This window comes from Haemaphysalis longicornis, unplaced genomic scaffold (assembly GCF_048455015.1).
Source record: "Haemaphysalis longicornis isolate Haplotype H1 unplaced genomic scaffold, Haemaphysalis longicornis Haplotype H1 scaffold_1, whole genome shotgun sequence".
NCBI classification, from domain to species: Eukaryota; Metazoa; Arthropoda; class Arachnida; order Ixodida; family Ixodidae; genus Haemaphysalis; species Haemaphysalis longicornis.
The window spans coordinates 147,882,444-147,954,532 of NW_027526203.1; the positions used below are offsets into that span (position 1 = coordinate 147,882,444).

At 48.0% G+C, this 72,089-nt stretch overlaps 1 protein-coding gene across 6 annotated transcripts; it reads left to right on the forward strand.

Annotated features, from left to right (window-relative positions):
* Positions 1–28,343: 28,343 nt before the first annotated feature.
* On the forward strand, positions 28,344–54,599 carry LOC144137813 (uncharacterized). 6 transcript variants are annotated; one of them, XM_077669842.1, is made up of 4 exons: positions 28,390–28,502; positions 37,414–37,532; positions 48,703–48,905; positions 54,336–54,599. In XM_077669842.1, the coding sequence occupies exons 3-4, from the start codon at positions 48,751–48,753 to the stop codon at positions 54,547–54,549; spliced, it is 369 nt and encodes a 122-aa protein (XP_077525968.1). In that variant the 5' UTR covers positions 28,390–28,502; positions 37,414–37,532; positions 48,703–48,750; the 3' UTR covers positions 54,550–54,599. The 6 variants fall into 6 exon arrangements, with proteins under 6 accessions (XP_077525944.1, XP_077525975.1, XP_077525981.1 ...); XM_077669834.1 differs by having other exon boundaries at positions 48,734–48,905; XM_077669818.1 differs by lacking the exon at positions 37,414–37,532 and having other exon boundaries at positions 28,344–28,502; positions 48,734–48,905.
* Positions 54,600–72,089: the final 17,490 nt, after the last annotated feature.

A 72,089-nucleotide genomic window follows, 5' to 3' on the forward strand; every position in this document is an offset into this window, starting at 1 on the left:
AGTTGGTTGGTTGGAGCCATAACAAGAATGGCACGTACCCAACATGGGGGATTGGCCAAGTCTGTGGTTTCGCTGTTGAAGAAGCTGATGAATTAGTTTCAAACTAAGGGAAAATAGGGTACAGGGATGCTAACAATTTGAGAACCAAAAAAAAATCAATACTGCTGTAACAACAGGTATTTCAATAAACGATGAAAAATTGGTTGATGTGATTGAATAACAAGGCAAGCGACTTGATTCAGCAATAAAAAAGTGAAGAGCGCGACGAACATCCCCGTTGCACCAACCAAGCCCGACTGCCTCAAATGACAATAAATTGGGCACCGACAAGGCGAGACCAAGGCGCCGGAGTGAAACCTCCAGGTAACGATTTCGGAGGGAGGAGAACGGCCGGCAAGACAACAGGAAGTGGTCAATGGATTCTTGCTTGTCAGAAGCCGCACATGGCCGATGGCGCTATGCGTACGCGATGTAGATAAAAATTCAAATTAGGTGTTCGGCAGCGAAAGCAAGTCACTGTGACCTCGCACAGTCGAGACTGCGGAAAGCCACACTTCCAAGAGTACTGGAGATCCTCAAGGTCTTGGAAGCCAGTGATATTGTCTCGTGGGAAGCTGTCCAGCGAACTGTACCTTGGAAACCTAGTAACACCTCTGTGCCCTGATACCCAGACCAGACGGTTTTACCTGACGTGTGCCGGTATAAGCATCGACAGCGATCGGCGAAGTGGAGTAACAGTGGGAGAAGACCCCGCACGGGGCACCTTGAGCAATCTTGGTGACTGTACTGGCGATACCACGGACCCCGAGCCCCCAAACATAAGCTGGATCCAACCGTGGCGATGTGTTTATAGGTGGAGGGTTAGAAACCACGAACGGTGGCCGTCGGAGCCTTGGTCAAGCTCCGGCCGATGGGCTCCCTGCCTGTCTACCAGGCAGGGAGCTCCAGGACCTCTTTGACTACCAGCGTAAGGTCAAAGGAGAAAGTACCCCCGTCTCCCTGCTTTTATACTATGCCATATGGTATCTTCATACCCCCCCCCAACCGTGATCGGCCCCCTAAAAGGGGCCGCACCGAAGTAGCTTTTCCTTCTTTGCCTTCTATCTCGCTCCCAAAGCCAGTTAACTACCCTCGTTTTTGATCATTGAATCTGTGGACAAATCGAAGCCGGTTTCCTCTCAATCTGTATTTCTTGTTTCTAAATACCTTGAAGGTATCATCGGCAAAACATGACGCCAAAAAGCTCAGAACTGGTGAAGTGCTAGTTGAAGTTAAAACCTAGCAGCAATCCACAATCCTCCTGAAACAAACCCGCATGGCAGATCTGGAGATCAGGGTCACACCCCACCGCAGCCTCAACAGTTGTCAAGGTGTGATCTCTGAGGCAGATCTCCTGACCGAGACTGAGACTGATCTGCTCGAAGGCCTAAAAGACCAAGGCGTGACAGCAGTAAGGCGCATCGTCATCAGGAGACACAACAAAGACATAGCCACCAAACATCTGATCCTGACTTTCGACCGCTGCACACTGCCCGAGCATGTCAACGCAGGTTTCATCCGTTGTTCTGTCCGGCCGTACATCCCGAACCCGAGGCGCTGTTTCAAGTGCCAGAGGTTCGGGCATGGTACCAACTCCTGTCGAGGCAGAACAACATGTGCCAAATGCGCCCAGCACGATCATCTCTCCGACAACTGCACTGCAACCAACTTCACCTGCCCGAATTGCCAGGGTCCACACGCAGCATACTCTCGCGCTTGTGAAAAGTTTCATCTTGAAAAAAAAATCATTAACCTTAAGATAACCGAAAACATCACCTTCCCAGAGGCGCGAAAGAGGTTCGCCTCCTTCCCTCTGGGCAGGTACGCCGACGCAGCTCGCCGGGGCGCGGAGCGGCGTTTGGTTTCGGCGGGGACCAAGTACCGCGAGTCGGACTTGGGTGCAAGCCCCGAAAGACCCTACCTAAATAATCACACTCCAGTAGCTCTAACACATCATAATGGGAAGAGAAAACAGTTCAATGGAACTGCAGAGGCCTTCTGAATAATCTTGACGACGTGCATGAGATTCTGCATGCCAACCAGCCAAGTTTAATGTGTGTCCAGGAAACATCTTAATTCCAAACACACAAATTTCTTGAATAGTTATCTGGTATACAGGAAAGACAGGGATGGCTGCACACACTCTTCTGGCGGTGTGGCCATAATTGCCCGCAAATCCTTAGCATGGCACCCTGTCACCTTGAACACCGTCCTTGAGGCTGTAGCCGTCCGCACAATATTATTTAATAGGTTGATAACGGTATGCTCCATCTACATCTCTCCTGATCTTGCACTTCTGAGCTCTGACTTTGAGGCGCTGATCGACCAGCTTCCTGAACCATACATCCTAACAGGCGACTTAAATGCACACAATTCTCTTTGGGGCTCTTCTCGCACGGATGCCCGAGGTCGCCTGATAGAGAAGTTTTTAACATCCTCTGGAGCATGCCTTTTCAACAAGACACAGCCTACATACCATAACATAGAACACAATACATACTCAAATCTTGACTTGGCTATTGGTTCGGCAATTCTCTTTCCATGTCTTGTGGGGTGTGGGCACTGACCCATATGGCAGTGACCACTTCCCCACCTCACTAACATATATAGGTAAAGGCCCATGCATTCCATCTTCCCACAACAGGTTCAACGAAGCAAGAGCTAACTGGAATACATTTACTGAGACATCTATACTACACCACACATCCATACGACACCTCCACGTAGAAGAAGCTACCCAAGTGCTCACGGCGCACATCCTCAACGCCGCCGAAAAGTCCATTCCCCACGCCTCTGGTACCCCGCGCAACCAGAGGAGGCCGTGGTGGAATGAGGACTGTAGGCGGGCGCGAGAGGCCCAGAACAAGGCGTGGGGTATCCTCCGTCGGTACCCCACGTCGGATAACCTTATTTTGTTCAAACGGGCCAAGGCGTTAGGAAAACGTGTGCGCCGTGAGGCAAAACGAGAGAGTTGGCACACCTTCCTCACTTCCATCAATTCATACACTGACACACACAAAGTCTGGACACGAATACGAAAACTAAAAGGACAACAGACACACACCCTGCCCCTGGTTAGTACAACAGGGGACATACTGGAAGACCAGGCTAACAAACTTGCACAACACTTAGAACGCGTGTCCAGTTCGGCACACTACACAAACACTTTCATGAAACACGAAACATCTGCGGAAAAGAAGTCCCTGCGTGATTGCAACAAGTCGCACACTTCTTACAATTCTCCTTTTTCAATTCATGAGCTGAAGGCAGCCCTGACAACATGTAAGCCTTCAGCTCCAGGTGCAGACAAAATCACATACACTATGATACATCTACACTCAGACACCCTTGAAACACTTCTACATCTATTCAATAACATATGGCTTTCGGGGCACATTCCTCGCTCTTGGAGGGAGGCCATAGTAGTGGCTTTTCTGAAGGAAGGGAAGGACCCTTCCTCTCCCGCTAGCTATCGGCCCATCGCCCTTACAAGCTGCCTGTGCAAGCTCCTCGAGAAGATGATAAACAGGAGGCTCGTGTACTTTCTTGAGTACAATGGTCTTCTCGAGAGCTGCTAGGCGGGCTTCAGGGCAGGGCGGTGCACCAACGACCAACTCGTCGCGCTCGAGTCCTATATAAAGGATGCTTTCCTCCACAAACAATATTGTATGTCGGTATTCTTTGATCTGGAAAAAGCGTACGATACCGCGTGGCGGTATGGCATCCTAAGCGACCTGAAGTCCTTCGGCATAACAGGTAACATGATGAACACACTTGTCAGCTACTTGTCTCAAAGAACCTTTCGTGTGCGAGTTGGAACTGCACTCTCTAGGGTTCATGCGCAGGAAAATGGAGTGCCACAAGGTGGAGTTTTAAGTTGTACCCTTTTTATTGTGAAAATAAATTCCCTTAGGAAGGCGCTGCCACCGTCGATTTGCTGTTAAATCTATTAGACGACGTGAAACTCTCCTTTAAATCCGGTAACTTGTCTGTCTGTGTGTCTGTGAGCGCCAGGTCCAGCTTGGTGTTAACAATCTAGCTGGCTGGGCAGATAGCAATGGTTTTAAATTTAATCCCGGGAAGTGCACTTGTGTTTTGTTTTCCAAGAGGCGTGGCATCCGGCCAGATCCAGACATTCAACTCAATGGTGTCTCGATTCCTGTCCAAAAGGAACACAAGTTTGTAGGCGTAATCTTCGATGAAAGCTCATATTTATCCCACACATAAAACAACTAAAACATGAATGCTTAAAGACAATGACTATCCTGAAGGTTCTCTCGCACATTTCTTTTGGCGCTGACAAACAACTTCTTTTACGTGTTTTTACCAGCTTGATAGGTTCACGATTGGACTATGGTAGCGTTGTTTATGGGTCAGCAAGTAAAACAACCCTCAAAATGCTGGACCCAGTGCTCCATCTCGGGCTCCGCCTGGCGTGTGGCGCCTTCCGCACTAGCCCGGTCGAAAGCCTCTATGTGGAGTGCAACAAATGGAACCTACAACGTCAGCGAGCATACACAGATCTCTTTTATGCCTTTAAAATTTCATCCATGCCACACCATCCTTTTAAATCAGTTTTTCATGATACATCCATGACTGAACTCCTTTTAAATCGACCATCGTTCTCTGCACCCTTCTCTTACAGAGTTAGAGAGGAAGTGTCAGAGCTTTCTGTCTCCTTTTTACATACAATCCAAAGTTCTCTAACAGATTTTATAGCACCATGGCATCTCCGCCCTGTATCATTGGACACATCTTTCACACATATAGATAAAAACCGAGCTCCCACATGTGCAATCCTGCAGCACTTCTTGTATTTGCAGCAGAAGTATCAGTGTTCTGAATTTTATACGGACGCCTCTAGAACTGCCACCTCTGTGTCCTGCGCTGCGCATGGGCCCGGCCTTAGTGTCACTAGAACTCTTAACAGTAATACAAGTATCTTTACGGCAGAGGCTTATGGTGTACTTCTTGTTGTTAATCATATACTCCAAAGCCACACCCCACAATCCATTATCTATACAGATTCCCTCAGTGTTGTGCGGGCATTGTCATCAACAAAGTCTTCAAAAAATCACATTGTAAATCTTATCATCAAAGGAATTATGTCGGTGTATTTCCACAAATTTGAACTCGTCCTTTGCTCGGTCCCTGGCCACTGTGGTATAGCCGGGAACGAAGCCGCGGATTGAATGGCTGCTGCTGCTGCTACACTCTCGAATTAAGTAGACATCACCACATTACCCTACACCGACGTGAAACCACACATCAAACAACAACTTCGCAAAACATGGCAAACACATTGGAGTGAACAAACAGACAACAGGTTGCATGTAATAAAACCACACTTGGGACCGTACACCTCCGATAGACGCAACAGATACATAGAAGTCGCCTAGGCTAGATTACGGATAGATCATACGCACGCAACGCACTCGCACCTGCTCAGTGGATCTCCAAGACCTCTGTGCAGCAGGTGCAGAGGGGCCCTATCCGTGATCCACATCATCATACAATGTAAGGCACTCGACATTACACGACGCAAACAGTTCCCACAACTACACACACGACATATTCCACCACACCCGTCATACTTCTTAGGAGACGATGCCATGTTTTCTGTTCAGCGCACCTTTCAGTTCCTATCAGAAGTTCACTTTTTACAACTCATCTCATACCACCCATAGTTTTACCCCTGGTCCTATACATCAGCCACCTTATTTATTTTTTAACCACTCTTGTTCTTCACCCTGGCCCTTTACACCAGCCGCACTCATAGTTTATAACTGATTTTATTTCGTGTTCTCTCCTCATCAAATAACTTTCTGTTTGGCGCTCTTTGCCCGTGTCGGCCTTGCGCCAATAAAATCAAACCATCATCAACAGTGGGAGAAGATAAAGCGGAGCAGACGGAAACAGAATCCGCCACAATTATCACCTGGGAATGCTCTTCGCTGAGCTTTCGAAGAGTGAGCGCGATTCTCGAAAATTCTGCCACATATGTTGACGTGAAATTTGGAAGGCGCAGAGGAAATGTGCAGTCAAGCGCAGGTGAAAATGTACCTACACCAGCTTTTTTGTCCCGACCACAAGCGTCTATCGCTGTAACCACATGTGTCAGGAACTCTTCTAGGTAGTTTGCTAAAAGGCCAGATATCGTTCTCTCCGGCAAACATTTGGAATTGGAGGGAAAAATGTTGTCGATATCAATGTCCACCATCGCAGTGCGATAGTCAAACGTAGGTAGAGATCATATGTTGATATTTAAAGGGGCGAGCAAGGACTGGACGAACACCACCTGTGGACGCTTGTACGTGGGCCATGGCTGTGCAAAAAAAGGGTGCTGGGGAGGGTCAACACCTTGAAACGAGATATCAGAGGAAGAATTCGAGCCTCCCAGTACAATACCCGAGTGAGGACGTACCTTGGCAATCCCAAACACAATCGCAAAGCTTGCCTTTCTAAAGTAATCAATGGTTGGAGCTTGTAGAATGGATAACTGGAAAAGAGGATGCAGCCGAATTCCAGAACAGGGCGCACATACAGGCGATAGAGCATAAGGATGACGTCTCTGCGCATACCCGACTTCTTACTACAAAATCTGTTTAACAGGGGAACCGCTCTCCCCCCTTTCACCGCAGTGAAGTCAATATGAGGACGCCAATTCAGAGTTCTTTCATACACCACTCCTAGATATTTCAGAGAGGTAACCTGCGGTATTATTTTATGTCTGTATGTCAGATCAATCGAAACTGGGTCTTTCACTGGGAATGCCAAGAGGGCAGACTTGTGGACATTAAAGGATAGGCAGAGGCCATCCAGCCATGATTCTGAGGTCGACATATAAAGGTGCAAGTACAGTTGTACGCCTGAATAACGGGAATCTCGCTGAGTAACACGTTAAATAAAACGGGAGACAGAACGGATCCTCGAGGTAAGCCTCGCGTTTGATTGTAGCACAGGGCAATGTAGAATTTGCGACCCGTTAAAAACATGCTGACCCATTAAGTAATATATTTTGGAAAACATTATCAAACAATCTGCTCTAAAAGTATGCCATGTTCCACGCAATCATAAGCTTTGGCCACATCCAATGTCACAAGCTCTGCGGCCTCTTTAAAACGACGAGCCAGATGAAGGCGGCTCTCTCGAGTAGCCTGCCCTGAGCAGCCTGGCCTGCAGCCGACTTGCAGAGGACTCAAAATGTTAGCACTATTTAGAACTTCCCGATTCTGCCCAATGAAACCCTCGCAACAATTTTTACAAGGTTAGACGTTAAGCTTATCGGTATAATGTTATTCAGTGAAAGACCTAACCCGGGTTTTTTAGGCAAGGGAACAACTTTCGACAGACGTCAATCGAGAGGAACCCAGGAAGCGCGCAGAGAGGTTCGCAATATGCAGTAGGTCTTGAGGCGACTCAGTAAACATCATCTTTATCACTGGGACAGTAATACCACCTGCGCCTGGTGCTGCTCCGGGTACACGCTGTAAGACATCGTATAGCTCTCCCTGTGTAACCTCTTCAAAGTTCGGAGGAGCCAGCGGCCGGTGGAGCCAGTACTGGGTAGCGGGAAGTGAAACGAGCCTGCAGTCCTACAGCCAACTGATCAAGAAGAATTTTTAAGGCTGTTGGCTTGTGTATGAAGGAATCAAAGTTTCGTGAACTATGGCCGTTTTTCCTAATCCTCAAGAACGTGAAGAGCGCACGCCTATTACAAGTTTTCGAAGGGAAAGAGAAGCGACTTGTGCGATGCCCGTCATTTTCTTGAGTGGGCATCGAACCTATGGCTGAACGCATTAAATTTTCATATCGAATCATATTCATAAAGGAGTGCTACCTACGGGTAACGTGTTTCCTTGAGCGGATATCAAGAAGCACGGGGATGTGGTCACTAGATGTTGCACAGTCTGCCGTAAACCACGCAGCAACAATACCCGGCTTCGCAAAAGTCAAGACTAATACCGACTTCGGCCGCGCACGTATGTAGCCGCTCTGGAATTCTGACAGGAGAGAGGGTGGTCGCTAATCTATTCCCATAAACGCCTTCAGTAGGATATCCCCAGTCCACATGATGAGAATTGAAATCCCCTGCGAATATGACATGATTTTTACAAGCCGCCAAAGCTGCACCCAGTGAACCAGTCGATGTCACCTCATATGGAAAGTACGCATTTAGAAGGGAGAATGAAACATTTCCTGGCAATTTAAACTCAACTGCAAGAATTTCTCTCAGATCAGAGAGAGAAACAAAGGACATGTGTGCACTATGGCAGAATTTTAGCGATAGTAAAATCAATAACCCTTTACCTCTACCTTGCCTGTTCAAGCGAAATGAGCAGAAATTTGGAATGAAAAATGAATCTTCGGGAGAAAGCCAAGTTTCGTGAAGTAGGATAACGTCGGGGTGTTATTGAGCCACAAGCCAATTAAGATCAGGAGAAGCAGCGAAAACAGGGGCAATTCCATTGGAGTACTCGTATACTTGTCGTGGTTAGCAAGGCTGCGCCGATGATATGGCCTGTTGTAGTATGTCGTGCGGCTGATGTTTAGACTGCACGGAAATTTTTGGGTTTTTGTTATTCTTTGGTTTGGAAGCTTTACTGACCTCCTCATCAGTGGGGTAGAGCCTGCGCTTTTGTACCAGTGGGGAGGACTGGCCTACCTCCATCTCCGAGTCCTCAACACAAGCGGACGACATTTCTGGGGGCACAGGAAACTGTCCTACATCAGTGACTGCCGCATTTTCATCCGAAGCGGATGGCATGTTTGCAAGAGGAGTTGGCGAGGGGTCCCGAGGGCCGCCCTGCAGCGATGCTGAAGGTTGCAATGGGGCCGGATGAGCCGATGCTGAGAAAGCTGCTGGTTCTGCTAAGTCTGCATTATTTAATGAAGGTAGTTTCCCACTTGTGGCACCTGCAATGAAGCCAACTCCAGCAAGCTGAAGCTGAAAGCCAGAGAAAATCCCCGAGAATATTTGCAAAACTGCCATTTTCTGAGTCATGGCTTGCATTTGACTCATGCACTCGGAGAAAGTGGCTGTACAATGGTAGTCACGGAGTTCACTATCAAAACATTCATCATGTTGGCAATGGACTGCTCGCTGACAGAGTCCTGGCGGGAGGCCACAGTAGTATAACCACGCGCACTTTCTTTGACCGCCGCTACAGCTTCACCATGTGATAACCTTCTCTTCTCTATGATTTCCAACACATTTGTTTCCTGGGCACGAGTCGGACATTTGGAGTAATCAGCCGAGTGCGATCAGTGGAAAGGGCAACATAAGGTTCAGCTGCTTGGCACTCGGAGCTCCTCCACACTCCACACACCGGAGTTCGATTTGCAACCTTTGATGCTATGGCCGTATCTCCGAGGGGCAGGTGATTCCCGCAAAAGTTAGGATAATAGATTCCGTGGGCATCTTTCTGTCGTTGACTGTTCTGCTGCACCGGAAGGCCGAAATGGCACCTGCCGCTACGAAAGTATTCATCACCTCCTGTGGACTCAAGTCCTTGCTAACTCCTCTCACGGTACCTTTTGAGCATACAAGGTGAGGAGGAATAAATGATCTCACCAGCACTAAGGAGAATGGAGAACAGGCTAGAAGATCCATGACGCAGGCCTCGTCAGATGACCGGACGAGTATGCCACCCCTGCCGAACGGTCCCACCACCGACATGTTCCTTAAATGCTGAGTCACCCCTTGCAGGTCCACCGGTATGGCCTGTGGATTGTTCCGCCGAATTTCGCCCCCGTTTATTGGAACCAGGGCCACGGGGATGTTCCGCAATCCTCTGTTGAGAAAAGCATCAACAGAAGTCCTGCATGGGCAGCAAACCGACCTGTGTGGGTAACCCTCACAGGGGCAGTTGAAAGACATCTCCCTCACCAATACAACACAAAACCACTCACAAATCTTGGCTGAATCCTACAGAAGAGCTTCTTTCCTTGACAAGAGAGCTGCGCTGACGTGTAGCTGTTAAGAAGAGAGAGCCAGCGAACTCGCTCCTGAGTCGCAGCCCGACACTGAGCTTCGTCTTCCTCTTCGTTGCCTCCGGAATCACCGCACACGATGGACAATCGCCTTAATTCGCCATCGCCTGCGCACCTACGGCCTCGGTGCGTAGCCAAGCTGGACAGCCAAGTTGTCTTGCTACAGAACTCCCGGGTGCAAAGTACCGACGAGAAGGGCTGGTGGTACGGCTTCAGGCGGGTAGCAACATGGTAGATCTCGTAGGTAACGGCAACTATTCGACGGATAACGCGATAAGGGCCGGTGTAGCACGTAAGCAGTTGCTCCGAGAGGCCCACACGACGCCAAGGAGACCAAAGCAGGACAAGTGACCCGGGGAAAACGACGTGACGGTGCTTGAGGTGGTAGTGCACTTTTTGTGAGCTTTGAGAAGTGCCGAGGCGGGTTCGGGCAATCTGGCGCGCCTGATCAGCCCGGAAGATAGACACGCTGGCCTTATTGAGTTGGTGGAGTGAGGGATAGAAGCAAGGGGTCCAATTGCATGTTTGACTCACGCCCGCGCACAAGCTAGGAGGGGAAAAATCCAGCGGTGTCCTTGCGTCAACACTTGTAGGTGAAAATGACATATGGCAGTGCAATGTCGCACTCGTGATGGTTGGCACACTTACACTTACGCATGCCTAAGCGTTATTCGATTTAGTTCTGTTAGTCCATTAGGTTGATGATTGTAGGAAGTGGTGAGCTTGTGCTGGGTTGAGCAGGAGCAATGAATCTCGTCGGCAACTTTGGACAAAAAGCAGTGGACCCTGTCGGTGAGGAGTTGCTGAGGAGCAGCGTGTTGCGGAATTAATTCCCCGAAGAAAAAATCAACAACTTCCGTGGCACAACTGGTCGGCATCCCACGAGTAATCGTGAACGGCGTCGCATAATCTGTAGCTACTGCTATCCACGTCTTTCCGGATGTGGAGTTAGGAAGCGGCCCAAGGAGGTCCATGCCCATGCGAAAGAACGACCCAGGGGGCACATCAAGGACCTGCAGAAGACCGGTAGGCGCTGCGGCCGGCTATTTCCGGCGTTTTGCGGGGGTCGCATGAATTCGCGTAGCGTCGTACGTAGCGATAAAGTACAGGCCAAACAAACCGGCGCCGTAGTCAATCGTAGGTGCGGCCATCTTGGTGACGGTGTTGGCGACACCGCGGACCCAGAGCCCCCATACATAAGTTGTGACCAACCGTGACGATGTGTTTTAAAGGGAAGGGTAGAAACCTGAAACGGTGGCCGTCTGAGGTCAGGTCAAGCTTCGGCGGATGGCCTCCCTGTCTGTTTACCAGGCAGGGAGCTCCGGGACCTGTTCAGCTATCAGGGTAAGGCTGACCAAGAAAGTACCCCCGTCTCCCTGCTTTTATACTATGCCGTATGGTACTTTCAACCCCCCCCCCCAAATGTGATCGGTCCCTGAAAAGGGGCCGCGCCGAAGTATCTTTTCCCCCATTGCCATCTTTAACATTTCCTCAACGGGTTCATTACCCTCGATTTCTTGTCATGGTGTCCCTTAGTCCATCCCACCCTCTGGAATCTCAGTCAGTCTTCTTGATCGCGAAATACCTTGAAGCCATATTAGGTAAATCGTATAAGGCCAAAAAACAATGTCTGGTGAGCTCCTCATCGAGGTAAATGACAAAGAGCAGTCTACAAAGCTTCTAGCTGAAACTAGACTGGCTGATCTACACATCAGTGTCACACCCCATCGGAGCCTCAACAGCTCGCAGCGTGTGATATCCGAGGCAGATCTTTTTAACGAAACGGATGCGGATCTCCTTGTGGGCTTTAAGGCTCAGGGCGTCACTGCCGTGAGACGCATCACCATCCGCAGAGACAATTAGATACCCACCAAGCACATCATCTCGACTTTTGACCGCGCAGTTCTCCCACAACATATAAATGCAGGTTTTATCCTGTGCTCAATATGTCCCTACTTCCCGAACCCGCGCCCTTAAGTGCCAGCGGTTCGGGCACAGTACGAACTCTTGCCGTGGCCGAATGACCTGGGCAAAATGCGCGGCGCATGATCATCTTAGCGACAACTGCCCATCCGACACCCTCATTTGTGTGAACTGCGGGGTTGCCGCATGCGGCGTACTCCCGCAAATGGGAAAAATTCAACTTTAAAAAAGATCATACACATCAAGGTCACAGAGAGCATCACCTTCCCAGAAGCGGGAAAGAGGTTCGCCTCTTTCCCTCTGGGGAGGTACGCCGACGCACCTCCCTGGGGACCGGAGCCGCGTCTGGTTTCCATAGGGACCCAATTCAGCGACTCCACCCTGGTTCCTCCCCCTCGCTGGGTTGCTTCAGGCGGCCCAACCCATCGCCACGCCGCTTGCCGAGGCAGCAGCGGTTGTCATGTCAACCGCTTCTGTTGGGACCGGTGCCGCTCCCGCCCCTGCCCACCCTTCCTCCAGTGCTTTGGAGGGTGCCGAGGGGATCGACACCGAGGGTTCCCGCATCGGCTTCCACCGCCACCGCACCGCCCGTGCCACATCTGGCGCCCCCGACGCCCTCGGCGGTGGCGGCTCGAACGAAGGGTCCCCGAAGGGGGGCCAAGTCTGGGAGGCCAGGTCCGTCGGGCACCTCTTTCACATATGATGAGGAGATGGATGTCGGGCCGTTTCTGCTTGCAACGCAGTGCAAGGAGCGGCTTCCGATGTCCAAGCCTGCAGAAAGGCCCAAAAAGTCCAATCCCAGATTAACAACCCCGAAAGACGACACATGAACACACACACACACACACACACACACACACACACACACACACACACACACACACACACACACACACACACACACACACACACACACACACACACTCCAGTCATTCTTAAATGTAAATAATGGGAACAGAAAACATCATCCAATGGAACTGCAGAGGCCTCCTTAAAAATCTTGACGATGTGTATGAGATGCTGCCTGCCAGTCAACCAAGTATCATGTGTCTCCAAGAAACTCATCTCAATTCCAAACATGCAAATTTCCTTAATAGGTACATGGTATTCAGAAAGTACAGGGTTGGCTGCACCCACTCTTCGGACGGTGTGGCCGTCGTTGTCGCCCAGAAATCATTAGCATGCCATCCTCTCTCTTTAAACACTGTCCTCTAGGTTGTAGCGATCCGTACGATAATATTTAATAGGTTGATAACGGTATGCTCCATTTACATTTCTCCTGATTTTGCACTTCTGGGCTCCAATTCGGAGGCACTGGTTGACCAGCTACCCGAGCCATACATCCTCACAGGCGACGTTAATGCGCACAACTCTCTTTGGGGCTCCTCCAGAACGGGTGCCCGAGGTCGCCTGATAGAGAAGTTTCTTACATTATCTGGAGCATGCGTTTTCGACAAAAAACAGCCTATATACCATAACTTAGGACAGAATACATACATCTTGACTTGGCTATCGGTTCCGCACTCCTCTTTGCATGTCTTGAGTGGGGTGTGGGCACGGACCCATATGGTAGTGACCATTTCCCCACTTCATTAACATATATAGGTACAGGCCCAAGCAGTCCATCTTCCCATAAAAGGTGTGGAGGAAGCCACCCAACTTGTCACGGCGCACATCCTCGACGCTTTCCAAAAGTCCATTCCACGCGCCTACAGTGCCTCCTGCAACCCAAGGAGGCGCTGGGGGAACGATGACTGTAGCCGAGCGCGAGATTACCCGAACAAGGCGTGGGGAGTCCTTCCCCGGTACCCCACGTCGGATAATGTCATCTCGTTTAAACGGGCAAAGGCCTTTGGAACGCGTGTGCGTCGTGAGGCGAAAAGGGAGAGTAGGCGCGCTTTGCTTACATCCATTACTCATACACAGACACTCACAGGGTATGGACAAGAATACGTAAACTTAAAGGAGCCATGAAGACAAAATACAAGTTGGGTTTATTAGAAAGACTGCTTAGTCCCGATAACAATGATACCAATATCATCGCAATCTTCGAACAAATAACGGAGATATTAAAGAAAACGTGTGAAGCAGTCGCGACCCCCTAGCCAATTTCCCGCAACTTTTCTATGACGTCACGGAACCTTGTTTGTGCGATTAGCGGCCGCCTAACTGACCTGTCGCGACGACACATGACTGGACGTCTGTAATGGGGCCTCTAGTTCCATTTGACCGCATCACTTGAATGCTAACGTGCAGTTAACGCACTGAAAATTATGTTTTATTGTGGACCCGTATGACGTCATTCTTGCTCATAGCACGTCACTGTGGCGCAAAATTTGAAAGTTTTTAAATACTTCTTGCTTTTTTTTCGTTAAAAAACATCTTTTGTGGCTGTAATCGAGCTGAGTAAGATACTGAATCCTAGTTCTTTCAAATAAAACGAGGTTGTATTTTCTCTTCATGGCTCCTTTAAAGGACAACATACACATAGCCTGCTACTGGTCAGTACAACAGGAGACGCACTCGAAGACGAGGCTAACACACTTGCACCTCACTTCCAACAGGTTTCTAGCTCTGCACACTACACAAACAGTTTCATGAAATACAAAGTCTCAGTCGAAAAGAAGCCATTACATGACAGCGACAGATCCACCACACCCTATAACTCGGAGGTTTCGCTTCATGAGTTGAGGGGTGCTGTAAGTGCCTGTAAAAACTTAGCTGCAGGCCCAGACAACATCACATATACAATTTTACAGCACTGACACGCAGACACTCTTGTTACACCCCTTCACCTTTACAAGATATTTCTTTCGGGGCACATTCCAAAGTCTTGGACACTTTCCAACACTTTCGTTAGATATTAAATGGCTTGTGAAAAGAAGTCCCTACATGACAATAATCTGGTTACAATATCGATTTTATGCTCTATGAGTTGAGGGCTGCCATGAGCACATGTAAACCTTCAGCTCCAGGCGCAGATAAGATTACATACACCATGATACAACACGTACACCCAGACACTTTTGAAACACTCCTACACCTATACAATAAAATATGGCTTTCTGGGAAAATTTTGAAATCTTGGAGGGAGGCCATAGTAGTGGTTCTCCTGAAAGGAGAGGACCCTTCCTCTTCTGCCAGTTATCGTCCCATTGCCCTGACAAGCTGCCTGTGCAAGCTCCTCGAGAAGATGATAAACAGGAGGCTCGTGTACGTTCTTGAGTACAACGGTCTTCTCGAGAGCAGCCAGGCTGGCTTCAGGGTGGGAAGATCTACAAATGAGAAACTAGTAGCTCTAGAATCCTACATCCAAGATGCCTACCTACATAAGCAGTACTGTATGACAGTATTCTTTGATCTTGAAAACGCTTATGATACTGCTTGGCGGTATGGTATCGTCAGCGATTTCAAGTCCTTTGGCATGTCGGGTAACATGATGAACACTCTTGCTATTATTTTTCCGAAAGAACATTTCTTGTGAGAGTTGGCAGCGCTCTCTCAAGGGCTCATGTGCAAGAAAACGGCGTTCTGCAAGGTGGAATTCTAAGCTTGTTTATTGTAAAAATGAATTCACCCAAAAAGGCATTGCGACCATCAATTTCCTGCTCAATCTATGTAAACTACGTCAATTATCCTTTAAGTCTTGTAACCTGTCTATCTGCGAGCGCCACGTCCAGCTTGGTGTTAGCAAGCTAGCTCTCTGGGCAGACAGCAACGGTTTTAAATTTCATCCAGGTAAGTGTACTTGTGTTTTGTTTTCTAAAAAACGTGGCATTGGGCCGGGTCCAGACATAAAACTCAATGGTGTGTCAATTCCTGTCAGAAATGAACACAAGTTTTTAGGTGTAGTCCTTGACGAAAAGCTTACATTCATTCCGCATATAAAAAACGTAAATATAAAGGCTTAAAGGCTATTATTATACTGAATGTTCTCTCCCACACTTCATGTGGTGCTGACAAACAACTTCTATACGTGTTTTTATAGCCTGATACGTTCACGATTAGACTATGGAAGTGCAGTTTATGGGTCAGCAAGCAAAACATCCCTCAAAGTGCTGGACCCACTGCTTCATCTGGGGCTTCGCCTGGCATGTGGCGCCTTCCGCACTCTCCCGGTCGAAAGCCTCTATGCCGAGTGTAATAAATGGAACCTACAACGTCAGCGAGCATACACAGTTCTCGTTTATGCTTTTAAAATTTCATCCATGCCTCACCATCCTTTTAAATCGGTTTTTTATGATACATCTATGACTGAACTTCTGCTAAATCGACCATCGTTCTCTGCGCCCTTCTCTTACAGAGTTAGAGAGGAAGCGTGAGAGCTTGCTGTTTCCTTGTTAGATACCATCCAAACTTCTGTAAGGTATTTTTTAGCACCATGGCATCTCCGCTCTGTATCATGCGACACATCTTTCACACATTTAGATGAAAACCGAGCTCCCAGATGTGCAATTCTGCAGCACTTCTTGTATTTGCAGGAGAAGTATCAGTGTTCTGAATTTTATACGGACGCCTCTAAGACTTCCACCTCTGTGTCCTGCGCGGCGCATGGACCCGGCCTAATGTTACTAAAACGCTGAATAGTTATACTAGTATCTTTACGGCAGAGGTGTATGGTGTACTTCTTGTTGTTAATCATATACTTGAAAGCCACATACCACAATCCATTATCTACAGAGATTACCTCATTGTTGTGTGGGCATTGTTGTCAACAAAGTCTTCGAAAAATCACGCTGTAAATCTGATCATCAAGGGTACTATGTCTGTGTATGTCCACAAATTTGAACTGGTCCTTTTCTGGGTCCCTGGCCACTGTGGTATAACCGGGAACGAAGCCGCGAATCGAATGGCTGCTGCTGCTACACTCTCGAATGCAGTAGACATAACCACATTACCCTACACCGACGTGAAGCCGCGCGCCAGACAACTTCGCAAAACATGGCAAACACACTGGAGTGAGCAGACTAGTTACAGGTAATAAAACCACACTTGGGACCATACACCACCGGCACACGCAATAGATACACGGAAGTCGCCTTGGCTAGATTACGGATAGATCTCCAAGACCCTGTGCAGCAGGTGTGGAGAGGCCCTCTCCCTGATCCACATCCTCATACAATGCAAGGTATTAGAGACAACATGACACAGGCACTTCTCACAACTATACAGACAACACATTCCAACTACACCCATCGTACTTTTGAGTGGACGACCCCATAATTACTCACAAACGTACTTTACTTTTAAGTTTCTTAGTGATGTCCAGTTTTTACACGTCATCACTTACCATGCACGTTGACACCCTGGCCCTCTACACCAGTCATCTACATTGTATTTTATGTCATTTCACATATATTTTTAGTTAAATGTTTTACGTTTACTATCACTTCGTACGTATAAAATAACTTTTCATTGGCGCTCTTTGCCCTTAATCGGCCTTGCGCCATAAAAATACCAACCATCATCCTCATCATGCTTGCGGGTGAGCCCCACATGACCACCAATTGGAGGCTGGTGCAACTGATAAAGGATAACGATAATAGCATGATGGGTGCCGGGGCATTGTAGCATTCGAGGAAATGAAATCGCCGACCAGTATGCTGCGGCGGCCGCTCTTCGCACTGACGTGGATGAACCTCTGGTGCCGTATTTAGATATGAAACCTACTATACGACGGATACTCCTTGAACTGTGGCAGCATGAATGGAGCATAGAATCACAGAACAATCTACATACAATAAAACCATACACAGGGAAATACGTCACCGATAAACCCGGTAGGTTCACAGACGTGTGAATTTGCAGATTACAAATAGGCCACACTCATGCCACAGACGCGTATCTTTTGAATAGCTCACTTCCACCAGTTTGTGGCAAGTGTGGGGAACGGCTTTCCGTCCTACACGTATTGAGTGCACATCCTGCATGTTCACCTACTAATGTGTTCTAACCTATTTTGCGGATATCAACTTCTTGAATCTCATATCGTACAGTGCGTGACTTGAGACCCTCTCATCCTTGAGGCAGCTCGTGATGATTCTTTCGTGTGCACAGTTAGCCCTGTTTGCGCATCACCATCTGAGGCTCCAGGTGATGTCACGTCTCAATAACAATCCCCTTTTATCCATCATTAAAAGCACCGTCATGTTTAGACTGCGGGGCCCTCTAGACCCATATACACATTTTGTAGCCAATACCATTCAAATCTCATACATATTTTATGCCAGAACCTGACAGTGAAAGGCCACCTAATTACATGTCGTGGACTGCAATCAACCTCTCCCCAAGGTCTCTTGCCTTTTTCTTGGGTTGGCCCTTACCAGAATTGTGCAGTTTTTCACAGACCAGTGTCTCGTGCCTCGCATTACACGGCTGATCAATGATCTTCACATATAAACTGGTAGCACGCCTGGAACAGCCTCTTGTGTTGCCTGCTGGTCTGCTGGTGGCACTGTTGACACTACTGGTACTTGTAGCGAAATGGATGCCCTGGTTTTAGGTTTCGCAGGGCTTTTGTAGAGATGTTTAAAGCAGAATTATATTCTGTCAACATATTCAATGGCTCTGGCTTTCCCATGAAAACCACACATTTACCCAAACAGAAGGCACCTACAAAGTACGCACAGGGGCCCAACAATCTTGTGAAAGGGTCGTGTTTTACCAAGACGTGCCTTTAGCAGTCGGAATGTTTAAGGCTCCAAATACACCACATAAATACAGGAAATGTTTTGAACTTAGAAACGATACCACAGAAGCACTGTTTAGGTGCTTCTGTTTAGGCGAGCATTGCCTAATAAGTAACATTTACACTGCTTCACACCGTTGCACGTAATTTAAAACTCTTCATTCGCTTCGGCTCGCTTATATGGGTGACAGTGGCAAATGAAGTGAACCTTCAATTGCACACGCGTGGTTACATTGCGGCGCGAAACCTCATTGGCACTAAGCAGGTAGTCATCACTTATTGCAGTAGAGCAGTGTTGTGGGCGTGAAATACGTCCTAATATTGTTTTTCTGTGCCGCCTGATAAGGTACCTACCTTCAATAACACGGATAGGCGGGCTGGTTGGTTTGACATCTTAACGGTAAATTTTGCGCACTCGATATGGGGACACAGAAAAAGGTGACATGAAGACAAGCGCAGACTAACAGTTGTTAGTCTGCGCTTGTGTTCGTGTCACCTTTTTCTGTGTCCCCGTATCGAGTTCGCAAAAGTTACCCTTAAAGGGGCCCTGAAAGGCGTTTTGAGCACACCAAACGAAGTAGCGCAATCGTTATATTGGGTCGTCAAGGTCATCTGGGCCAAGTATTACTCTTTTACGCGCAGCGGAAAGCTCACACTTTTGTTGCAAAGTTTGTCGCTTTTTTCTCACCCTTTCCTTCGTGTTTTTGGACGCCGCCATCTTCACATGTCTACATCATCGATTCCCAGATGTTCGTCATGAGCTAGACATCCTGCTATTGGGCGGCTTTTTCACGCACTTCCGGCAAAGAGATGAGTCGTCTGCTCAGCGTCGGCTCGCCGGCTGATCTGCCAGCGGAGTGTCGGAGTGCTTGGACATTTTACGACAAACGAAACAAGCGTAAACAAACGCTTAACCGTTCGTATTGAATGCAACACGGCCATAACACGACATGGATATTCTCTTACCTGAGTACGTTTCATAAAGAAAGCGTTGAAGCCCCGCGGCACTTCTTTCGTGCAATCGCAGAGAACGCCCTGAGCCGGATGCCCGGGTTTCACGGATATATTTTATTCCACTTCAAAACAATCCAGAGATGCGTTTCGAACGAACACAACGTCACAACATGCGTTGCAAGTCTGAACCGCGATTGACAGACGATGGGTTGCCTCCTCCTGCCCGTCGTAAATTCGTTACTCACCTCGCGCGCGGTTGCGGGGACGAACAGCAAGTCACTTAACTCTGGCGCGCAAGCCGAGATGGCTTTTAGCCACGCACACTGCACATACCCCATGCGAGGTTGAGTCGTACGTCGCTCGAGAAAGATAATCCAGACCATGGGAAGCACTATCTACCCGCAGAAGCACAACGTCGCATTTCATCGCGAAACAAAGGCGTCCACAACACACACACACACCATCGCCTTCTGTAATGCCAAACGCATCTCACTCTTCCCAATGGGAGTGAGTGGTACGCCTGCAGTGCCCACATGTCGCGAGGTGGGGCCCCGAGCTGAACCGGGATCACGCAACCGTAACTGACTTCTGGGGTGGTATGTGCCTTGTTGCCAAGGCAACCGATGTTTGAGATCGTCAAAGGAAGGCGCTCGCTTCAGCGCTAGAAAGCTCAGAGCCGCGCCGGAGCATGTTTTGCTAACGTTGCCGCTCTCCACCACGCGTCGCCCCAAGCTGAACTAGTCACATGATTGAAGCGTTTTGTGCACGGGTTCTGTTTAAAATGTCTTTTTCACGTGGCGCCGGCAGGAATTACCACCACCGCAAAATAAGACCCGGCACCAGCGGGGCCACATCTGATACGGCGCTTTTTGGATAAACAGTGCGCGGTGCATGAGGGGCATGAGGGACCGAGCGAACGATCCTCCCCGAGCGGCTGCGAGTTCGCCGCCGATTAAAAGTCACGTGCTGCCCTGCAGCAACGCACACCGCGAAAGGGAAAGGCCAGGCCGCCGTACAAATGCGGCCAGATTTTTCGTTCGCTTTTCCAGCCTTGAGCGGAGTGAGGGATTCAAGGTGTCAACAAAGCTTGCCCGTAGCAGACGAGTATGAGCAGCGCGATAACGGAAGTACGTCACCGCCGAGGAGCGCAGCATCACGGGAGGGAAGGCTGCGCGCCGTCAACAGCGGAGAGTAAATTGAAACGAGGAGGAAACGCGGCGCGACGATAATGCGCGGTTTTTGATTTACGATTTCTCAGCTAATACTCATCGCTTTAACAAAATTCTTGCGGGAGGAGATTGCTAACACATTGTCTTATTTGGTTACATGTACATCCATGCATCGGCGGAAGGTATTTCAGGACCCCTTTAAGATACCTACCTTCGTACGTTTATCGCTCTCGCTTTTTACTTAGCATAAACGCAGCACCCGTTCACGATATTCTTATTATGTAGACTTCACGTCGAGTAAAGCGCCTCCTCGTAGTCTTCCGGAATGAAATTGGACGCAGTATAGCTAATCCGCTTCATTCGCACGCCATCGCTGGCTCGCATTAGAAAAGAAAAAGCACTTTGCCGGCTCCGCTAAACTCAGCTCTTCGGGCATAATAAAAGAATGCTTACAAACCTCAGTTAATGACGTACCAATTGATTGCACCAGTAATAATATATGTATAGGCTACGGACAGCGACGTTTGCCGCGCGAAGCGCCAGTCACGGCAGACCGCCGCAACTCTGGCTCCTTCCCGCCGCGACGACCGCCTTCAGCGATTGTGACCGCACCTTTGCAAAAACGTGTGCCATAACTTTATTTGCGTGCGTATCTGCTACATACCGCAACGAAGTCATACAGAAATCATATATCGTAGGGGGAAGCCTCCAAATAAAACTGGGTGCTGATGCCTTGCTGTCGCCTTGCTTCCCAGCCGTAGGTAGACATAGCTTCGAAGATTGTTCAATTGCGTTCTCCCACGGAAAGAAAACGCGTACCAAGCAAACCCATCACGACTTGACTGGGATATTTTCCGCGAACATATAGATCAAAAAGACCCTCCCACCTCATTCGATGATTTTACGAATTTCATTCGAACTGGCACCCAAGCAGCCACCGAAGAAAGAGTGCTCTTCAGACACACCGGCTCTCGATGCCCACCTCACAAACCTCTGCAAAAAAGTACACTTTCTCACACAATTGTACCGAACTACCGGCAAACGCCATTCAATCCTTGTCCGCATCCGCTGCCTCTATAAACTCATCACGTCATATCAACGTCACCTTTCTCATAACCACTCGGTAACCTCTGTGCAACGCTCGGTCATGAAAAAGGTCTTCGGGCTCTATGGAAGATCCACCAAAGTCTTGGCCCTAAGAAAAAACAGCGACTTCCCCTCTTTTCTACTCTCACTCTCACGATAGACCCCGTCACCGTTGAGCATGTTATTATTATGGCTTTCTTCCCTCACGCCCAACTCAATCCCCCTCCCCCTCTTCCATACATACCTATTTCCTCGCCGCAGGACGACCTCGACCTTCCCTCACCTTCAATGAACTTCACACGGCCATTCATCAAGGTAAACCCAAATCTGCCCCTGGACATGACGGTGTAACTTGGAAACACCGCCGCAACTTTCCGAAGACTTCCCTTGTTGTCTTACTTGACCATGTTAACCGCTGCTGGGAAACTGGTGAAGTTCCTGAACCTCTTAAGTTAACTCTCATCTTCCCTATTCCTAAACCCAAGAATCCTGGTACTGGCCCAACTGACCTCACAAACCTCCGCCCCATCTCGCTCACTTCTGTGTTCTGTAAACTCATAGAACGGCTCATAAATAACCGTATGACCCATTACCTGGAATATGTACGGCCATACTTTCATCCTGCGCAGACTGGCTTCCGCCCAAACCTGAGCACTCACGATAGCCTCTGGCTATTACGCCGAGTGATAAATCGCTCCCATCATAACCACTCTCCTCCCGCCCTGATACTAGCAGTGGACATACGTAAAGCTTTTGATCGCGTCAGCCAATCCGCCATACTAGAAGAACTGGCGCACGCCTACCCAAACGTCCGGGCTCAAATCTGGATCCGCAACTTCCTGAACGCTCGTCCAATACGAATTCAAGGATCGCACCCAGGCTGGAGTCCTCGCACATACTACCTTGACCGCGGGGTACCTCAGGGATCCATACTTTCTCCGATCCTATTTAACCTCGCCATGGCGAGGGTAGCTCGAAATCTCGACCGTGACTGCTGCCCGCTTCACAATATATGCTGATGACGTAACCATATGCACTGAATCAGACTTTTTATGCCCGGAAGACATGAAAACCGAACTCCAAGCCGCAGTAAATTCTTACCCGTATTTGGCCAAAAAACCCCTCCGCACTATAATCCTCTAACTCTTCTTCTCGCCGGTACCCCTATAACCGCTAGTTTCCAACCCATGCGATTACTCGGAATCCCAATCGGACACAAAAATAGCCCGTCAATATGGCTACAACAACTAAAAGCTAAATGGGAAACAGTTCAACATGCCATACGTCGCCTGTCGAACAAATTTGGTGGAGCAAGCCAGAAGGCGACCCAAACATTAGCACAAGCTGTCGCCATTGGTACTATAACTTACGCAGCCCAATCCTACGACCTTAACAAAACGCACATGAGAATACTTCCAAATCTGCACAGAGCCACCCTTCGCACCATCAGTGGACTACCCAAACATACTCGTCTTGAGAACCTGCAAGCTGCAGTTGCTCTTCCCCCTTTGGAAAATATCATTCAAGAGCAAGTACATCAATCCCTTCATAAACGCTCATTAACTCATCAAGGTGTCTCCATCATCGCCTGGGACAATTTGAAGCCGTTACAACCCAACGACATCCCACCCCCTTTGGCTCCCTGGAACCGCCCTTCTGTCACGGACTCTACAGCCACCCATCCCGTCCCGCGTAACGCCCACCCCGTCCGCGCAGCCCGCATCAACGCCCTCCGGAACAGTAAACGCCCCCAAGAAATTGATATTTACACCGACGCAAGCATACCTAATCCACTAGTTGGCACCGCATGGACATCACCTGATCTCCCCTCCATCCAAGGCAAACGAACCCTTAATATTCCATGTGCTACCATTCTGGAAGCGGAAATCCATGCCATCATTCAAGCCATCGACTTCCTCCGTTCGACTTTCACTCCTCCGTCCCTTCACAAATACTCATCCTGACGGACTCATTCAAAGCCCTAAAGATACTACAAAGTCCCACATCGACCAATCCCATTGCCAACAAAATCCTGCATCAGATCTCCATCCTAAAATCTAGCGGCATCCATCTTCGCATCGACTGGTCGCCTGGACACGAGGAGACCTCACCGGGGAACCAGGCAGCTCACTCGGCTGCGCGGGAGTGTATAACCTCCAGTCCTCCGCTGCTACCCGCCTTGGCTCCTCGGCCTCCTGAGTCATTACCGCCAGCCATACAGATTCTACGGTACAAAAAAGACAAAAAAGACCGCCTCAAGACCCTCACTCCAACCGGCTTTTTATCTGCTCTACCCCCGCTCCCAAGATCAGCCGAAATTTTATGAACGAATATTTTGCAAATGCTAGCTTAACCCCAGAGACATTCCGTAAATGGTACACCCCATCCCTGCCGCCTCGATGTCCCTTCTGCGCCTCCCTCACACCCACCAATCTCCAGCACCTAATTTGGCACTGTCCGAAATTTAGGTGTTACAGAAACTTCAAGCCTCCTCCAAATGCCTCCTCCTCATACATCGACCCTCGAACACTGGAACCCTCCACGCTGACTTTAATTGCACACTACTGTATAGAAAGCGGTCTAGCGCGAGCAGTTTAGAGCCGTGAGCCTGCTCTCCTCACCCCACGTGGCCTCTTCCGCCTTCGTAAGGAGCCAACCAGCTTCAACTTGAACGGTTTATTTTCAAGATGTCCCAAGCCTCGAATATCCCACCCTCTACTCCCACTTCCCCCACTTGACCTAGCGTCTTCCTGATGTAATAAAGGCTATCTCCTCCTGCTCCTCCCACGGATTTTGTTCTCTTTTTTTGCAGATTGTAAGCGGCGCATTACGTGCTGCTGTGATGTACAAGCGGCTTGTTGCGTGGTGGTTAGCAGGCGGTAAATACACATAAGTGCGTATTAAATTTTTTCACGAGGGCCCCCGAACACAGCTATGACAGCGTAGTTTATCACTCAGCGGTTCTTCACTGCTTCATCTAAAATTTCGTGTACTTATATCGCCGTATTAAATTCATGCTATCACGTATGGGGTGGACGTTAAGGCGTTGATGTTTCGAAATGTTTCGACAGCTATTGGATAGCACAAAATAAGGCTCTTTTGCACGAAATCGTTCTCAAAGCCACTGAAAAGCTCAGAAAAACAGACAAGATATGCAGCATTACGAGTTGGAATTATATGAACGCAGGACGAAATTTTCGCGTTCGAGGAGTAGTAAGAGGAGGAAAAACCTTTATCTATCCCACACGTTGGTATTGCGGTCACTCCGGACCAGTGGGAGGTGTCTTCAGGTAAATAATTTTTCCCGTGACTTTTGCTGCAGAGGTGTAATGCCGGACCCGTTTGCGTAGATAGAAAAACGTCACCGAATATGAACATTCTGTGATTTATTGCGATATGCCTATTACATGTTTTGCTTATACCTACCTCTACCTCCTCTTGACCCTATGGAAGTTCTTGTAAAAGCCTTCTCGTGAAAGTTTGCTTTTTTCGGGGCGTGTGTTTTTTAACGCTGGCGTGCTGGGCTACACCTGGAAGCCCATAAAGTTTTTTTGGCGGAGGGTGCAACATAGACCAAAAGCTATTCATTTTCCCCTATCCGTGAGGCTGGAAAGGGGGATATTATCTGTCTGACATTGCTCCTGCAGGACCGAACGCAGATACATGAAAAGCAGATAACACGTCGAGCCTGATACACGTTTATAATAATTTGCTGATGTTATAATTGGAGTAATGGATTCAAAATCGGCATTGGATCGAATACGAAGTCTAGAGGACTGGAAAGTCCTCGAGACCTCGTATAAGATCGTACGTTCCAATTTTAGACGTCAGCGCTTCCGCTATACACAAACAAATGTGAATTTCATACTCTTACATGTACGGAGCATTACATTCGGATCAAAGACCGATATGTAATACCCATGGGGTCCAATTAGTAGTTACGCAGTCGCAAGTGCACTCACATGGGCGGAATACCCCGCGCCGAAACATCGCGCAGAAATTCGATATAGTATTTGCAGGCAAAACCTCTCCTTTTTTAGGCTTGAAAAATATAAATTTCATTTTCTTTTGAAGTAATAACACGGCCTTTATTTGCCTTCCCCTACGCGAGTTCACCCGTATAAATCCTTGTTCATTCACCTGCATCGTGTGGCAGAATTACTATGCACTCTTGTGCTTCGTTTTAAACCCAAAAGCGGCGACTAATACGGTTCATCCCCGCTGCAAAGACAGGGGCCCGGCCCAGCCAGGAACGTACTGACTTGCAGGGACCGACCCAGTTTTTGCGCGTATCGGCTGAAGGTGGCGCTGGGTGTCGCGGGCTACGTGTCCAGGGATTCTATTGTCGACTGCATAAATTCACGGTGAGTTCGCCATGTTTTTTAAATGCAGAGAATTTCAGTAACTCACGATGTCACCCGCGTTGTCCCGTCGTAGTACGCACCGTAGTTGTCCGCACCCCTCCCCCTACACTATATAAAAGAAAATACTATCCGGCGCCAGGTTTCGATCCCTCGACCCTGCGGGCGGAACGCAATGTACATGGTGCTCTACCCACTGCGCCACAAAGCCGACACAGAATGGGACGCTACGAACGCGCCTTATATCGGTTACTCATTCAAATTACTGCTGACGAGCGCTCTGTCGTCAGCAATTGCCACAAGTGCAACAACATTAACGTAACGCAAACTACTTAACGTCGTGCGCCCCCGGAAATGCTCTGCATTTGATCGTGCCCCTCGCGAGGGGGATGTTTCACTGCGTCGCCATGCGAACAGTTTGCCACGCTTTAGTTTCAGTTCATTCTTTGCTGGGGTGCCGACGAGCGGCGCCAGCTCCTCGCACTTCGCCGCGGGAGGATCCGCGGCGGGGGCGAGAGATGGCGCTGGCGTCTCCGCGGCCGCGTCTGCGGCCTCCGCGGGCACTGGCGCCGGCGCGGGGTCATCGCCCTTTGTCTTGCACACCACTGTCTATATCTCTCAAAACCGAGTTGCAAGTGTCCGGCTATGGGTTTCGTTCACAAATTGAACATTCTGCGTCATTCGACTCGCAGTTAATGCCAGGATTTCTTAGCCGGCGTCCCTGGCGGCTCAGTTACAGCCTCATGTCAGAAAGCACCAAATTTTGCGTAAGCAAAACGTAAGCAATCAGTGACGTGATGCACGTATAGCTATGATGACATGCGGTGAAATTGGACGCTTAGCTTATAAAGATTACAACCAAGCTATAAAAGATAGCACATAAAAATAAAAAAAAAAGGCACTTCAGGTTAGAATTGGCTTGAACGCCGCGAGGTGACCAAGTAACGTTGATCCGAAAGCGAGCGAAAGGCAGGCAGATGTTGAGGTAAAGAATATCAAACAATAGGTTTTACCATATCTATTTATTTCTTTCAAGTGCTTTTAATAACATAGTGGAGCTACAATATTCTAATTCACTGTAGTTTAGCCCTCTCTTTCAATGCAAACTTTGTTGCGTTATCACCTTCCCGGCCGTTATACCGCCGCGACGCTACCGTCTCACAGAAAGGAATGAAACAGTAAATTTTCTTTGCCTCTTGAGTTCGATTATGTTACCCACCAGCTTACTAGGAGTGTGGACAAATGTCAAGAGTTGGGTTCTTTGTAAAGAAGTGGCTTGCCGTTCGCTCTTATGTTATTGTTACGCCAAACAAATAATTTCCATTTTATTCTCAAACATAAAAACTAAATACGGGACGTTATTTTATGCTCCGTAATCCCTGACTTGGAAACAGTCAAAACTATTAATTCTTTCTCTAGAACACAGTTTTAAACCGCGCGTCGGGCCAATTGCGCCTGCTGCAACTTCACGGGGATTTCATTGCGCCAAAAGGTCGGTGAAATTTTTTGTCCTATTTCACGGCGACGGCAGCCGCTTATATCTTTCTCCGGGGCAGCCGCCGTTTGCGAGCGGTTACGTAACACACGTGACTTTTACGGAGGCTGAAGTTGCCAATGTGTGACGTAAGCGTTCCCGCCAGCTGTTATATTACGCACGTCTTCTCAGTCAATCACAGAGGGCGTGATGTTCAAGCCGTGTTGTTGTATACCAAGGACAGGCCTGCATTCTCATGTACACTGCTTATCGTCTTGTTTTTCATTGCCGGCCACGAATTAGAACTACAGTAGTGCCAGCAAACGTCATGAATCGACAAATTGACGACAAATTTGTCAACCGGAATCACGTAATACTGAAAGCCAACCAGAGAACGCTTGCGCAGAATTCCCAGTTGACGGTTACTTTACAGCGTCGAGAATAGGGCCCCAGGCAGGTGGCCTCTATAGAGCTTGAAGCCGCCATTCGATGGCTCGCATGGACACTAGCGCCACTGTCCCCTCAAGCGTATGTTAGTATGAAACCCTATCCTCCTTGCCTTGAGTGTTGACTAGAGTTGCTGCATATAAAAAACTATAAAAGAAAAATACCTCCAGAGAGCATTGCGAGTGCAACTGCGCTGAAGCACAGAAAAGTGGACTCGCCCATGTAAACGGAACGCGGGGGATTGTTGGTGATAAGAGATGCCTTATCGTAAGCATGGGCTCTTAACCGCAAGATAGGCGCCATACCAGCGCTTTCGCTTCGAGGGTCCGTAGACGGCATCTCATCCTGTTCTGGTGACGTGTGAAAAAGTGAGTTTAGACGGCTCCTGTTTTCACCTCTATTTTAAGCGTTTTTACACATCACATGTTCTATTTGGTAAAGTCAGGGTCGCAGCTGTCGCTCTTCGTTGTGAGTCGATTTATGCCCCGTCAGAACTGACTGTGCGGAAATCAAAATTTCATCCTAAATGGCTGTATCAGTACAACGCGTTTGAACTGTACACCAAGTTGGTATCCGTATAGATTTCCAGGACTAGTCCAAAGGTTGTAAGAAATGGGCCATTACGTTTGGCAGTAACAAAACAAACGCACAAAAAACGCGTCGTGCACTTTCTGTCTGCCGGCTAATCATGATGGTGATGAGAAATTATGGTGGTGACGGTGATGAAAAATTGGTGAAAAATTAAAACAAATGCCGCTACCCAATTAGAGCCATCCAGTATCCTAAGCATTTCAAATTGTGATGAGGAATGAAGGCAAGGGAGCACAAAAGTGCCGAAATTCAGAGAGAATGGTGACCTGATCGCAGCATTTTACACTGCTTGTCTTCATTATCATTTTTTTATCCCAGATTTTTCTATGAGTATTCAAATACGTTACGGTATGGTAACGTTTTACAGTTTTCCTGTTTTTCTTTTAAAAAATTATCAACATTTACACCATTTAGCTGCGTGAATCGATGTGACTTTGCCCGTTATCTGTGCTAGTACAAGCAGTAATGCACGGGTAATTACTTCTCACGATTTTTTTATTCAGTTTTGTTATGCTTTTCCGGGTACTTTTTCTGCCTTAGTTTTGTTAAAGAGGTGAATAACTGACATCTTTATTTCGGTTGCTTCGTTATAACTCTTCGGTTTTCTGTGTTTCGTGTTTTTGCTTTCCGAAGTCCTCTTTTACGAATTATATCCCTCCATTTCTTATAAGGCTTACTGCCGAAAAATGGGCATTTTTGTTCAAATGCAGGACATTGCATGGTTCGCCCGCTTTCACGTTTCTATTTCGTATTTCTGCTTGCCTTCTCGGGGTTTTTTTCTGCTTTGAGGAAGGAATAGATAAGACACTTACTTTTTATTTATTTTGTCCGATAATTTTGCCTTCTGGTAACCTCTACCTCTATAAGTGAAAAGAAAAATATACAACCAGTGGGTCCTACCGGGGATGACATTTGGAGCGGAAACTTGGCGCCTTACTAAACAACTTGAAAACAAACTTAGAATGATAGGAGTTACGTTAAGGGAAACTAACGAGCTGCCGCGATCAGATAAAAGACTCGAGTAGAGGATACGTTAGTGGAGGATCACTCTCAGGTAATTTATAGTCAACTTGTTTAGGATGCTGCAAAGTATACCTTTTTACAATTTTTTTGTTTCATAAAGATGTCTCCGTCGCTTCTCAAACAAAGGTTACAGGGAGCCAACCTGGGACCTTTTTCTTCAAAATGGTGTTATAAAAACCTTGAACTCGTAAAATTACCGCTTTAGTAGCCGACTGAAAACATAAACAAACAGTTATAATCTGGCCTGGTTGCGACGGAAATAAATGAATCACCCTTTTAAGAATGAGGAACCTTGGTCGGTAAGTACAGCTCCGTCGAACAGTGGGAAAGAGCGCATTCACTACACTCTGCTTTCTCTGAAATGCATTTGTGCGCGCCGATTTTCATATTAACGAATTCTCGAAGCGTCAACTACGTGTCATGTGTACCAAAATGTCTTGCACACTGAACTATTTTACACCTTTTTCGGCCGAAAAGGGGGTAGTACGAGTGGAAAAGGGTTGTTTCGGTTTGTTTCTTCGCGGCTTTGAATTCGTGTTGGCATTTTGTGGGGTGTGCAAAGGTAGATAGATATTTTTTTCGTTAGTTCAATTTTACATTATTTATCATTTTTAATTTTTTTACATTTCTGTGGTTCTTACAATCCTAGGACCAAGTATCTATATTTACTCTATAATGCAAATAAATATGCCAAGTTCACTAATTAGGCCTTATTCTGCAAATGCTGGGCGTTACACGTTTACAGCTGTGGGAGTAGTCGGTAAAGATTGCTATGCACGAAATAATTGAGGCGAACGAGTAAACGCGGAATGTTGCAACAATGTACCAGAGCAAAGCTGCAATCCTAATACTCTTACAATGCAATGTAAAGTTCTGACAAGCAATAATATCTCTTACAATGGTTTTCCACCAAGATTACTTTTCAGCCTAGTACGTATAGATGCGGTCTCTAGGAGCCGCAATGCTGCCGCAGCGATCAGTCTGATGGTCTATGGACAGTAGGACAGGTTGGTCCCTTTACATCGAAATACAGGCGTAGAATGTGCACGATGAAAGAATAGTTGCACAAGAAGACTCAAAGATTTACCCTGGGATGCTTAGGCGTGACAATACCTAGAACGAAGGCAGGAGGTTGCACACCTATCATTAGCGAAAAAACGCGCAGACAAACAGGGATGCACACAGGAGGCTCGCGAGCGTCATGTGTGGAACTTTCTCCGTACTTGTCTTTTTTCGCTAGTGAGATGTATTCACGTAATAAACAAGTAGCCCAATTTTCTGCGGCGGATATGGAATCCGGGACGGGAGTCGATACGGCCACCCTATGACTTACAGGGAACAGTGTTCATTTTAGTTCAGTAACACTAGTTTCGAGAGCATGGGACAGCTTGGTTGGAGTGCAGCCTAAATTGTGCGTGAGGTTGGCTTGCAAATGGTGCCAGGAGTATAAAGCGTATGCAAGTTAAGAGAAAAGTGGAAATTTTCGTATGTTGGCTAATGCTGACCGTTGCTGTTGCCGGACAAAAGCAAGGGTGCGGGATATTTGTTAGAGTATTGTTTGAAAATAAGTAGTCCAGGATAACGACGATGTTGGTGGACCTACCAAGTATTTATAGGACTGGGTTTGGTTATAGATTTTTGAATTTTTGTTATTTGAATAAATAGTGGTTTCCCTGTTACGAAATATTGACCTGCCTACACATTTTGTCAGGTTGAGAGACGTTAAATAATTTTGGGTACAGCGTGTTGGATATACCTTAACATTTGATGATGATGGTTGGATGTTTATGGCGCAAGGCCAACTGGGGCAAAGAGCGCCAAAACAATAGTCATATATGAGGGGTGAAACCTTAAACACTAAGTAAAGTCAGCAAAAACAAAAGTAAAATCACAAAACGACAATGAGCATGGCTGGTGTATAGGGCCAGATTTCATTATGTGTGATAGGAAATGAGGTTTGAAAAGTTGACGTCTGACAAATGCTCAAACACACGTTTCACGGAAACAATGGCATCGTCACCTAGAAAAAACGATGGATGTAGGGGAATATGTTGTCTGTAGAGTTCTCTGAAGTGTTTGTGTCATGTTGTGTGAAGTGCCTTGCATGTGATTAGTATGTGCACTACGTATAGAGCCTCTCCGCACCTGCTGCACTGGGGTCTAGAAGATCCCGTCAGCAGATACGAGTGTGTTGCATGGGTGCGCCCTATCCGCAGCCTACCCAAGGCGACTTCCGTGTGTCTGTTGTGTGAGTCAGTTGTGTATCGTCCCAAGTGTGGCTTTATTACGTGTAGTTTGTTATCTGTCTGTTCATTCCACTGTGCTTGCCATTTCCTACGGAGGTATTGTCGAATTTGTGGCTTAAGGTCACTCTGTGGTAGTATTGTTATATCTACTGTGTTCCTGAGTGCAGCAACTGCGGCCTTCTGATCCGCAACCTCATTGCCAGCAATCCCAGCATGGCCTGGAAGCCAGCACAACACCAGAACAAGTTTTTGGGCATATATAGACATGATAGTGTTGAAAACCATATGGACAATTCTGTTTTTGCATGGCTTGTATGATGCCAATGCGCGCACAACGCTCAAGGAATCTGTATATATGATGGCCTTCGAGATTTTGTGTTCAAGAATGTGTTGTGCAATGAGTAAGATGCCATATGCTTCAGCTGAGTAAATTGTGGTGTATGTGCTCATGGTTCTGCATGCATCAAAGTTTGGTCCATGAGCAGCGCAAGGCACTATGGTTGCAGTTTTTGATGCGTCACTATAAAACTCTGCACATTGATACTTGTACTGCAGAGAGAAGAAGTGCTGCAAAATTGCAGTTTGTGGTACCCTGGTTTTATCAATATTCATGAAAGCCAAGTCACAACACACAGGTTGAAGCTGCCAGGGTGGTAAAACGTCAGTAAAAGAAGATGTGTAAATGTCTGAAAAGGAGATGTTGAAATCCGAAGCTTCCTGTCTCACTCTAAGTGAGAATGGCAAAGGAACGGACGGGCGATTTACAAACACTGGTGATGTGGATGCATCATTAAAAACAGGTTTAAAAGAATGGTTATTCATCGATGAAATTTTGAAAGCGTAGAGCAAGTCCACGTACGTTCGTTGGTCCTCAAGGCACCATTTGTTACATTCGACGTATAGATTCTTTGCCGGGCTAGTGCGGAACGTACGCGACGCAAGGCGGAGGCCCAAGTGGAGTACTGGGTCAAGCATTTTTAGTGCGGTTTTTGATGCCGACCCATACACGACGCCGCCGTAGTCTAACCGAGACCCGACTAAGGCGGTAAAGACCCGGAGAAGTAGTTCTTTGTCTGCACCATAGGATTGGTGGGAGAGGACCTTGAGAATGTTTAGTGTTTTGAGGCATTTATGTTTAAGTGCTTTGACGTGAGGTATGAACGTGAGCTTGTCATCAAATATGACACCTAAAAACTTGTGCTCCCTTTTACCAGGAATAGATGCACGGCCAAGAGCAATCTCAGGGTCCGCATTAAGCCCGCGCTTGCGGGAGAACAGAGCACAAGTACTTTTGCCCGGGTTCAGTTTAAAACCGTTAAGGTCCGCCCATCCAGCAAGCTTCTTAACACCGAGCTGTACTTGACGTTCGCAAATTGACAGGTTACAGGATTTAAAAGATATTTGAACATCGTCTACATAGATGGAACAGGAAATGGTTGGTGGCAATGCCTTTCGGAGGGAGTTCATCTTAACTAAAACAATGTGCAGCTTAGAACTCCACCTTGCGGCACACCATTTTCCTGCACATGTATCCCGGACAGAGATGACCCAACCTTAACACGAAATGTCCTCGTCGACATGTAGCTAGAAATGGTATTTAACATGTTACCTGACACACGAAAGGACTTCAGGTCGCTAAGGATGCCATATCGCCAGGCTGTGTGGTAAGCCGTTTGAAGATCAAAGAATACCGTAAGGCAGAACTGCTTATGAGCGAATGCATCTTTTATGAAGGATTCCAACGCAACAAGTTGATCGTTGGTAGATCGCCCCACCCTAAAGCCTGCCTGGCAGCTCTCGAGAAGACCGTTGTACTCAAGGAAGTACACGAGCCTGCGATTTATCATCTTCTCGAGCAGCTTGCACAGGCAGCTTGTTAGAGCGATGGGACGATAACTGGCGGGAGAGGAAGGGTCCTTCCCTTCCTTCAGGAACGCCTCTACTATGGCCTCCCTCCAAGAGTGTGGAATCTGCCCCGAAAGCCATATTTATTGTATAGGTGTAGGAGTGTTTCAAGAGTGCCTGGGTGTAGGTGTTGTATCATGGTGTATGTAATCTTATCTGCCCCTGGAGCTGAAGGTTTACATGTGCTCAGGACAACCCGCAACTCATAGAGTGTAAATTCAGAATTGTAACCAGATTTTGGCCTGTTATTGTCATGTAGGGACTTTTTTTCACAAGCGGTTTTATGTTTCAGGAAAGTGTTTGTGTAGTGTGCAGAGCTGGAAACGTTTTGGAAGTTTTGTGCACGTGTGTTAGCCTGCTCTTCTAGTGTGTCCCCTGTTGTACTGACCAGGGGCAGGCTGTGTGTCTGTTGTCCTTTTAGTTTTCGTATTCGTGTCCAGACTTTGTGTGTGTCTGTGTAAGAGTTTATGGATGTCAAGAAGGTGTGCCAACTCTCTCGTTTTGCCTCACGGCGCACACGTTTTCCTAACGCCTTGGCTCGTTTGAACAAGAGGAGGTTTCCCGACGTGGGGTACCGACGAAGGATACCCCACGCCTTGTTCTGGGCCTCTCGCGCCCGCCTACAATCCTCATTCCACCACGGCCTCCGCTGGTTGCTCGGGGCACCAGAGGCGTGGGGAAAGGACTTTCGGCGGCGTCGAGGATGTGCGCCGTGAGGAGTTGGGTAGCTTCTTCAACGTGTAGGTGTCCTATGGATGTGTGGTGTAGTTTTGATGTCTCTGTAAATGTGTTCCAGTTAGCTCGTGCCTCATTAAACCTATTATGGGAAGATGAACTGCTTGGGCCTCTACCTATATATGTCAGTGAAGTGGGGAAGTGGTCACTGCCATATGGGCGGTGCCCACACCCCACTCAAGACATGGAAAGAGAATTGCCGAACCAATAGCCAAGTCAATATTTGAGTATGTGTTGTGTCCTATGTTATGGTATGTAGGCTGTTTATTGTTGAAAAGGTATGCTCCAGAAGATATACCTTAACATTTACTACAGACAAAAACAGACAGACACACAGACAAACATTTTATTTATTTCCAATCAATACGGCCGCACTTCCGTCTCTGAGCTAGTTGCCAAAGCGCGATTTTTAAAAAAATAGATAATGGTCGAATAAACAGAACCACAGGTGAATATTAAAGTTCTCTTCCGGTTATTCAACCAGACAACGTCACAAACACTGTATTGCACGCACTGCAAAATAATGGGATGACCTTGATAGTAAAACGGTTGAAACAAATAATATCGATCAATTTTAAAAATTGATCTCTAACTGACCAGCAATGTTTGCTTTTGTTTGCATGTAGTGTCTATATTGCTTGAATATCATTGTTTTTTTCCGCGACTTCAGCCTTATAGAGTCGCTTTTGTTATTTTACCAAGATGCCACTCTCCAATGGTCCCATTTTTGGGGTCTGCAGCATTGCTAAATAAATAAATCAGTAAATAAAGTTTTATATGGGTACTGAAGAACTACGTTGGGGCGCCCCTCGGAGGGCGATCGCCTGTTGTTGCGGTAGGTAGGTAGGTTGTTGCGGTAGGTAGGTACGTAGGTAAAGGAAGGCCGTGGCCGTCGGCCATTTCGTAGGTCCTCTGGACAGCCAGGAGCTGGACGGACAGTTCGCCGTTTTTAAGGGCTGCCTTTCAGTCTTCTTCCCTCTTAAAGGCAGCGTCGCTAGTCCGCTCTGTGGTGTTCAAGGTTGGGTGCAAAGTGAACGAACCTGCCCCACGAAGCGAAGGGGAATATGGAGAATTCTCAATGCCGACTTCTGAGACCGAGAAGGTTTGAATGAGGCGCTGGGTAGGCCCTCCGAGAGAGATGATAGTGAGCAAGAACCTCGTGAAAAGGTACACTGTAAACCTTTTCGCGTTCAGCAAGCGTGAGTGTCGGCGATTTTTTGCACGCTTGTTCTAAGCCTGGTGTGCTTTCACGCTGAAAAATCACGCTTCCTAAGCGTGACTCACTGGATGCGTAACGCGTGGAAATCGTGAGTAAATGATATTTTTTGCACGCTTGTTTTAGGCGTGGTGCGCTTTCACGCTAAGCGTTCACGCTTGGCATCCGCGGCTGGCGACCCCCCTAACGCTTATTGAAGGTAAAAGAGAGTATTGTTACTCACTTGATGCGACATCCTCCTGTTTTGTAAAATGTCTTTATGAACTTCAGAAATCACTTAAAAAGAACGCTGAAAGAGGTTAATATTTTCGGTGCCGTATTTATGGGCTTGGCGCGTGCTTGGATAATTTTTACTTATGCTCGCCAAATGGCTATTTGCAAATATCAGCTATGTGCAATCTTCCTAGAACACGGCACTGCGACAGCGTAACATGAGCTTGCTATAGTTGTACTATAAGGAATGGGGTTTATAGTACAGATAGTAAGCAAAAATTAAAAGTTGAAATTTGAGTTTTGTGATTATCCATTTATTGGCGGGCATAAGTAAAAATTCTCCAAGCAGCCGCCAAGCCCGTAAATAAGGCAGAATCAATATTATCCTCTTTCAGCTTTCTTTTTTAATGATTTCTGACGTCTAGAAAGGCATTTGACAGAGCACGAGAATGCCGCATCAAGTAAAACTTCTTTCTTTTACCTTGACTAAGGGTAGGGAGGTATAACGCATCGACAAGCGTCACATGACAACTGCAGCAATAAATATGCGGTCTACATGGCTCAAAACACTTTGGCTGTGACAAATCCAAGGAATGCTATCGTCATTGCAAGCAAAGTTTCATTGAGCGTCTTTTAAAAGTGACCTAGCAGATCGCACAGAGTTATGCCTGCCAAGTGCATTGTTTCGTCGCCATCATACGTACCTTTGTCAAGAAAATTGAGTCAGGAATTCTGTGACAATTGCTTTGCTTAAAGCTTTGTATTTTGAAATAGAGCTAAGCAGGAGAATACAACCTTTATTGACGTAAAACTTAAAAAAAAGTTTTCCATAAATGAAAGAACAATCCTTGAAAATAACACAGGAATTATAGGATGGCCTTTAGCTGAACTCTTGACGTCACTTAGCAATGCACGTCACTCAATCGATGTGTGGTTTCGTCAGCAAATCACGTAGCTTTTTCTGAGCCCACGGAATTTCGTCGATGCCAGCACGTCTAACCACTACTTGAACAAAGCCTAGCAACTGCCCGAAAGCAGACGGATACATAATGTCCCTTACGTAAAACAAACACACGCATTGCACCAAGTCTTCTTGCAGCGATGTATCCGGTCGCAGCTTGACAATTTCTCCGTGCTCTTTGCCGCATACCAGCTTCTTCACGTTGCCCATGCAGTCCACCGGCCAACAGTGTCCACGGGTGAAACCTGGCAATGATAAAAATGAACACAAAAGTATTACTGGATGTAACAAACCGCTGACAAATTTCAATTCCTGGAGAATTATAAATTCACCAAAATTATTTCGTCGACGAGCCTCACACTGTGTTTGCGCCATTAAATCTGTTGTAGGTGGCGCAAACAAAACACAACACCGCTGCCTTGCAAGACTTGGACTGGACGCCACAAGGCTAGCAGCCGTTGTGCCTGGCCTTGGTCACTTACTTCTTTCCTCCTAGCAGACAAGGAAGGTGAGTTGGGTCTTGCCCTTTCGAGTTTCAAGACAGAGTGTCCGAAGATATATCGGCAAGAATTTCAGAAAGTCTCATCTAAAACCTCGTAATACCGAGGCCTTAAGGCCAACTGTACTCAAAATTTCGACCTCTTAAAAACCCTATTTTCCTATAGTCTGCTTAAAAAGAAAGCAACACGCAAAATGCAACAGCTGAAATACGCGCGTGGACGCCCAAGCGGCCTGCAAAAATCGGCGATTTTCAAACCGAAACCAAGGAGAGCGCGGCCATTGCAGTGACGTTGCAGCCGTCCTGCGAGCGGCCGGACTGCCGGACGGTCACCAGCTCGGGAGCAAGCCTGCGCGCAAGCTCTACGTCCGCACGGGGCAGCAAATGGGTGAAGCGTGCGCAGCAGAGCGCGACCGGTTCTCCAGCTGCGTGGCTGGCCAGAGGAAGAAGCCCCCGTCGGCTGAAAAGTCACAGGCGCGTCATGGCTGTTCGCGCGATCCGCCGGAAGGTGCAGCGTGGTCTGCGGCGGAGCTTTTTTAAACGCTTCTGACTGATTAACGAGGCGTTTCACGGTGCTACCAGTTGTGTCCTAGCTGATTTGGGGGCACTTACTACGCATTAAAAATAAACTTTGTCGAGGGGAAATCTGAGTGCAGTTGGCCTTTAACCCTTCTCAATCGTTGATGTTGGAGAGGCCAGAAAAAGAAGCCTGCAAAAGACAACGGGGCGTCCCGCATGTGCTTTTCAGCGTAAGCACGCACCAGCCCGGTTACCCTTTGGGAGCGATTGGCACAGAAGAATGTTCTTTGTAGAAAGTGGTGTCCAGTTACCTAAAGAATTCTGTAGGGGCCTGGTGCCAACACACCCTTTTCTCCCTTTCTGGAACAGAGCTCAACGGGCCTAATTGAGTGCTGTCACAGCGGATTTATTAATGTTCATTCATCCTTTTTCGGTGGAAACTGTGGACTTGTATTCGTTTCGAAACTAATATTAGCATAATGCAGGTTTTTTTTATTGTCCCTGAAACTTTATTTGTTACAAAACATTTTACTCGCCGTTGTAATTAGGTGCTTTTTGCGAGCATTGGCCGCAGATACATGTCGCGCGTGTGCGATAGCTTTGTCTAAGGATCACAGTGTCGCCAATGCTGGCAGGACTTTTCTGAGGCGTTTTTCATGATCCTCTACAGTGTTTGAAAACCTCAGCTCACTTTCAAAGGCAAGCTGAAAGAGAAAATATGGAATTAAACTAAATTCCAGCATACGTTGTACTCCGACAGCAGGGGTACCTGGTTTGAGCAGAAACAAAATAAAAGAAAAGCGTACACTGGCGCCAATAAAATCGCATCAAATATTGCAGCTTTAACCAATTAAGAGGGATATAATAATGCCTGGGGCTGTCTTACCAGTTGCCAAGCCATCCAAGTACTCGCTGCGGCCTCCGAATTCTGTTGGTGCCATTGTGCAAATCGTGGTGAAGACTGGTCTGAAAAAACCGCACATTGTTAGGTGGAGCCTTGCGAAGAGGTTTTGTTTTTAAAGTGCTGTGATCGCACGCGTCCATCTTCTACCCTAGAGGGAAATCCTAGAATTGTTTTGCGCGCCTCACGGCCGATGTCGACTTGTTCACTCTGCAACAATTTTACTCACTGAAAAGCACTACAGACACTGCATCTATTTCTAAGAAGCACAATTGAGCTGTTTTAGGGCCCAGTGATCCACAGGATTCAAAAAAACGTTGTAGGAAACGTTTCACTGCGCAGAAATTCCCATCGCTTTCAAGCTGGCATGGCCAAGCAGGTTGCAAGGAGTCACTCTAGTTATCTTGGCCTGAGCTCTACTGCAGAAATGAGGTGTTCATGTTGTGCTGGGTGGCCGGGACCGGTGCAAACGAAATTGATAAAATATCGGTTCGGAAATAAAAATTTTGATTGTAGGAGAGTCGAAGACATAAAAAAATGGTCTCCAATCTATTTAGATACCCACAGATGTGCCATCAATGCGGGATCTCAAATGTTCATCCTTCAGGGAAAAAGTGTTAACATGGGAATAGCAGTTCCCAAATTTTATTGTATGAATAAAGCATTTATCGCAAATTTCACCGCTGGCATTCCAGAGATAAGCGTTTTGTTACATCCGTGGGAATCACACCAAGCACACGTGAAGCCGCATAGAAAGGAAGTTTTGCTGTATTTCGGTACACTTTCCTTATGAGAACAGGCGTGACTGCGTCAGTGCTAAATTTCGCTGCCCGGACAGCTAATACCACCGCCCGCGGAAGCAATGGCTCCACGTAATGTACTGTATACGGTAGGAATATCTGTCCTGCCTAATAGCAGAGAAGATATTAATTGCACACGAAGGGGATTTCCCCGGCAGTCTGAAATTCGTGAAGCTGACGCAATCCTAACATATATATAAGGTTAGGTTGCTGCGCCGCTACAGTTAATTCGGCTGTATCTAGAGCGGTGTGTTGGCAACAGCGGCTTCAATATAAATAAGTAGAGGCTCATGTGTTGCGCCCTCTCGTACAACATGCGAACTTCAGTCGCGATGTGCAGCACAAACACACAGCTTTATCCGGGCTTAACGCGGTGGTTATGTAGAATGCGACACAATTTTCAGCACTTCGTAATGTGCACTTCGACTATGCTAATTTCCCGACTACGATATTTTTGTCGTTTTTGAGGCACTCTGCGGAGGACGGAGCGAGCAGACTGCGCCCTCCCCACACTTGTGCCCTAGGAGCCACGCGACTCATTCACGAGCAGTTCTCGCACGAAAATGGCCAATACCGCGAGCCGACGCCGAGAGCGGCGGAAACTGGACGGCCAACAAGACAATAAGCTCGCAGCCACAACAGCGAGAGCAACACTCTCCTTCCTTCTATGTCGTCATCTTTCTCTGTCGACCGCATGACCCATGTCCAACATGAGCTACGTAGATAACTTAGCCGGACACTTATGGAAAGTTCAGAAATCAATAGGGAGATCTACGGAATACATTAGAAACGTCGCTGTACAAAAATCGTTCTAGAACATATAATCAGAACAGAAATTGGAAATAATTTGCTTACTTAAATACTCCAAGCAAGCATGCATGGCATGAGAGTGTCCACACTGTGCACACCATCCGGCCGGAAAAGTCGAGTTCGTCGCCGCCGTATCACGCGAGAACTCCAGGCCGACACAATCCGTGTTCTTGCACCTTCCGCGCGGCACAGCACTCAGGTCAATCGATGCCACCCTGCTCATTATGTGGTTCCTTCACACTAAGCACACGGCAAGCACTCTACACCGCGAACACTTACTTCCCACAGTGCACAGTTCAATTACAGGCATGCGGACACGACGTTCAAAGTGAGTGCAAGAGCTAATGGCCCCAGCGGGTCTGCTTTCCCGCCAAAATCACTGAAGCGAGCGCCACCTTTCAATGCCTTTCCATGAGAAAATAACGCGCAAGGCACAGCAGCATCCCGCAGCGTGCACGCGGTTCCCTTGCGGATATGTATCAGGATATTTATATGCGGGACGAGGAGAAGCGCGGTTGGCGGCGCGGGGTTTTCCTAAGCGTGAATTTTCCAACTGACATGCATAGGCGATTGCATCACGCGTAAAATAAAGGAAAGGGGGTTTTTCGTGGCCTGCTTTACGCTTAGAGGGAAGGAAACAACGCGTTAGGTAACAACGCGAAACGAAGTTCATGACGTTCAGGAGGTCTTTTCACGCTTACTACGCGTTAAACATTTTAGAGTGTAGTAGGGGATCCCTACACCTCTCGTCCTCCCCTCCCGCGAAACCGCCGAGACCACAGACATGGAGATAGGAGATATCGTAGCCCTGAGGTGGTCAAAAGAGTGCCCAGGAATGTTAACGTGTTTTGTCAATGGGAGAGATGGCAGAGTTTTGGAATGTGACTTGTCAATTTTAAACCTATTTATGAACGACTTTTGTGTTTCCCGATGTATTGTTGGTGACACACCATGCACTCGAGCAAATATACCCCATTGGAACTATCACAGTTCAGGTTTCCTCTGATTTTAGACGAAAGTCAGAGGCTGTACTGACCACAGTATCCCTTGTGGACATGTGCGTGCATATTTGACATCGAGGCTTCCTGCAAGGGCTGCATCCGCCGGCCGTCTTAGTTCCTATCTTGGAAGAGGTCAGGACATCCCTAATGTTTTTGTTGTTTCTCCTGCACACCACCCGTGGGGGCTCCGATATATATATATAAGGTTAGTATAGACAGAGACACACGAGAAGGACATTAAAAATAAAAATAAAAGTTTACTGACGTTTCAGGGAGAGGACTCCCTTTCTCCACAGTACAAAATAATTTCCTTTCAGAGTTATATATATACAGAAGATGTAGCAAGGGCGAGGGCAAGGTAAGAGGAGGGAGAGTTTGTACAAATGGATCATGGTTGGTGGGTAGCAAAAGAATAAAGAGAGAGCGGGAAAATAAATTATAAAAAGGATAACAAGAACACACAGTCACGCGGTACGAACATGGGAAAAAAAGAGAGAGAAGAACCAAACAATTAAAAAGTAAAAAATAAATAACAAGGTAATTCTTCCTCCCCCGTGGCAACGGGGGTGAAAGAGGGGTCAAAACAAGATATACCCATGCACGTGTTTGACATGGGCAAAAAAGTTAGTCACGCGGAACGAAGACGTTCCAAAGAAGATATGCAAATGCTCACAAAGGGCGGAAATCTGCCCATACACACCCGTTCTAGGAAGCCGGGTAAGGTCATTGAAACAAGAGACACGTGCCTTCTGTTGGTGGGAGGCAAGGGTCGCGCCCAAAAGCAGTAGGACAGGCAGTTTCGACAGGAAATGAGTGTACATTGGTATACAAATAGCGGGGAAAAAAATTATCAAGGTAATTTTCCCCTCCCCCGTGGCAACGGGGGTGAAAGAGGGGTCAAAACAAGATATGCCCATGCACGTGTTTGACATGGGCAAAAAGATTAGTCACGCGGAACAAGGAAAAGAAGATAGTGAATAGTGATTTTTTGTTTCGTTTTGTGCCTACAAGACCCCTGAGACGTCATCCTTTGTTTCGCATACCCCGATGTTACACGCGATTTGAACGTTTTGTGCGCAGTTATTATGTTCCCGATATATTCAATTCTATGCCCACTGATATCTCATCCATTTCATCGAAACATGCTCTCAAACTGTATTTAAGGGAAAACTTTTCTGAAGTTGAGTAATTCTGCGTTTTCTATTTTGTATATATGCATTACACACTGCTTTACTGCTTCTGATCGTTTTTCTCTTGTGTTATTTTTGCTTTTTTGTTATTGCTTTTCCCTGTTCTCGTTTCTTTTCACCTTCACCTTTCGTTTCTTTCCTTTTTTTCCTGCTGTTATTTATAGTGTCCTGACACTGGCTGCCGGGTACAGCCCGACAAGCCTGTTCGGCTTGGGCTGACCCGTCATGTACTCTGTACCTCTACGACAAATAAAAACCTATTATATATATATATATATATATATATATAACTTGGAAAGATGGTAGAGAACAAAGGAAAAGAAAACTTTCAACGGTATAAACCACGATTGTTGCCAGCGTTTCAGCAAAGGGACTTGCCTTCGTGCTGCTCTTTGCGGAAACGTTGGCAACAATCGTGGTTTTTACCTTCTTCGAAATTTCCTTTTCTTGTATATATATAATATTCTGGTGCAAGGGCTACTAAGGCCAAAGAGCACCAACACAATGATTGTGTCGTTTATGGTGTAGTATTTTAAGTAAAATAGAATTGTGATAGGTTAGTGTGGGGTGTATAGAGCCAATAATTTAAAACACAAACTTTGGAGTTAGCCGAATGATTGTGAGGTTGGAGTAAAGAATGCATGTTCAATCAAAGCTATCCTCTCTGAGGGGCTTTGTTATCATGTGCGGTATGAGATGCCTTTTGAAAATCAAATGTCTCCAAGGTAAGCAAAGAGCCGTTTACTCGGAATGAAGGGTGGATCACCTAAAAACATGAGCTAAAAACATGACGGATGAAGTCGAATCATTTGAGTGTACGGTTCCAGGACTCGCACTGTGGAAGTGCGGGCATTCAATGAGAGCATGGAAAACTGACAGGCGATGTCCACAACTGTTGCATCGTGGCGGTGGGGCTTCATTTAAGAGATGGGAATGCGTGGCATATGTATGGCCTTCGCGAAGGCAGCATATCTACACTTCGGTTGTTGTGTGATGTACTTCTGTGTAGTAGCTGTCAATTTGGGGTTTTATAGTGTGCAGTTTGTTTCCTGTCTGTGTGTCCTAGTGTTGCTGCCAGCGTTTTCGCAATGCCTTACGAATGAGCGGTTCTATGTTAAGATAGCACAGCTGAGGGACATCGATTTCACAGCGGAGTGCTTGCTGCTGCAGCGACGCTTTGGTCTGTAATGTTCATTGCCATTAATTCCGCGGTGTCCAAGCACCCTACATACTATTATGGTGTGTTTTAAAGCATACGATGACATAATTTCTTTAAAGACCTTGTTCAATATCGCATTTTTACTTTTTTTTGCGTGAGCGTACGCTGTTACAACGCTTAAGGAGTCTGTAAATACAATGAACTGTTGTGTTTGTGTTCGTGTTATATGTTAACGGTTATTAAAATAGCATGTGCCTCTGCCGTAAATACGCTTGTGTGCCTGTTTAGCGTTCTTGTGCTGGAAAAGTGGGGACCATGTGCCGCACATGCCACAGCAGTGGCAGACTTGAGGTATCCGTATAAAAAGCAGTGTATGTGTACTTGTATTGTAAGTGTAGAAAGTGTTGTAAAGTTAGTTCTTTGGGCGCGTGTCTTTTGCCACTTTTCTTGAAAGACATGTCACAGATGAGGCGGAGGAGATTCCAAGGTGCAACAAACTCGGTGAGGTTTGTTTTGTAGGTATCGGTCAGGGTGAAGCCAAGGTCTTCTGCCAGAGGGAGTGACGGACGGCCCAAAAGCAACCTTTGAGATGATTTGTTTCGAATAATAGCATTCAACGGATGATTCCTTATCGACGTAGCCCTCACGCAGTAGGAATGCGCCATGTATGTGCGCTGGTGCTCTAAGCACGACTGGTCGGCTTCAACATACACGCTTTCTATAGGCCTTGTCCGGAAAGTCCCAGACGCAAGGCGGAGCCCTAAATGCAACACTGCATCGATCATGTTTCAAGCTGTTTTTAAAGCAGAACCATACACCGCACCTCCCCAGTCTATGCGCGACCGCACTAAACTATTGAAAAGACGGAGCAGGCATGTCTCATCTGCACCATATGATTGGTTGCATACTGTGTTAATAACGTTCATATTTTTAGTGCATTTAATTATGACTTGTTTAATGTGGGGGATAAATGTGAATGCTTCTTGCAGCAGAATATCCAGAAGCTGGTGTTCATTCTTGACGGGTCACTACATTATTATTTCGAAATGCAGGATCAGGCCGCACTCCACGCTGCCTATGCTCTTTTCGGGATTAATCTTGAAACCATTTTCATCTGCCCACTTTCTAAGTTTATTAGCACCCAGTTGCAACTGCCGCTCGCAGATTGAGGGACTACAAGATTTAGAGCTGATTTGAATATCAGCAACATAGACTGTGTAGAAAATTGCGGGTGGAAGTGCCTTTTGGAGTGAGTTCATTTTGACAATGAAAAGTGTGCAACTTAGTACTCCACCCTGCGGACCCCGTTTTCTTGAATGTACGTTCTACTAAAGTGATGCTCCCACCCTTACGCGAAAACTCCGCTCAGACGTAGCTTTCTATAGTGTTGAGCATGTTTCCAGATACACAGGAACCTTTTTCTCAGCATCTACTAAAGATATTTAAATAATAGAAACATTTGTTTCAGATTTTAGGCTCTTTTAAATGAACCAGAATTATTTAAAACAGATTGAAACTAATTTTTTATGAATTTTTTTCCCTCCAGTAGCTAAATTTTGTCTTTATTTGCATATTAAAAATTGCGTGACAAAAAACCGCTGCGTGCATATTTTCAATTCTGGCACAGTAGATATGACAACGTACGTATATGTCAGGGAAAAATCAGGTGGTTATCCTTGAGTCATTTATTTAGTAAGCACCAGCTTCGTAATGACCGTCGAAGTGATACGAATGATTTCAAAATGCTGGCTCGTGCGTTGCTATCATTGAATGAAAGAACAGCATCCGATGTAGCAATCTGGAGAGTGTGAACCCCAAAAAGGACGTTTTTTGGTGCGCGGCTCCGAAGGACAAATGTAGAAAAAAAGTGCACAGTGTCTTCTGATTGCCTTGGCTCAAAAATCGGCTATACAATGGTGCCAAGGTATTTCTTAATACAGCTAGTATCAAAAAGCGTTTTGATCTGTAGGTGGAGATTTCTTGATGGAAAAAAATGGCAATAAACACGGAGCACATTCTAAAAGGGGTCGTCGTCACTTACCACTTGCTTAGAGAAAAACTGTTTTTGAGGCAGAAAGACGACTTTCTGAGAAAAAGTGTGATTAGGCAAAATGCGAATAAGGAAATATACTTCGGTAGTTGCGAAAAAACGAGAAGTCATTCTTTAAAATTTCGCCGTACCCTATGCCCTTAATACATCGGCGTTTTCTCTATGCTGCACGTGAGAAACTGGTTGAGGCACAATGAAAGGTACGGAGCGATCAGAGGTGGTGCCCCTGCGCAGCGCCATATGTCACTCTCGCTGCACTCTCGGTTATTTGATTTCCATATCTCAAGTAGGCGTTTTTGGGCATTTTTATATAATTTAGTACCCTCAATGAGGACTAATAAAAGCTGTTTTGAGTGGTTGAAGGCGGGAGATTATTATCTGCACCAATATATTGTCAGCTTGTCAGAGTCACACATATTCGAGGAAAAAATCTGCTATGTTCATATTCCCATCTCTGAAATTTTAGTTACAATAACTAAGCAGTGGAACATTGCATGGGTAGAGGATTGCACGGTCTGAATTGGACCGTTCGATAACACTCGGAGGCACGTTTTTACTGATTTTTTTACAACGACTCGCCTAACTATTGGGTTATAGATGAGAATTTCTTCCGCCCGTGCTTGGAATTGCGCATAGACTGCTGTAGTAGCAGCCATCTTTTGATAGTATCAAAGGACATCTATTTCTTGTAGGCGCTCTCTGGGAGCGTCCAGGTCACGGCAGCGTAGTGGTTCAGAACTAGACACTTTATTACGGGAAGTTCGAAGTTCACCTGTTATCGGGGACCCGCAGAGGCAAGGAGCATTTTCCAGCAGGGCAGGCAACGTGCTTGAAACTACTTATCTGTTACCGTTGCATCCATACAGACCAATCTGCAGACAAAGCCTTCCTACTTCAGCTTGCCAAAATAAGATATCACGCACATATCTAGAGCACACCGGATCCGAGTGATTCCTCCTGGCGGCTAACGTTCAAGGGTTGGCGTGTGGGCGTATTCCCACACAGGAGGCGTTGTTGACCGCACTATTGAAGCATTTGTTTATTGCTTTTTGAAGCCGTCAGGTTTATTTAAAATCTTGACTGTCTTCCCCTCCCCCGTGAACTTTATCACCACCAGGTTTTTATAAAGGGACCTGGCCACGCTGGGAAATTCCGTGAAACAGATCTGTTTTTGTTTGTTTCTAGTTATTTTGGACGCCACTGCACCAGCTTGCAAAGCAATTCATCACCTCTGATTGAGTTTGCCGTCGTCCTTTGTCGTCCGCTATTTACGAGCTTGCTCAGCCGGCCGTCGTTAATTCACTTTTTCCTCACTGCGCGGCTCTTTGCCTTTGCTTGTTTATCCTAGGGGAGTCCACATTTTCTTTGGGCCAGAATGTGGGTTCCTGAAGAGCTCTTCCAACGCGAAGGCGTTACTCGGCTAGGTTCTTGAAGCTCGCACGTGGCTATCGACCGCAGAATGCGCTCAAGTATGTCGTCCGTATAAAGTGTCCGCATCTGACCCCTTTCTGACGAATAGCGGTTCGTGTAACCCAAATATAAAGCACAAAAAACATTGAGCACGCTCGGCTTCGCGGCGGAGACAAAAAAATTCTTCAGAAATGGAGAGAATTATCTACTAATGCGTAGCACTGTTATGCCGGTTGTATTGAGTGCGAGTTCTTTATAGCCAAGTTTTTGGGTTTTTCTAAATCCTGTCCCCCCAATCATCTCCATTTATGCAATTATAACGATTACATTTAGAACTTTCGCGAAATCTGCATTATTGTGGAAATGCAGGGCGTAACACGATTAGCCATTTTCCATATTTTTAATATTTTTCTTGTTTTTTTTTAACATTTTATACCAGTTATTTGCATTTACGCTATTATAACGGTTGCATTTGGAACGGTTACATTTACGCACTGTCTTAATTCTTCTCCAGCTAATATATGAGGAAATAAGCATAGTTTTGAATTGTCTTCTCGTAGTTTCCCACCCCTTTTCGCGAGCTGAGGATTAGGAATGTAGTAGACATCCAGGCGTTATTGTAAGCGATTTCTTTGTAATGCTTACATTTCGGTAAAAATACGATACGACGTATACTGTAGAGGCCGGGATCACAAGCCCAACAAACTGTGTGTGTTACACCGGCAATGCTGTGCCCGATGTAGGGAGAATAGTTTGTCATTCAAAGGAGTAACACCAGCAGCGGTGCTATTTTTATATCGCTGTGGACTACCCAGAAGCTGCCTTGCTCTAGTGGGCTTGAATCGCTGGAAACAAGGCGAAGAATTGCGAGGATAAACGTTTTATAAACAGCACAATAACTTATCTCGTTCGTATATTGTGCCACCTCCGCAGCGATCAGCAAGGATAAATCATTCAAAAAATATTCCAGCGTATGGGCTTCAAAATAACCCATTTAAGTAGTCTTTTTTGTAGGAACTGTTGAAACGAATATACTGCATTCCGACTGCGTGCATGCTATTTCACCTGATGGTTTTGACGTCTTTGGACTGTAGGCGGTGTTTTTAAAAACAATTAATAAATAAATTGCATAACGTTTGACCATGCTCCAGCAAATGGATGTCGTTCCGTTCACACTACCGAATTCTGTAGCTGAGTTCGATGGCTGAAAAGGTGTCTGTTGTAGCAATGCGAGTGTATCTCAGACTTTATGGGAACGAATCCCGGTATTTCCAAATCTTGAGCGCAGTGCCTTTCCTACAGCGTTGCGATTCAAAATATAATACGTGCATGCCTGCAGGTACACATTTCTCTACGTTGCTTTCATATAGAGGAAAGCCCAGCCGCCATGTCGTGGAACAACACGTACCAGCCCCCGCCACCACCTGGCAGTGGTGACCAGTATGTGCCACCTCAGCCACCAGGCGAGACCAGCTACCAGCCACCCAGCGTTCCCTCTGGCTCTGATTTCATCGACAGCGCTGTATACCAACCTCCGACACTGTAAGCCTTGTGCAAAGACACCACTCTACGGGAGGATTGAGTTGTGTGTACATACGCTGTTTTGCCTATTGCGGCATATTTCTGAGAATATACTTGCGTAAACGTCTGTGCAACTTGTGGGCAACGTATCCGTGGAAGAATTTACCATGTATGGGCACCTTTTTTTTTAAATCATCACGTTGGCTGCTCTTTAGCGTATTTTTGCAAAAAAAGCATCTGTAGCGGAAGAACTACGCAAGGCAGACTTGGGCCATGGCTTCCCTTAGCGGGGATGATCACTTTACTGGCACGGGAAATCTAGATGATGATGCCGATGATTACTGATCCATGCCCATCAGGATATTCAACACACTCCCGCGCGCGCAACGTTCACGTCTGCTATTAAGGGGTACAAGCAGCTTTCTTCAATGTTCTGGCACAAGCGTTGCAGCGCAAACCGATCCCTTCCTGCGTCCTGCAACACGTTCCTTATGGAGGATGCTTGCGCAAAGTGCCTGCTAGATCATCCGAGAGCTTAAGTGGTAGCTTGACTCCTCGTTCCGTTACGAGATGAGCCGCTCCTGGTGGGTTGAAACTTGCCTACGCTTAGTCGCGGTTCCATTTTGAGCCCGCAGATCATTCACACGTCGTTCGTAAGGATGTGGGTCACTTTTCGTTTTAGCGAATTGCGACGGAGTTCCTTTTCTCGACGGACCGATGCCTCTGCTCTGGTGTCTAGCGAGTAGAGTGCGACAGTGGGATAAGACAGCCTGTTAGGTTTCATCCGTCATTAGACACGGGCACCGTAACATTAGGTTCCACTGCTTCAAAGACTAACCACATATCTCACTCCCGCCGGCGAGAGAATCGGTGCGACGACGAACAATATGTCCACAGTCCTAAAACTTGCTTCTCCATCCAGGTCAAAACAGGGATCGCTGTTGGCAAACTCTGTCTTCTCTTCCATTTCCAGCGGTGCTTGCACCATCTCGCCGCTTTCAGGATAGCCAAGGGGTTCCAAGCTGAAGCCGTCGCCAACAAAACTGTGCTCCAAGGTCTTCGAAACGCTTCCAGCCCTTCGGTGATGTACCTATTTTGCTGAAGATGATGCTGTGCACCTATAGAACTTTCGCTTTTGCGGTAGCCCTTGTGCAGCGAGTGTAGCGGCGCTGCGACGCCGGTTTTGTTCGTACCACGGGTTTCCAAAACTTCAAGTAAGGACTCGCTGTCCGTGAGTTCTGCAACGACGATGTGCTCGGACACGTACGGTGTGGCTTCTACGTTTTCTTGCATGTCCTTTGCCTCACGTTTTTTGTCGCCTGCTTGGGTGGAAGCAGCCCAGTCGTCCTTGTCTGCGGGACGCGTAGCCTCACATTGTTCACACCCGTCTTGTGTTGGGACGCTCAATGCTACCTTGCAGAAGGCTCCCTCTCTCAAGTTCTTCGGCTGAACCCAATCTTCAGTCTTTTGGTCTGAAGAATCTTGTGCTGCAACGATGGCTTGCTTCTGTACAAGGACTTGCGGGACGTTGTCAGACAAATTGTTCTCGATCACCTGATCTTGTTCGGTTTGAGGTAGGCAGCCAGTTTGAGGTAGGCATTCCTTTTGTGCGTTGTACGGAGCGGGTTCTTGCAACGCCGTCACTGAGAAGATGTTCGCAAGAGAAGTTTCTGGCCTCACGCTAGCCTGAGTAGAGGCTGCGGACGTCATGGTGAGCGCAAAGTGGTCGCATCCGCATATGTTTCTTTCGCTACCCATCGGGAACATGAACGTAAAGGCATCTGTCTTCTCCACCGGCAAGTACAGCTCCAAACGGTTCGTAGTGCTCACGTTGACGGTATCGGGACGGTTCGGGTGACTGTCGGCCGTTGTTTCCACATGGTCCCCAGTCCACGTGGACCCACGTGGCTCACCTTCAAATGTAGAAACCTGCAGCTTTGGAAAGACAACTGCCGAGGTCGACGTGCGTGAGCCGCGTTGAAGGGGGTCATCTGGATGTGCGAAAGTGACGTCGGTCTTAAGTCACAGGCTGACAGCCTTCGGAGACTTCAAGGCAGAGCGCAGGCGGTTTATGGCATGACATATCACTATCACTTCATCACTATCAAAAAGATCCATGATTTTCTGATCGACCTCATGAAGTGCGGTGTACTTGCTCTACAGCTGGTCAATGGCCTCTCTGAGGTCGTGCGGATGCTCTGAGGTAGCATCCAGAAGATTCGTCGCTGCCTTCAGAAATCTCGCAGTAGTGCCGCGAAGGATTAGTTGCTGCCGGCGCAGCTTATCCTTCGCACGCATTTGGTCAGTCGTCGGTAGGTGGTCAGTTCCAGCCATGCTGACCTCCGGCTGAGGGTGGGGCTGAGCAGCGTAAAAAGCAGTCAAAACAGCGGGGCTCAGCGAACCTCAAGCCGTAGGGGACGTCGGTGGTCTCCTTCGCCGCACGTGTTCATTCTCCCGGTCTTAACGGCACCAAAATGTTAACAGGAGAACGAGAGAAGCGAGACAGGAGCCATGCCTGCCCTTAGCGGGGATGATCACTTTACTCGCACAGGAAATCTACATGATGATGCAGATGATTACTGACGCATACCCATCGGGAGATTCAACAGCATCTATACAGGGTGTCCCAGCTATCATGCACCAACATTTAAAAAAAGAGCAATGGCTTTACTCGAAGAAAACCTAGTGCATAATGTTTGCAGTACTGAGGAGAAGCGGACAGTATTTTTTTGTTAATGAGACTTAACTAATTAAGTCTAATAATTTATCTATTTCGAGAAGTACTTTCTTAATCACTAAAGTGTCAATGAGGCACTTGTAGGTACCCGCGAGGGGCATCTAACTGCGGCATTTTCAGCGACGAACTAATTGCGTACTTATTTATTCTGACTGATAAAGAAAACCCGCGAAATATGAAAAATACCACGTGACGGCGCTTCCGCGCGCATTGTAAAGCAGCGTCCCCAAATAAGCTGATTGAAAGCGTTTCGCCTGTCACCCGCCAGAAGAGACAGCGCATCACCTTGATAATGGCATGCATGGAAGGAGCAGCAACAGCAAGATTCGCGGGGTGCGTATGCAGATAAGGCACTAACTCGGTCGCGATTTCTTCTTTCTGTCTTGTTTATTTCGTTCTGGCTAACTCAGAGGCAGCCTGTTTAAGGCCATTGCTTTACGATGCACTCTAATGCACGCGGAGGCGCCGTCACATGGTATTTTTAATATTTCGCGGGTTTTCTTTATCAGCCAGAATAAATGAGTACGCAATTAGTTCTTCGCTGAAAATACTGCAGATAGATGCATAAAATGCATAAATACTGCATAAAATCAACAGTACGCCATGATGAGACTTTCTCTTCTTAATGTAGCGTAGTGAAGAAACCTAAATAAAGAACATTGAGGGGTTACATGAAATAACCCATTTTGGGCTACTTTGTATCAGTCCTCTTTCACACACCCTTGATGATTGATTGTAGGGTTTAACGCGCCGACGCAACGCAGGCGATCAGGCGTGCCATAGTGGAGGGCTCCGGATTAATTTTGACCACCTTGGGACCTTAAACGTGTGCAAAAATTTCCTACACACGGGCGGTTTTGCTTTTCGCCTCCATCAAAAAAGCGGCCGCTGCGGCCGGGAATCGATCACGCGTCCTCGTGCTCAGCAGCGCAACGCCTTAGCCACTTTCTTTCGCTTATTATCGTAAAAACCAACCGAACTAGCGTTCCTACCTAAACGAAAGCTGGCGCTGTCGGTTAACTGCGTATATTTTGCCTCCAGTGTACCGGCAGTTTTCTTTGTGCTACACAACGGGGAGATGTATGACAAGCGCCAGCGGTTCACGAGATTCAAAAGGTTATGACTATATAAACCGCTGTGTTTTCGAAGCCTCTGTGGGACGCCGCTACGACGCTACGCCAGGCGCGGCTTGGGTCCGTTATCTCGCTGCGGCGCTTGATTCCAGCAGTTGCTCGACATCTTAGAACGTAAATTATGCGTTACGCGTTACAGCGAGCGAAGACGACAAAGCGAGCCCCTAAAGTACTCTGCACTTAAAATATCGCGGAGTGCATAAAAACCACACACTCATTCACGGCCCTAAGGAATGGATCAATGGGAACATTGAAGACTGCTGTTGAGGTATTGAAGAGGCAATGAATTTAAAATACCCTGGTTCCTTAAAAAGGCTGCTTTTTCCGGATAACACTAATGCCAGATTTATCGCGAAAATCTAAAATAACCGAGATGTTCACTATAACGTATCAAGCAGTGGCGCTCCAAAGCAACTTTCCAGAGATTTCTCCATGACGGCACGAAGTGTTGCTTATTTTTTTTTGGCGGCCGCCGATGTAAGCCGCCGCAAGGAAATACAACAGGGGGATTATCGGAGGCGTCTTCTTCGGTTTCATTGTATCACTTGAATGGCAACATGCAGTTAGCAGAGAGATCGCTATCTTTTAATGCTGGCCCGTATGTTATGTCACCACTGCCTACAATACGTTACTGTAATGCGAAATGTTGAAGTTTTTCAATATGTATTACATATTTCGTTTTGTCTTCGCGGGCCCTTTGAGGCTGGGAATCGATTCTCCAAGCGACATACGAAGGTGGTGCAGTGCGTCCATATTCGCGTTCTTCAATCCCTTCCTGTAGGTGACGAACGCTTCGTGGCGTCGCAAAGCCAACGTCCAGCTTGACTGGCCCCCTTGACGAAGGAGTTCAGGGCGTCAATCAAGAGAGAGGGCTATGTGGTTCGATAAGCCATAAAATTATGGTAAACAGTAATCAAGCTTCTTTAATACGGCAAGGTCAGGCCAAATATGAACTTTTAGTTCGTCGTCATGGCCACGTTATTTTTTCCCACCGTATGCAGACGTTGTACGTAATACAGCAATCAGCCAGCCATTCACCTAGACAGGTCTCGCGCTCGCAGTAGCGCATTACAAGGCGTGCAGGGCCTACAGATCATCGCCTAGAGAGCTATTGATTGCGGCGTGGAATTTTTAATTGGTTTCAGACTTTCCCAATTCTACTACCTTACTAGGTGTACTGACAAGCTTAGTCTCCTAAAAAGTTGTGCTGCTGGCGGCAATGCAATGCAACATTTTACCATTTATTTTCGACGGTGCCAAATTGTGGCACCGTGAAGCCTAAGTGTGGCACACTTAGGCTTCAGGCTGCCGCAGCATTTGTTTATATTTAATCAGCTAAGCGACGAAATCTCTACTTTGCCGCAAACGGCTGGTTTTCGCACACAGTTTAGAATCTTTCTTCCTGAAATCAGTTACATTCATGCACACCTGGGCGAAAGTGCTTCCTTTGTGGTGAAAAAAAATGAAACGTTTCAGAAATGAAGTGCACGAACGTATTAGCCATAGCCACTTCAAAACTGTTGCACGTCGAAGGGTCGACAACTTTCACCACTCATTTCTTAACCACTTGCCTTGTCACAGCAGCAGCTACCGGCCACCCGGTGGGAACTACGTGCCCCCCGCACCACCAGGAAGCAGAGACACCTACCAGCCGCCTGGGGAGCCCGGTTTTTACTGCGGTACTGGCGAGCGCCCACCGGCCACGCCGTACGTCGACACGTACTCCCCGCCACCTGAGCCGGGCTACGGCGCCCCCGCGGACAGCTACGTGCCGCCTCCACCGCCCCAGGATTGAGGGCGGAGAATAATAAAGCGCATGATCAGCGGCTCTTAAATAATCTCGAAGTCTGGCACAGACGTTTTCGCATCACTGCCGCGCTTCTCGCAAGCGTAGCAAAGAGGTCGCGGAAGTAGAAAAGCCATTTTCCCTGTAATTCGAACGCGCTATACTCTTAAGTCCTGAATTTATCGCCTCGGAATCAATACTGGGTATTTTCTAAATGCGTTATTTTGGTTGGGGGGGGAGGGGGCTATAATGCCTTTGCCAGTATGCGGGTTTGGTTTCTGGGACAGGTTACAGGGGCCTCTGGAGGACACGCTGATCCAGGCACAAATCATGTCAGAAAGTAAAACTATACCACAGAAAACTGTCGATCCCATTTTAAACAGCAGTTGTCATACAGGTACATAAAATCTGTGGTCGAGTAGCAGTTCACGTGCTGCTATTTTTGCGGCACAAACAAATAAAAATTCATTTGGACGGTACTGTAGCACAGTATTGAATGCAACTTTGGTAATCCTCTTTCCATCAGTGTTAAAACTCTGTAATGCCCATGTTGCCCCGCAAAATACGACGTTGCCCTGGAAGAAAATTAGTATCGGTGCATCCGTACTTCTTAAATGCTGCTAAAGCGTGACAAATACTTGGCAACTTTAAAACAATAAGCATTTTACTAGAAACTTCCCGTAAGCTCCGTAACAAAAAAAAACAACAATGGAATAAGTAGCACTCGCTAGCTATTTCTCCGAAGGTTGTATGCCTTAAGCTGGATTCGCGTGATTACCTCCCGCTGACAAAAGGAATCGCGCAATTAATTAGTATTGAGGCAGTAAAGATCGTTTCCCCGAAGTCCGGTGTCGATCAGGAACCCAATCGCCCGGGCTCCGGTTGATTTGGCAGGAGGCTGGCTGGGTGATGGTGTTGAAGTTCTTGGAGATGGCGGTCGAATTGACGAACTCGAGGCGTTGAAGTTGATTAAGTGAAACGGAAGTTTATGTACAGCTATTTACAGTATGAAAACTGGGTACATGAGTAATAAAAAGAAAAACTGCAAACTTCAGCTAGACGCTAGCTCCGAGTGCGCACAAATCACCCGAGCTCCTCAGCTTCGTCTAACTCTCCTACTCTCGGAGCGTACACAAACCGCTCGAGAAACAACGGCCGAGACCCTGTCTCGCCGCAAGATCCGTCTAGTTGCCCGGTGCGGCGCTGCACCCTTAACCTCCGACGCGATCTTAACCTCGACTAGGGGGCTCACAAATCCCAACCTAGCGTTAACGGTCGAGACTCCTTGTCTCGCCGGGAACTGCCAGCTCAGCGCTCAGACAAAAACGATTTCCAACGGCCAAGTTCGGCCTTATATAACCTCGAGATCACACTCTCTCGGGAACGCCCCTGTAGCGTTCGTGCACGCGTATGGGCGTGCCCAAATACACGTAGACAGCTGTCACTCAGCACGCCACGGAATATTCATTGAGGCGCCGCCAGCTAATGGTCAACGGCACATCCGCAGACGAGCAGGTTCGAGCGACACCGCGGGGTGAAAACGAAAGGCGGCGACAGTGCGTCATGCTGACCAGGACGCGACAACAATAGAGACACGCCGGTAATCCCAGCGGGTCCGGCAGGCGTTCCTGGAATCCGGCGCCGCAGTCTGCCTTCTCAATGGGGGATTATCCTTGAGGAATGCGGAGGGCCAGACAATCCGTCTCCCGCGCACGCCGCGACGAATTAGCGGTGGTTGCAGCGCAGTGTCGGCAGTGCTACGTCGCCAGACAGAGCGGCGCGTTCTCACGCGCAGCCCGGGCACCTGGCCGCTAATCTCATAAGTGGACCTTACAGAGGCCTTCCAGTTCCAACGTAATTTGGGGGAAAATGAAAGTAACGTTATTTTGGGGCGACGAGGCGACTAACAAATAGCTGACGTAGAAAATCCGTTGAGAAATCAACACCATTCGCAGGTGAAAGCTCTGTAATGCAACGATTGATTGATTGATTCTAGGGTTTAACACGCACCGACGCAACGCAGGCGATGAGGCGCGCCGTAGTGGAGGGCGCCGGATTAATTTTGACCGCCTGGGGACCTTTAACGTGCGCCGAAATCTCGTACACATGGGCGTTTTTGCTTTTCGCCTCCATCAGAAAAGCGGCCGCCGCGGCCGGGAATCGAACCAGCGACCTCGTGCTCACCAGCGCAACGCCTTAGCCACTGAGCCACCGCGGTGGGTCTTTAATGCAACGACCATTGTTGAGTGGCTCCCTTACAGGACCCTGCAACACTTTTTTTTTCAACCTTTTTTGATTCCTTAAATGCTTGCAGAGGGTAGTCAACCAGCACATCCGGTATTTAGATTAGGGGGTCGCAAAGTATCTCAGCCAAAAATTTCAGCCCTACGCCCATCAGATAATTTAGAAAATTGCTCAAACGACCTTTCTCTTACGTCATTACAACGGTGCAGCGGCTATTGGCCGGCTTGCTTTCAGTTTTAGCAATGAAACTAAATAGAATTGCTGTGGTTTAGCTTTGGTTAGCCCTAGGTGATAGCGAAAGCTTCACGGCCCTGGCTAGGCCAGTTGTCGAGGGGTGGTCGACGTCTGGTCTCGAAATGATATGCAGATATGTTTGCAATAAAATGCACAGCTTATTCATTAAGTCATCATCTTTTTTCGCCTCACGGCGTTTTTTAAGGCTCGTCGCTGTTCGAGCGACCACAGCTGGATGTTCGTCTTACTCCATCGCACACGGCTGTGCGCCGCACGTGGCCTCCTGGCCTTCCTTTGTGGTGCGTGCTTATCGCTGCAGCGGCGGCCCCCTCACCTTCCTTTTCCATATGGCGGGACGGGTTCCGCGCACGTTTCCGTTCCCTCCTCGCCTATCTCTCCTCTGCCGCCTATCGCCGCCTTGGGGGCGTTGCTCCGTTCCTGGCGCTCCGGCAGGTAGATACACGGCCCCTGCGCACGTCTCTAGTCCCTCCTCGCATATCACCGACAGAAGGGTTGCCAGCTTGGCTAGTTGGAAATACATATTCTTGGGTGAAACCAGCGCGAACCTAAACAAAGACAAAGGAAGTTTAACACAACGTATCAACGTGCATTTGAGATCATGAATTGCCATTAAAAGGCCCCCATCATCCTATATTTCTTCACATTGTACTAAGTGCCGCGATTGTAAACATAATTTTCCGACCACTGACATTTTATCTAGGCACCGTTAACAAAAGCCCCGCGTAATTATGGAACCATTCCACATGGCAGAAAGAGTAGACAAATGTGTCAGCCGAACAAGCGTGTGCTCACCCCAAAGAGATTACATATCTGCGCGGGCCTTGACTGTAGCCGGTGCCTATATAGTTCCCTTATCACCGTGGCTTTTGTAAACTTGGTTTGCTCATACCCAGTGTTTTTTATTGTGTTAAGTGGTTATATTGACTTTTCTTGATACTAAACTTTAGTTTTTGGACCAGCGACTGTCCTTGCGTTCTAATTCTTTTGTCTTTAAGTTGTCGCTGGTTTCATCCAAGAATAAGCCTATCTCTCCCCTGCGGCCTACCTCTTCCCGCCATCGGGCCGCTGCTCATTGCCGTGCGCTTTCAAAAGGGGGTGTGGGTTGACCTGTAGGTCCAAGGTCGAAACTGCCCCCCCCCCCCCCCCCCCCCGCGAAGAGCGCTCGAGGTAACGTAGTGTAGCTTTCGCTAAAAAAAAAACAGCCACAAAGCGGAAGGCGTATCTGCTGCAAAAGGAGTATGCTGCGACGAGCAAATCACGCAGTACCGCTCCGTGCTGGCGATAACTATAGCTTTCGCAGTGCTTCGAGACGCGAAGGAAAGAGAGAAAGCGTTTATCAAAAGAGTTCCAGATTCCCTTTAAAACACATCAGCAGTGGGAACTGAAAGATATATGAACAAATCGCGCCTAGGTTTCTGAAAAGAAGCATTGAAAGCTCAGGTATGCTCAAATGGTGCGATTCCACACGAGGCACTCGGAAGATAAATTGCGGCACTGCGACACGGTATATTGCTAGTACACGGTGAAACGACCTGCTGGATATTACTACCTTGATGCCGCGATTCCCAACGGATCGTTTTGTTCTACGGCACCTGTTGCCACTGGCTTTGGTTGCAGACCTTTTCGTACGTCAGATGGTTAGGCTGGAAGAAGCGTGTAATATGAAATGCTCCCCTTTAAACGCAAATTTATCAGTGACGGCACCAACATTTTATGCTCACTTAGGGTAAAGAATGGATGAGCTGCACCTTTTCAGTAATGCAATAGTTTATGTTGCCGTAATGACCCCGCGAAACAAGTAGGTTCCTTTCATTACGACATTGGTACTACCTAATCCCTGTGTTCTTCGTATTGCATCACCTAAGCCAAGCCTGTATTTCTTTTTCATTCATTTGCCAGTCCCGCCAAAGCAGAATGAACATTTGAGTATGAGGACGTGATGCCAACCTGTTTTATGGCGTTTTACTGTCTCATTGAAGACATTTTGTCGGTAATATTGAGCCAGAACAGTGATTGAAAACAAATGCTCCATGTATACAGGTAAAGGCACTCCTAAACCTTTTCTGATTAAGCGAATTACGCACACAAGTTGCTCTCACAAGTATACTTAGACGCACTTTTTCGCAATCAAGCCAGAAAAAGTATGCTTGTCACTGCTCACACGGGTGGTGAGAGTCCTAATCACCTTACTTTCCTCAGCTCTACACTCTGGCGTATAATTTCTTTTTATTTTTTGGCACGCAGTCTGACACTTTGAATGACGATTAGGTTATATAGAGTGGTATTTTACGTGCCGAAGCTATACTTGGGAGATGAGGCGTGGCGTAGCAGACGGAACGCGGGTTTTTTAAGGTCACCTGGGGATCTTCGGCGAGCGCCGATATCCCCTTCGCATGGGCCTTCTAGCTTTTGACCACGGGACCATTTCAAGTGTCTGCCCAATAGAATGTCGGAGCAGTAGATTTCAAATAAAGTCACGCTAAGAGAAACCACACAAGCTTGAACCCTATTCAAGGTGTCCTTGTACTGCGAGTGTTCCCTCAACCACTAAATCCACCTTTTTTCCTTTCATCCAGTATGCACGTACCTTGTCCAATGGTCTCTAAATCTCCTGCACTATTTAAGGAAAACAGAAAAGTTTGGTTTCTGCATATTGCAACAAAATATTTTGGGTGTTAAAGCGACGCTCTAGTGTTTTCACTGATGTGTCTGTACCGCGAAAACGCCCTGCTGGAAACCCGGCTTTTTCTGACGATGATGAATAATCGTAAGTGACGAGAAACAAAACATCGATTGCGGTGCCCGGAATCGAACCTGGGGCTCTTGCGTTATGCAGCTGTCGTCTATCCGATTGCTCCATTTACACATGGTCAAAGCGGTTTGGGAAACTCAAACAACAACCAAAGAATCCGTCACGATGAAGCTTCGCGTTCAAACATCGTTGTTGTTAGACGGAGGGGTACATGATTTTAATTAAAATTTCTATGTTTATGTGTGATGACAGATTATGCGCAGGCAACGGTCATCCATATGAAGCGTGAAGTGCACAAAACTGCTTTTACGATTTGCGAGAACATTGTGGGCTGTACACTACCAGAACACCTTTGCAGCGCAGTGTGCATGGCCGTGGCAAGCACATGGAGACGTTTTTGGCAGTGTTATAAACTCTGCGTGAACAGTATTAGGTTCTCCTCGGTGGAAAAAAACGAACTGTGCCATAAGCTTGCTGTTAACATTATAAACCTGACTTCTTTCATATAAGATGCCCGAATGATGCCAAGGGAGTGTTGACCTTCATGGCACTTGAAGTTTCACATTGTAGCCTCAGTCACGCTCTGCCAATCCTTCACACGTGGCGTCGTCGTCTACGGCGCCGAAGTGGGAGGAAAGACAACGGCAACCAAAGCAAACCTCCAAGGAGGCTTATTCTGTAAAACCACCCTAGCGCTGCTGCGCTCGATAGGTTCCGCGTTGCTTGACCGAACAGAGTCGTTGTACTCGGACGCTTCTGGTGGACGGTAGTCAGTCCAGGCTGGATGTGAAGAGCCTGACCGCTCCGCTCCGCGGCCGTCTGGCCTCGCTCATCAGTCATTGGTGTTTGAGAATGACGACCACACACCGCTTCCTGGCACGCTAGCGCTGTCTTTGCTCTCAGGGCATTCAAGTTAACTGCGGTTGGCTCCGGCCTTCACCCACCCATGTAAGAAAGGTGTGGCGCCTGTTTCCCTCTGAGTGGTAGCGCCAAGCTGGACACTTCGGTAAGTGCCTTTGTTTGCGAAGCGCTCTTCTTGGGTGCCCAGGTTTACAGCTCTGTTAGCACAATGAACAAAGACTACAGATGAACTCGCCCAGTTCCTACGAAAGGTAAGTGTGCTGCCAGCGAGACAGGTCTGGTTCGCTCCTTGGGGACAGGAGAACCAGACCCGTTTTACCATGTTCTGCGACTAAACCCAAAATTTTGTTTTGAACCACGGCTGACCCCTGTTGCCGAGGTAGTGACCGGGCGTGAAGTATAACACAAAATGCAAGACGCGAAAGTGTGCAGTTTATAACACAGTCAGCGCCCGCTATTGGGAGAACTGTAAACAAACCGAGCTTTGGGCCAAATTTTGGGGCCTGTTTCGTTGACAATGGCCTTTATGTTATTGTTTTGGGCAAGACAGGGTGTTTTGTTGCGATGCCGTAGGGAATGTCTGATGAGAAAGCCAAGGAGGCGGTGCAAAAGAATTTCAAAACCGTTTCGGGAAAAGCTTCCAGTATAAAGAAACGTGCCGTTGGCATCTTCACTGTTTTGAACCTGGAAGGCTTGCGCTCTAGAGTGAAATCCGCTACGGGCCCTGAGCTGCAGGGCGTGTTTGCAGCGAGGACACACAAGGCTGACATTCCTTTTCAGACCATCGTGACAAAGCGCAATTCATGGAATCACGCCGTGTCGGGGTTTTTTACCGGTACATTTAAAATACTCCCAGTGACTCATCTTTCCCTTGTGCATAACACTGAGGAGGCGGTCTAATGATAGCACGTTGGGAGCGCAACCCGGCAACGTGTTATGCTTGCAGTTGGGGGATACAGGACTTGTCCCGTTCGTTACTCCACGAGCACTGAATCAGTTGCGTGAAATATATTATAATTAAGCACAACGACAAAGATACGTTCAGAATCATTGCTGCAGAAAGCTGTCTAGAAATATTATCAATATCTATCTATCTATATCAACAACGCAGGGTCGAACCGTTTCGGCATGAACCGGTAACCGTTATTTGTTTTTTTGGGTCAGTTCCGGTTCGGGTTCAGTGTGCTCAAAAAATAACGGCTCGGGTTCGGGTTCAGTTCCTGCAAAAATACCGGTTCAGTTTCCGGTTTTCGGTTCGGTTCCGGTTCGACACCCTGACATATTATATATATATATATATATATATATATATATATATATATATATATATATATATAAATCTAGAAAACGATAAACTCACAAAGCGCGCAGAAATAGTATAAGTAAAGAGTCGGATACACAGCAAGAACAATAACAAACAATGTTTACTTACGTAGCGGCAACGGGACTTGCCTTCATCAGAGTAAAGTTACATGATTTTGCTGTCGCAAACATTTTGAACACATTTCTTATATAGGTTTGCATAAAACTGTGAGAAAGAGCGGAAAATGTTTCGGAAATGGAGAGTGTGCATACAGTCAGGCTACGCCTATGTTACAACATCAACAAACAAACAAGAAAAATAAAAAATAAAAAAAGGGGGGGGGGAGCGAGAGAGTGAAAAAGGGGTCGTGTTAACAATGCAGCGTTCAAGGTTGCACCATGACGGGTCAACGTATGCGGCGCGGGCTGCAAGTTGCAGCCCGCGCCGCATACGTTGACCGCTCTCTCGCTCCCCCCCCCCCTTTTTTTATTTTTTATTTTTCTTGTTTGTTTGTTGATGTTGTAACATAGGCGTAGCCTGACTGTATGCACACTCTCCATTTCCGAAACATTTTCCGCTCTTTCTCACAGTTTTATGCAAACCTATATAAGAAATGTGTTCAAAATGTTTGCGACAGCAAAATCATGTAACTTTACTCTGATGAAGGCAAGTCCCGTTGCCGCTACGTAAGTAAACATTGTTTGTTATTGTTCTTGCTGTGTATCCGACTCTTTACTTATACTATATATATATATATATATATATATATATATATATATATATATATATATATATATATATATATATATATATATATATATATATATATAGCGAATTAGAATAGGAAATCCGGGGCTCGTTGTACTAAGACAGAAACAAGGGTTGGCAGTCAAGAAAACCTCGGAAAGCAAAGGGGAGGATGTGGTAGGTCATTGAAATGGATAAAAAATTTGTAAAGAAAGAAAGTGGAGAAACAATGCCCGCCAGGTGGGATCCGAAGTCACAGCGTGCGGGGGTTGTTTATTAGAGGCGTTTTCAATGCGGCCAGTCACAGTTTCGGGTTCACCGGCCACCGCGAAACGCGAGATTATGTGTGAATAAAGCTGACCAACTGGCGGTCGTCCAGATATGACAGAGCAGAGCTGCCGTAGTACTGTCGAATCCGCGTCGCCGGCAGTTTCTGCGAATGCCCCCACGCACTGATCTCGTGAGCCGCTTAATTAAAAAGCGACCGTGGACGTGACGCAGGCCCTGCGAGTGCAAATTGCTGCCGCGGCCAGGAACCACGCGCGACGCTCGAGACAGTGGATGGGAAGATAGCGCTGGGAGCAGCCGGCCGGTCTGCCTACAGGTCCGCCTACAGATGCGTTCGGCTTAGCACTGCGGCGGATATTCGATTGCTGCTGTCGTAGGCGATGCAGACGACGGTTGTTAATGCAACCCGCCATCGAATCATTAACTCCTTTCTCATATGTGCTGCCATGTTTGGGACTTGGGTCCCATTTAGTGCAGCAGTAACAAGCTATCGCTCGAGCTACCTGCACCGGCCTGCACCACTACGCAGCCGTGGCCGCCGCCTCCAAGGTACCTCTTTATATTATATCAGTTAATAAGTGTCCACATTCATCATTCGCCCGCGCAGCGACAGTGCGGCTCGCTTAGTGCGCTTTAGGTGTCCCCGGCTTGTTTTCGCGTCCAGTCTAATAAAAAGCGATAAAATGGAGTGAATGGAATCGCTGTAGAACTTAAGTCGCGTCCAGCTCCCCGATGAGCCGACGAAACCACCGCGCCTCTGCCGCCAACGATTCGGTAATTCGTTGCTCGAGAGCAGAAGCTCCGACCTCCGATTGGAGGCGCGAGCCGGCGAGAAACGCTGGCAGTGGGGAAGCGGCCAACACAAACTCGTGACGTGTATTGATGTTGTTTATTTACAAAATATCGAGGGAATGTCCATTGCGGGAGGTCCTCCTCTGTCTGCTTGGATGCGTTTCGCACACTTTAAAATTGTTTTAAATTTGTTCTAGGCTGTCTTTTCCGCTGACATTTTGCAGATGATGCATGTGTGTTTACACCAATCTCCGTGGCAGCGGTGATTGACACACTGCTGACTTCAACGGAACGTTACGTCCTATGCTCTGCGAAGAAACAGCAGTTGGTGAGCGCACTACGATTATGAGGGCTACCCTGCTCTGGCCGTAAGGACGACATCGTCTTGCGTCTTCTAGAGGACAACGGAGAATGTCGCCATCTCTTCAAACGAACGAATGTGCCAACGCTACCTCAGGCTGCCTCCGACAGCAAACGGCAGAGGACCCTGCAAGCGGCGCTGTTTGAGAGCAGGAGGCTGCGTTATGAACGAGAAAGTTTTCAGAGACAACTGGCGAAAGTCGTCGACACGTTTCCAACGGTGCCTGGACTGCATGAGATCCGGACATAGGCAGAATGCACGACGGCACGCACACGAACGAGACGGCGCATGCAAAATTGTGATTGCTAGCTCACCGGACCTCTCCCAGGTAATCGCCACGATTACGAAAACGCATCGAAGGTCAGTGCATTTCTGGCGAGATCACGAACACACGTTGTTCTGCTACGTCGCCCACGAGCTACATCGCCCACGCGCAGGTCATTCCAGCAACGAGCAACGAGACGCGCAACGTACCAGGCGTGCACGAGCCAGAAGGCACCACGTTCCTGGCACCCGCTCTTCCGGTACAGAGGTACACAAACGGAACGCTGACAGCACGGAACGCAATGGAGCCAGTACGTACATTTTTCGCATGTCCTGTCCCGGCGCCGGGCCACGCAACCAACGACATCACATCCGGATTGGTGGATATGGCCGCGACAAGTGAGCAAGACGCTCGGCGGCCGAAATGCACCATAGGTGGCAAACCACCGCACACCAATTATAGGGGTGTTTCCTAGATAAAAGAAGACGCACAGCGCACGAAAGGCACCAGAGGCGACGAACGACATCCAACTTGAACCAGTGGAGCTGACCACGGCGAACGAAATGCACAGCGCACAGAACGCCACCAAGCCAGCACACACGGAGGAAACTTCTATTCGCGACATCCTCCCCTCCCACTGATGCTATCCGGATTTGGCCAGCGAACATTACAACCGCAAAAATCACCTGGCCACAAGCAACAAAAGACCCAGCGCACGCGGTTCAACTCTACCGGAACGTACGAGCTCTCAGACACCCGCTGCTCCAGCCCGATGTCCAGCGGACGAACGACATAACACTCGTGGAGGTAGGTTCGTCAACGAGAAACAACAGGGCCAGTGCATGCGGCATGTCCGAGCGAGAACGAACAAGATCCCCGGCACCCGCGCTCCGACCGAGACTCACACGACAAGCACCACTTCGTACAAGAGGACGCAACCGCGAGCAAGCGGACTCGGGACGAACGGAGCCTGCTTGTATGGGAGAGATAGCGATTATAGCATTCCCGAAACAACGGGCAAAAGACGAGGACTTCAGTGACGACACGGACACGGCAAGAACGGCAACGTATGAACCCAATCCAGACGAAGGCATCCAATGCCCTAACGATGAAGTCACGCTTGCGACGCCAAGGAATGTGGGACCGAACGGACGGCACGAACTGCGCCCACTTCCCCACCACAACAGTTTCACTTCCAAAACAACCACTTCGACTGCGAGCACGGAGCCGCAATGACTAGCTTTGACCGATCAGCCATGGCACCCTACGAAAACGCTACGCTACTGCACACTAAACGAAAAGCCAAACGGCGCCCGCACCATACGCAACGCACACGTCAATTGAAGCAACGTCCTCAACGCGCAGAACTATGTCATCCCTACACAGCGCAGCTCGCCACCGAACAAAACGGACGTCTACGCCCCCACATGCATCAAGCACGCGACGAGCTATACGAACACAATCGCCGACGGAAGCGGCGCGGCTAACGCAATGCCGTAAACACTGTCAAGTTCAGGTTTGACAAAGTGAATCCCAGGGCACACACACAATAAAATCAAGCAGATTTGAAATTCACCGAAACTCAACGAGACGAACACCATCTTAACGAAGTTTCTAGTATCCGGAACAACAAAAAAACAAACGCCAACATCGAGCATCTCTGACAAAGCGGACAGTGATCTGGTTACGAACGGACGTCAATCTACGCGAACGCTTCATTGTGCCTGGGGGCAGGCACAATTGGGATTCGGAGCACTATTACGAGAGTATCAGCGGGCGCGGAAACTAAAACGGACGACAAAAGCTTCCACCCGAAGACACGCCGAAAACCGAAGTTTACGGCCACGGCCGCACCGACAAGCCTCGAGCTCCCCTGAGCCCGACCCGGCCCAGACTTCGTTCTTTTATTCCTGAGAACAAGAGGAGACGCCAGACGCAACGCGAGTGCTTACGTTCTGTTTCGCTCTCTCACATGTGCGTGCCTTCGCGCACTAAGTCACCCTACGGCAGTGCACCGCGTCAGACGTTTCCTTCCTCTGTCCTGATATATATGTAACCTGTGTTTTTCTAATCCATTAAACATTTCATTTTTTCTATTTTTTCTTCCATTCGAGATACGACCTATCTTACAGTGCAGGTAAGTTGATTATTTGTGAGTGATACAAAATTGATTACTCATGAGTACAGAATGAGTAGTACTCATGAGTGCAGATCACTCATGAGTACCGAAGATTGAGTACTCTTGAGTACAGATTAAGTACTCATGATTACAGAGTGAGTACTCATGAGCACAGATTCAGTACTGATGAGTACAGATTGAGTACGAATACTCGTGAGAACGAATGAGTTTGAGTACAAGTGAGTATGATTACAAATGAGTATTTGATGAGTGAGTACGAGTGATTTTGTGAACAGACGAGCTTTTTGAGTCTGAGTTTGGTTGAGTACAGCGGGAATGAAAAAAAATTGTGATTGAGTTTGAGTGAGTTCTTTCAGTTTTGCCGACCTATGATTACGACACTCTTCGGCGTGCTTGGTAACGTAGGAGATGGCGTGCACTCTGAGTCATCGGGCCGATAGTGAAGTATGGTGTCCAGGGTGCACGAAGGTTCACGGCCATACAAAAGAAAAAAAAACGAAGAGAAACCGGTCGTGGCCTGCGTGGCGGTATTGTATGCGTAGATCTGAAAGTGTAGTACTGCGTTCCAGTCTGCATGGTCCGCTGCGACGTACATAAGAAGCATGTCACTGAAAGTCCGGTTGAAACGTTCGGTGAGGCCATTGGTCTGAGGGTGATACGCCGTGGTGGTGCGATGGACCGAGCGGCAGGCTTTAAGAAGGGCCTCTATAACTTCATAAAGAAAAACTCTTCCTCGATCACTGAGAAGTTCAGGGGCGCCCCATGCCGCAAAATGAAGTGCCGAGGTAGGAAGGAGGCTACTTCGCGTGCTGTAGCAGCAGGCAGAGCGGCAGTCTCTGCGTACCGGGTCAATTAGTCTAGAGCAACAACCACCTATCGGTTGCCATCTGCAGTGCAAGGAAGAGATCCATAGAAGTCGATGCCTACACGGTCGAATGGTCGTGATGGACATGGTAAGGGCTGCAAAGGCCCAGGTCCTTGGCGGGGAGGATATTTTCGGCGTTGACATCGAACACACGTACGGACGCATTGACGAACGAAGCGGTACATGCCTCGATAGTAGTACCGCAAGCGCAAGCGTTGATATGTTATGGGAATACCAGCATGGGCGCAATGCGGCTCTTCGTGGAAATAGGCACATATTTCTGAGCGTAGGTGCGCGGAATTACTAAGAGCCACTTGCGACCTTCGGGTTGGTAGTTGCGACAGAAAAGCATTCCGTCACGAATGGCAAAGGGCAACGCTTGCCGGCGTAGTGTCCGAGATGCACCGTTCGCCGATGAGCCGGACAGAAAATTCAACAGATGAAATCCGACGGTCTTTCTTTTGCTCGGGTGGCATAGAGTGAATGTCCAATGGCGGCACATAGCAATCGGTACTCGAGACCCGGTCGTTGTCATGAGGCAACGGAACGCGCGAAAGGGCATCAGCATCATTGTGCTCCCGGCCTGAGTGATAGGTGACGCGAATGTCATACTCCTGTAGCCGCAAAGGCCAGTGCGCTAGCCGGCCAGAAGGATCTTTGAGTGAGGACAGACAAGGCGCGTGGTGGCCCGTGACAAAGTGGACACAGCGGCCGTAGAGGTACTTGCGGAACTTCGCAAGCGCCCAAATAACGGCCAGGCATTCTCTCTCTGTCACGGAATAGTTAGTCTCGGCCTCTGTTAGCGTGCCTCTCGCATAAGAGACCACATGCTCGTAATATTCTGCCTTGCGCTGAGCGAGAACTGCCCCCAAACCAAGACCGCTCGCGTTCGTGTGAATCTCGGTAGGGGCCCCAGGATCGAAATGGCGCAGGAGTGGGGGAGATGTGACTAGACGGCGCAGTTTAGTAAATGCGTCGTCGCAGGCCGTGGACTACTCACATATGCCACCTTCCTTGCTAAGGAGCTGTATAAAAGGCACGATGGGAGATGCATAGTTGCATAGGAACCGTCGAAAGTTTGAACACAGCCCAGTGAAGCTGCGAAGGGCCTTCACTGTAGTCGGCTTAGGGAATTCCACCACAGCACCCGACTTGGCAGGATCCGGCAGGACGCCAGCTTTCGAGACGTGGCCAAGGTTGGTAAGCTATCGGGCAGCAAAATGGCACTTCTTGAGATTCAGCTGAAGGCCTGCGATCGTCAAGCACGTCAAAAGTTTCTCAAGTCGAATAAGATCTGCCGAAAAAATTCCCTCGCACTTCCCCGAGGGGGAGAGTGTGTAAGTGCGAATGCACGGTTGTTGATTGCGCGATTACGGTGGATATCGTGATCTTGGAGTGGAGAGGAGGCGCCCAACACCCGCAGTCACTGAGCGGAGAGAGGAGGAGGAGAGTAGCGCCCGCCGTTACGGCGAGGGCTACACGAGCGCCCTCACGCGTCGGAATGCGGAGCGCTCGCTACGCGAGCGAGAGCTCTCCCGCCCGAAGTGGAGAGGAGGCGGCCAACGCCCGCAGTCACTGAGCGGAGAGAGGAGGAGGAGAGTAGCGCGCGCCCATCTCCCCCCGTTGCTAGGGAAGACGAGGAGGAAGACGAGGAGCGCGCGCACCCGCAGCTGTTGCTATGCGGACGACGGCGGCGGACGATTCAGGCTCGCTTCAGAAGTGCAGTCGCACTTAAAATCGGGAGAGAAGACCACAATGTCATCCAGGTAACAAAGGCACGTCTGCCATTTGAGTCCACGGAGAATGTTGTCCATCATCCGCTTGAAGGTTGCAGGCGCGTTGCAGAGGCCAAACGGCATAACGTTAACTCGTAGAGGCCATCAGGGGTAACAAAGGCCGTCTTTGAACGATCAGCCTCTGCCATGGGGACCTGCCCATTACCCGAGCGTAAAAGTCAATGGATAAAAATTTTAGAAAACTCTTTTATTTTCGCAATTGAAGCAAGGAGTATGAGCGACATGGCGAGATGCTACGACGTCATGTTTTGGCGGCGGGAAGGATTGCAAGCTTGTACAGAACACGGGCAGGCTTGGACGTGCTTCGGGTTTGGAACTTCAAAGAGGTGTCCTGACTTGTCGAACAAGGCCAGCGCGCTGAAACCAAGTGAATGCAACATCTGAAAAAATTATAAACATAAGTGTACATAAATTTCAAATCGCGCGCCATCAGCCGCAAAGGGTTCGCACAACATCCGACAGATGGCGACGAGTGTACTGGCCAGTAGGAAGCCGCAGTGAAACATGCCCTTCGCGAGGGGCACGATCAAATGCAGAGCATTTCCGGGGGCGCACGACGTTAAGTAGTTTGCGTTACGTTAATGTTGTCGCACTTGTGGCAACTGCTGCCGAGAGAGCGCTCGTCAGCAGTAATTTGAATGATTCAACGATATAAGGCGCGTATAAAGCGTCCGATTCTGTGTCGGCTTTGTGGCGCAGTGGTTACGGCACAATGTACATAGCGTTCCGCCCGCAGGGTCGAGGGATCGAAACCTGGCGTCGGATGGTATGTTCTTTTTATAATAGAGCCGTCCTTCTTCTTGACAAGCGCTACCGGAAACGCCCATGGACTGGTAGATGTCCGAATCGGACCGCGTTGGAGCCTGTGCTCGACTTGTTCATCTATTACGCGGCGTTCAGTGGGAGAAAAACGGCAGTGACGTTGTCGTAAGGGTGCGTGACCCCCGGTATCGATGTTGTCTTCGACGGTGGTGGTACGCCCCAGACAAATCTGGACAGAATCAGAAAGCACCTTAAATCAGTTCAGCAGTGCGAGAAGTTGGTCTCGTTCGGATGGTGAAAGGTCGGCATCAATGGCGCGAAGGAACACGTCTGCAGACGGCGGGGATTTTGCTGCCATAGAAACATACAGTCAACTGATTTCAAGGGACGTTGAATCATCGGTCACATCCATACCGACAACAAAATCTACGGCCTCGACGTGGCCGACGCACTCGCCGCGTTGCAAGGTGCAGGGACACGAGCCGTAGTTAGAAAAAAGTGTATTTTGGCTGTTACGGATGGGAAGCAGGGAGAAATGAAGCTGAAGACTATGGCGCTAGTGAGAGAGGGCAGAAGGCGTAAAGAGTACGGTCGCAGTGGACAGAGATGAGCAGGATAAAGAAGCAAGCACGGCGGAATGAGGAGGAATGCTAACTTCCGCGAGGACCAGTTTTACTGCAGAAGTAGCGGGCGGTTCATCAGCTGTATGATACATGAACGGGAATAGCTCTACTGCAGCACGGCCACAGTCGATTACAGCTGAATATTGAGATAGGAATTCCCACCCCAGTATAACGTCGTGGGAGCACGAAGGCAAGACAACGAACTGAATAGCGTACATGACGTCCCTAATAACGACACGGGCAGTGCACACGCCATTTGGATCAATTGGATGAGCCGTAGCAGTTCGTAATGAGAACCGAAGGTGCGGCGTCGTGACCTTCAAGCGGCGGCAGAGTTTGGCGTCCATGACAGAAACGCCGGCTCCAGTGTCGACAAGGGCTACGATTTCGGCGCCATCTATGGTAATACTAATGACGTCTGCGGGAGAGAGAGGAGGTCTTGGGCAGATCGACGACGACGCAGTTCTTGCCTCCGGAACTGCGGCGCCTAGTTTTCCGCTTCCTTTGGTATAGGACGACGACGCATGGGAGATAGCGAGCGGCGTCGCGGAGACGAAGACCGACGGCTTCCGAAGTCATGACTCTCGGGCGGCATAGGTGTGATCGGCGAATAAGCGGTGCCCTCCTGAATGAGTGGCGAATGGGCGTAGGAAGAAGCTGCGGAAGAGTTGCGTCCTGTCGCCGTGGCGCGGCGGCAATAGCGTGCCACGTTTCCAGGAGCCCTACAGGCATAGCAAATTGGGCGATTGTCCAGCGTCCTCCAATGGTTGGTGAGCTGGGGACCAGGGAATACCGGTGGACGTAAAGGCCGGGTGGTCAGGAAAACGACGTAGCTCCGATGCATGTACCTGGCAGCGACTTCAGCGTAAGGTTGTTGTGGGATAGAGTCCGGAAAGGTTGTCGGGGCGGCCATCGTCACGGAGTACACAGAGTCTGCATAGGGCAGGGCTGTAGTCGCTGGAGATTGCGGTATGGTGGCGGCATAGGGCACAATGGCAACAACCTCGCTTAATGGCAGCGCAGCTGCCCAGCAGTCAGTGACTTGCTGCTGGAGGAAGGTCCTGAGTTAAAGGCTGAGAGACGATTTATGCTCTGGCACATAGTTGAGGATGGACAACTGCCGAGCCACTTCCTCGCGCACAAACTGCTGGATCCGTTGAAACAAGGTACCGTCGCCGTCATCAGAGACCAAGCTGGACACAAACTGATTTTCTGCGAGGGGTCGCAGAGTGAGAGCCCTCTGCTTCCGCAACTCGTCGTAATCCTGGCAAATGGTAGCGACCTCCGCTACACTGTGGGGTGTTTTCGTCAGCAGCATATGGAACGCATCATCGTCTATGCCTTTCAGGATGTGTTTTATCCTTTCTGGTTCGAGCATGGCACTGTCAACTTTTCTGCAGAGAGCGACGACGCCCTGAATGCAGGAAGTGAAGTTTTCGCCCCTTTGATGGGCATACTCACGGAAACGCTGCGCCGATAGCAGTTTTTGAACAGC

Bases quoted from the DNA above. Each gene is read 5' to 3' on its own strand.
- LOC144137813 (XM_077669818.1), top strand. From the start codon at position 48,751: ATGTCGTGGAACAACACGTACCAGCCCCCGCCACCACCTGGCAGTGGT. The intron at 48,906-54,335 runs GTAAGCCTTGTG...GCCTTGTCACAG, and splicing joins GTATACCAACCTCCGACACT to CAGCAGCTACCGGCCACCCG.